At 34.1% G+C, this 72,089-nt stretch overlaps 1 protein-coding gene across 1 annotated transcript; it reads left to right on the forward strand.

The window, feature by feature from the left end:
* Positions 1-903: 903 nt before the first annotated feature.
* LOC117912526 (transcription initiation factor TFIID subunit 5) lies at positions 904-41,538 on the forward strand. The gene is made up of 19 exons (XM_034827135.1): positions 904-1,192; positions 15,020-15,101; positions 20,748-20,826; positions 20,973-21,070; positions 21,232-21,288; positions 22,514-22,601; positions 22,743-22,852; positions 27,158-27,265; positions 27,463-27,614; positions 30,165-30,275; positions 30,379-30,448; positions 30,536-30,575; positions 36,451-36,615; positions 36,775-36,851; positions 37,902-38,018; positions 40,473-40,738; positions 40,847-40,942; positions 41,049-41,124; positions 41,225-41,538. Exons 1-19 carry the CDS (start codon positions 1,008-1,010, stop codon positions 41,276-41,278), a joined length of 2,031 nt encoding a protein of 676 aa, XP_034683026.1. The 5' UTR covers positions 904-1,007; the 3' UTR covers positions 41,279-41,538.
* Positions 41,539-72,089: the final 30,551 nt, after the last annotated feature.

A 72,089-nucleotide genomic window follows, 5' to 3' on the forward strand; every position in this document is an offset into this window, starting at 1 on the left:
AAATTATTTTTATATACTATTAAACTTGATAATAAATAAAATGCATTAAGTTTTGTTCGATTTGGAGTTCATTTGTCTAGTGAAAAAAATGTATAAAAGCATGATATATGCAATGAATAAACTAAGAAAATAATTTTAAATAAATTTGAGTATATGACTTTCTAATATTATTGAATTCTCTAACTTTTTGGTATAATTAAATAAATTTTTGAGTTTCAAATTATTTTTAAAAATTAATAAATTTTATATATCAATATAATTTGATTTATAATTAATTTGCTTAATAAAATATTTAGGATAAATTAAAAGAAATCCAGAGCATTACTTATAATTTAAAGGAATATTACATGTAAAGATTTTTCATATTAGTATTCCATCATACATAGAGAAAAATAACGATATCATATTCAATTTTATTTATTTTTCTATGGTTTTTATAAATTTTCCCTTGTTTTTCTTTTGATTTTTAAAACCAATAAAAATAACTTCTACTCATTTTCTAAAAATTATTATTTATTTCACTTTATTTTTAAAAATTAGAAATGGAGAATAATTAACAAACAATGTTTTGATATTTTTTTAAAATAAAAAATTATTTTATAAACACACACAAAACTAATTTTAATAGTTTTTCTTTTTAACGTTTTAAATTAAAATTATCTTTTAGATGAAGAATGTTTTGAAGACAAATTTTAAGTAGAATTTTAAATTATGATAATTTTAAAATTATTTTTGATATAATTATTACGGGGTGGTTAGCACTCCGGACCATGAAAGGTTACCTATAATAATAATAATAATTTTTTGGCATAAAGTTTTTAAAAAAATCATTGTATTTGTATTAAAAAGCCCAGTATAAAAAAAGCCCGTAAGATCCAAAAGAATTAAATTAGGGGGCGCCAGGGAAAATTCCGAGAAAGAAGAAGAATCACGGACCCATGCCCTAAGGTCGATATACGATTAGGAAACCTTCCCCTGGCGCTAGTTTCTGACTTCCGAGAGGGACAATGGAGGAAGAAGAAATAGAGAAGGCAGTGATAGCGTACCTGAAGAAGAAGGGGTTCAAGCAAACAGAGCTAGCTTTTCAAGAGGAGCATCATCAGCATCAAAATCAACAAACCAAGAACTCATCTTCCTCTATCTCATCCTCCACCGACCCTGATATCGCCAAGCACATTCTCTCCTTCTCCGAGTACGCTTTCGTTTCTTTTACCCATGTGTGAAACATTCTTCGCTGTTTGGAATATTTTGAATTTGTTGAACTGTTTTTTTCTTTCTTTTAGAGCGTTTTGATTTGCTGTGTTTTAGTTTGAGCATGCGAAAGTTTTCAATTCTGGAGAATTCAGAACTAGGGTTTTGTTGGAAGATTTAGCCAATTTTGGCTTTCTGTTCTCCAAATTGCAGAAGAGTTGAAAGCACTCTTTTTTTCCTTTGCAAAGCTCGAGAATGGGGTTGGTGGGGGTGCTCTCTTTCTCGTTTCTTTTTTTCATGGGAGATATTGTTATCCAGACATTCCAACCAAAACCAATTGATGTCTCCTATAAAATCTGGAAAATTGTTGGGAAAATCAGAAAAAAATGATTGATTGAATATTCGCAGTCTTTTGACTGGCTAGTTCTAACACTATCATCACCTTCATCACTCTTCAACCATTCATAGCAAGGGAAAGTATTTTCAGCAAGTCTTGCTTCATTATACTCTCAAAGTCAAAGTCTTAACCTTCTTCTGCGAGGGCTCAAATTTGAGCAAATATTTTTGCTGATTGAATATTTGCATAGTCTTTTGACTGGCTAGTTCTTATACTATCATCATCTTCATCGCTCTTCAACCATTCATAGCAAGGGAAAGTATTTTCAGCAAGTCTTGCTTCATTATACTCTCAAAGTCTTAACCTTCTTCTGTGAGGGCTCAAATTTGAGCAAATATTTTTGCTGATTGAATATTCGCATAGTCTTTTGACTGGCTAGTTCTTATACTATCATCATCTTCATCGCTCTTCAACCATTCACGGTAAGGGAAAATATTCTCTGCAAGTCTTGCTTCATTATGCTCTCAATGTCTTATCCTTTTTCTCTGAGGGCTCAAATTTGATCAAATAAAGTCCCTACCTCTTGATTTGTTTCACTAATTTTCCCCTCCTTCAAGACCATTGAACAGAGGTGGCAGAATTGACGTGTATGGTCAAAGATTGTTTATGGGATGTGCAAATGCTTCAGTGACAGGAAGTTTGAATCAAATTTTGAAAGGCAACCAAAGCCCCTTGGACATATCAGACAGTAGTCTTGGAAGAAGCTTTTGAACATGGAGCAAAGTGGATTGAAAGAAAAATTAGTTTGTGCACTTGATTAGACTGTGGGAAAAATCAGAGTTGAAGTTGCTGATTTTTATTTTTATTTATTTATTTATGCATTCTGAAGATTATTTAGATAGAGAAGCAAGTTTGAGGAACTAAATTAGGGAATAATTCTGAAAAAATATATTGAACTCCTCTCTAACAATTACAATAAGCCTTTAAATAATGTTTGTAATGCAAAAATAAAGGAAATAATTGAAACAGGAAACCAAGGTAATTGGAAAGTAGGAAAACTAGGAAAGAAATAGGAAACTAATTATGAACCTAAAATGAAAACTAATAATGTAGGAAATAGAAACTAATAATGTAGGAAACTAAAAATAGAAACTAATGGAAATAGAAACTAATCTAAAATAGAAACTAATGATGTAGGAAATGAAAAATAAAAACTGATGATGATCGTGTGTTGTATCACCATTTTGACTGGGAACCATCTACTGAAGAAAGAAAGGTGCTGTTTGTGAAGCTTAAGTTGAAGGTCCTATTTGGAATGACTTCTTGGAAGATAAAAAACTCTTTTTAATCTTAACAATAGCTTTTGTATGTGCTTGGAAAATTTTATTTAAAGAGCTTATAACTTAAAAGGGAGCTTGTCAGGGAAATAGAAACAAGGTTACTTTTCATGTGACACCTTTTTTCTGACTTATGTATGAAGCTATTGTCCTTTTAATATTATGACTTTTAGCTTCAAATTTAGGTTTTAGCTAAAGTTAAAAATGAGAAGTTATCCCAAATGAGATTGGAGGATACTGCAATTCAATGGTGGAATGGGAATCAAAGGACAACATATTTGACTAGGCAATTTAAAAAATTAGCACATGGCAACATATTTCTAGAAGGAATTTCTATTGTGGATCATGCAATGGAGTTTTGTGAGAAGTTCCACTCATTGAAACAAAGACGGTTGTCATGGCTCATCCTCACTTTGAATGCAAAGCTTTTCTCTTTTTCTTTACTTTTTTCCCCTGAAATTTTGTAGCAGGTTTCTTTTCTGAAGTTTCTTAGGAGCTTTTTTCTTTTAAATTTTTGTTTGAAATTTATCAATGAATACAAAGTTAGAAATGTATAGGTTTTGAGCTCCTTTTTCTTTTTGGAATTTTTTAGTCTGAATTTCTTACTAAAAACAAAGTTTAAAATATCTGTTTTCTAAAATGCGAATTATGATTTTTATTATTATGATAGTTCACAATGCCCAACAATACAAATGAAAGTTGAGTTCTTTGATATCATTACAGTGTTGGGGTACTCTTTTTGTTGGGTTTCTGGCTTAGCAAATCAAATGGTGGATTTTTTTAACTAAAAGAGGAGCAAAACTCTCGGTGTCTTTTGTGGGTGATTTTTTGCCTCCTTGAATTGTAATTAGTAAATTTTTGGGTTGTTCTTGGACCTTTTTATTTCTTTGTCAAGTATGCAGCTGGTATTTTCCCTATGTGGAGTTTTTATTCATGTTCTTTATGAAGTTGTGTATACTATACAGATGATGTCTTCTTCTTTAAATGCTTACTTAGTCTTGATACTAGAAAAAAAAAAAAAAAAAGAGAGAAGGAAAGTTAAGTCTTCTTTTTTGGCAAGCATGCCTATCTCGACTTCCAAGAAAATGGAGTACCCACCTCATTGGGAACACATGCCATCCTTTGTATCCAATAATGGTATCTCCATGGTCTTTATACTCAAGGCATTCAAGAATTAATTGTCACTAAGCTCATTGCAACTTCTAAATTTAAGACACCTAGTGATTTGCCCTACACGGGCCCTTCCAATTGTGCTAGGGTTTTTTCTGTGATACTTGATCTAAAACTCATTGTCTTTAGGAAAGCTTTTGCAATTTTCCTCTTATGGTCTTTAGATAGGCTTTATTGACTTCCATTTAGCCCTAGGTTGCCCAATAAAGCTGTCCAAAGGTGGGGGACCCAGACAACCTTGATATGTGCCCCTTATCTTTGAGGGTAATAAATCAATTTCCAACCAAGCAAGATTATTCTAAATGGAACACCTATACGCACCTTGGTGATAAGCATCCATGGAGTTAAGATAACACAAAACCTTCTCTAGGTCATCCACAAATCTACACTGTCCCAGATTCTAGCATTCTTTGTAAGCTTAGTTACCCATAAGATAGGTAGGATGGCTTCTTTCAACAAAGATTTCCATTCCTTCTAAGGTTTGAAAAATAAGGTAGGATATAACCAACATATCTGCAATATCTGCTAGGGTAACTTGCCACACTATGCAAAGCAACGTCTGTCAAAGCTTCATAGCAAAGAGGCTATTAAGAGAGAGGTGATTGGCTAATTGCTCACACCTCAAACATAATCGAGACTCATGGCTCTATAATGCCTCCTTATCTAAAAGTGTCTTTTAGTATTTATCTTGTTAGCTAATGACCAAAGGAAGGTTTTGACTTTTTTAGAGGGACTCAATGAACTTAGCTTGAGGAAACATAAGGGTGGACTTTGATTTTGACAGGCCACAAAAGAAAGATTTCAAGGCTTCAAAGCCTAATGGCTCCTTTAGGAATAAAAATAAGAGAACAACATGCTGCAAAAGCATTAGGAAGAGAGGTTTTCTTGAAGCCTCCAAAATACATAGAACTCAAGGTTCCAGAGGGAGACTTATGAGAGAGCAAGCATAGGGTACAAATAGGGTAACCTCTCAATTTGGAAAGAAGGTTTCTGATGTCTTGTTTTGCAAAGTCTACATGGATTAATCATTGTGTGTCATGTGCTCAACTTATGATATCTAATTACCATTGTGGTATACCAATTACAAAGTGTCACCATGCCTTGGACTTAAGTGGTACATGTTCAAGAGAACTTTTGACTAACAAATACCTAGTGCACCTTGTCCTTGATGTTTGATTCATGGATAGACTCATGTTCTTCTAGCTTATATCCCGGCATTATACCACATCATTTGGACATAGATGCCTATCTCCAAATACATCCTTGGTTCACTTGTATGCTTATGGAATATGGATGCTTGCTTGTGGTGGATGCCAATGTGGTCCATCCAATTATACCTCTTGATGAAGTTGAGATTATTTGCATGAGAGAGAGATAATTGTTCCACTCCTATTATAGGAAATAGTGTATGTTTTCTCCATACTGGTTATGGTTAGATGGCCTCCTATACCCTCTAGAACAGATCACCTTGGACATTGATGCAAATACGCCTACCAATTCAAGAGTAGTGCTCAAGAGGTCTAAAATGGACTTGATGTGTCTCAATGGTGGAGTTAGCCTTCCCACCATTGAGTACTTTGAAACTGGTTTGAGGGTCTTGATTTGGTGGTTAGAATTGGAAGCATGCTAAGGCAGGATTGAAATGCATTGAACCTATTTTGGCTAGAATAAGAGGGAGGGGGGACCATCGTGTCTTTATGTTGTGTCATTTCTAGAGGCTTCCATATTATTACTGAACAATTAATGTTTGGCCTTCCATTTTGGGGCACTATAAAAAATTCCATTTCTTGGCAAATGAAAGAACAAAGAAATTCCCGCTCTCCTAAAATTCTGTCCTTGATCATATTGCCACTCTTTCCAACCTTCATCCGTCTTTTGCTCTGCTTGACTCTCCTTTCCAACTTTTGACACCTCATCATTCCATGTGGCTAGCCTCCTACAGATAGGAATCTTACACAGGTGAAGATGAGGAAATTGATGGCATAGATGTTAATCACCCCATTACATACGATGGAGGAGAGAGAAAGACCTAGAGAGAGAGGGGGTGAGAGAGACGGGAAAGCGAGAGGGGGCCATGGCGAGACTGGGGACGCAGGGGGTCTCAATCCTTCTGGGGTTCAGAGAAGAAGTTTTGGGGTAGAATCGAAGACCTTCGAGGTCGAGGCAGAGAGAAAGAAGGGAAAGACGCAAATATACATAGTGGAAAGAAAGAGAGGTGTCTCCTCATGGATAAAGATGGGGCCGGCGAGCTTAGGGCCCCTTATGGAGGGACTGGTCTTTTGCATCAAGGATACGAGGATAAGACATTGGGAGAAGATTTGGCAAGAGAACGGTAGAAACTTCTCTTTAACTCGCGGCGAAAACAAGGGGGGAAGTTTCATTCGCCTGGGGGTTACAGATCGGGAAAAAAAAAGATTCTATATTTTCGTTCCCAAGGGCAAAGGAACAAAAGGGGGCTGGGCCCTTTTAATGGAGGCGTTGAGAGGGATGGAGCCTGAATCAGATAGACAGAAGAGACAGCATGATACGGAGGAGGTTTGGAACCCCATGGTGGGAAGATCCTTCGCGGAGGTGGTGAAACAGAACCGCAGCAACGGAGAAGAGGTGGTGCGGGTGAAAGTCGACAAAAGGCCACCAGGCGTGAGTACGGAAAAGTTAGCTCAATGTCTTGTGGGAATTTGGGATCCAAGGCTTGAAAGGGGGGAAGATCTGAGAAGCTGGGGGACACAAATGTCAAAGCGGTGGGGCCTGAAAGGCAATTTAGGCCTAGCCAAGCTGGGAGACGGCAAGGCCTTACTGGAATTTGAGTTGAAAATGGAAGCAGAGAAAGCCCTAAAAGAGGGTGCAGTATCGATCGGTGGATTAGGCATTCGTCTGGAGAACTGGAGCCAAAGGACAGGCTGTTTGATGGAAGAAGGGAAGGAAAGTGAGGCATGGGTTAGGATTTTTGGTCTGCCCATCTCCTTATGGGATCGCGACGTCTTATTCAAGATAGGAGAGGGGTGCGGGGATTTCTGGACATCGATGCCAAAACAGAGAGGATGGAGGAGCTGCAATGGGCTAGGATTCGGGTGAGGATCAAAGAAGAGAGAACCCCTAAGACAGTGGACATCTGGTTCGAGAACATATGCTACTCTTTAACATTGTGGTGGGAAACAAGGCCAAAGTTAAGAGTGATGCCGGCCGAGGAAGAACGAAAAACAGTTGCAGCAGCCGGAGAGGAAGAAGGCAAGTTTCAATCACGCGAGGGCAAGCGCGTGATGCAGGAAGAAGGGGGCACAAGGCTCGAGGACCAGACGCAGCGGGTGGATGGGACATGGAGGCTGACAGCCGGGTCGGGGCAGCCCATGGATTGTAATTATGGGTCGGGTGGATCGAAAGTAGGGTTTAAGGGAATGGCAGGAATAAATGATGGGCCGTTAGTGATGGGCCGTCTGGAGAAGTCTCGCGGGCCCGAGGACACTTCCCCTCCTCCTGTGGATTTCTCTAGGCCAAAGGAGATGGTGGACTTAGAACGGCCCAAAATTTGGAAACCAAGGGAGGATGCTGGATCGAGTGTTAAAGACAACCCAGCGACGGTGAATAGCCTCCAACCTGAAGTGGACCAGATTTGCGGCCCAAGACGACAGAGGATTCTTGTCTCTGATGACCCTATATTGTGGGAGAAGGAGGAAATGCAAAAGCTAGGAGAGGCTGAGCTAAGCCTAAAAGTGAGATCGACGGCTGATATCGCCTTGGCCGAGGAAGCGATGAGGTATGATAAGATTCCTTGCTTGATCGTTGGGACCCCCTCTCTTCCTTCTCATTTTTTTGGTCGGACTCCAATGGGGGAGTATTGCGACCATTCTGGGATTGAAATGGAGCGGGGTGAGGGAGTAAATCCGCTTCAGATGCTCATTGGTACGAAGTCTCCTATGAGAAAGAATGTTGAATGCTGGGATTTGGTGGAGGTAAACATAAGTAGAACTGAAGAGGGGGGATCAAAGATGGCTTCAGACCAAATAGTGCCACGAGCTAATGAGGCAGAGGGGGAGCTTAGCTGGGAGAAAAGTGATCTGGCCAAGTTCAGTAATTTTTTGGGATTCTCGACAGAGGGTCTGGAGAAGGATATCATGGAATTCTTGGTTAAGATTCGTAAGAGAAGGGAAAGAGTTCACAGCAAAACCTTGCTGGAGAAATCTAAATTCGAGAGAGAGCTGAAAAGATTAGAATGCTCCATTAACTATGAAGGGGGGAAGAAGCAAAGTGGTGAAGAGCAAGTAAAGGGGTGCCAGATTACGAAAGTTAAATGAAGCTACGAATACTCAGTTGGAATGTTCGTGGAGCTAATGATAGCTCCAAGAGAAGGGTTATCAGGGCAGTGATCAGAAGTCAGAGGTGGACCTTTTTTGTCTTCAGGAGACCAAAATTCAGTCTTGGTCGGAAGGCCTGGTGAGAAGTCTGGGGTCGGGTAGGTGGTCTAATTGGGTGGCTTTGGATGCGGTGGGCTCTGCAGGAGGGATTTTGGTGTGTTGGGATAAAAGATCCCTGGAAGTGTTGGAGACGAACGTGGGGAATTTCTCGGTATCCTGCAGGATCAGGAATGTGGAAAATGGGCTAGTATGGATTTTTACTGGGGTGTACGGACCTTTTTCCAGAGAAGATAGAACTTGCTTGTGGGAAGAGCTGGGGGCGATCAGAGGCCTATGGGAGGACCCGTGGTGTTTAGGGGGAGATTTCAATGTTTTACTGTCTCCAAGGGAAAGGAATAGACAGGGAAGGTTAACTGGCGCTATGAGAATGTTTGCCCAAACAGTTGACGATTTAGAACTTATGGATCTCTCTATGCAAGGGGGTGCTTTCACTTGGAGTGGGGGGAGGAATAACCAATCCTGGGCTAGACTAGATAGGTTTTTGGTGACGCAACAGTGGCTGGAGATGGTTAGTGGGATTGCCCAATGCAGGCTGCAGAGACCCACCTCTGACCATTTTCCTATCTTGCTGATGGGTGGGGGGTTGAGGAGGGGTCCCACCCCGTTTAGATTTGAGAATATGTGGCTGAGAGTGGATGGCTTTAAAGGTCTTATCCGGGGGTGGTGGTAGGAGATTGAGGTGAGGGGAAGGGCAAGCTTCAGGCTGGCCTCGAAGCTGAAGTTTTTAAAGCATAAAATTAAAGTTTGGAATAGGGAGGAGTTTGGAAGGCTGGAAATCAACAAAAACTCTGCCCTTCAGCAAGTGGAATTTTGGGATGGAGTGGAGAGCGAGAGGAGTCTGACTATGGCTGAAACTGAACAGAGAAAGGAAGCTAAGGATGCCTTCCACAAATGGGTGCTGTTGGAAGAAGTCCATTGGAGGCAGAAATCAAGGGAGTTGTGGCTTAAGGAAGGGGATAGGAACACCGGCTACTTTCATCGGATGGCTAACGCCCACCGTAGGAATAATTCCTTGGACAGGATAAAGATTAATGGGGATTGGCTGACTGAGGATCAAGAGGTAAGGGAGGGGATTGTGAACGCCTACCAGAATTTTCTATCAGAAGAGACAGGGTGGAGAGCGGATATTGAGGGGCTGCATCTTAATCAACTAAACCCTCGGGAAGCTGAAGACTTGGAGAGGCCTTTTGTTGAGGAGGAGATTTACTGTGCACTGATGGAAATGAGGGGAGATAAAGCACCAGGCCCGGATGGATTTACAATGGCTTTTTGGCAAGAGAGCTGGGATTTGGTGAAGGAGGAAGTGGGGGATCTGTTTAAGGAATTCTTTGAACATGGGTCCTTTTCAAAATGCCTTAACACTACCTTTCTGGTCCTTATCCCCAAGAAGGGAGGTGCTGAAGATCTGGGGGACTTTAGGCCTATTAGCTTGATTGGGGGGTTGTATAAACTATTGGCCAAAGTCCTTGCGAATAGGCTAAAAAAGGTGCTTGATAGAGTCGTCTCAGTAGATCAAAATGCGTTTGTGAGTGGGAGACAAATTTTAGATGCGTCCCTAGTGGCTAATGAGGTGATTGATTATTGGCTCAAAAGGAAAGAGAAAGGGTTGATATGCAAGCTGGACATTGAAAAAGCCTATGATAGCATCAATTGGAAGTTTTTGATGAAAGTGCTTCGGAAGATGGGTTTTGGGGCCCGTTGGATGGATTGGATGTGGTGGTGTATTTCCACTGCTAAATTCTCCATCTTAATCAATGGGGAGCCTACCGGTTTCTTCTCAAACTCAAGGGGGCTGCGGCAAGGAGACCCTATCTCTCCGTATCTCTTCGTCTTGGGTATGGAGGTTCTTAGTACCCTTATTAGACGGGCTGGTGAGGGGGGATTTATTACTGGCTGCAGGCTCCGGGGGAGAGGGGGCGAGGAGCTGGCTATTTCACACCTTCTTTATGCGGACGACACAATCATCTTCTGCAAAGCTGAAAGAGAGCAAGTAACCAACCTAAGTTGGATATTGGCGTGGTTTGAGGCGGCCTCGGGACTTAGAATTAATCTGGCTAAGAGTGCCTAATTCCCGTGGGGCAAGTGGATGAGTTGGAGGAGTTGGCGGCTGAATTAGGATGCAGAATGGGGGCCTTGCCCACGGTATATTTGGGGCTGCCCCTTGGAGCTCATCATAAAACCGTTTCTTCTTGGGACGGGGTGGAAGAAAGAATGAGAAGAAGACTAGCCCAGTGGAAAAGACAATACATTTCGAAGGGAGGTAGAATTACTCTTATCAAGAGTACTTTGACCAGCATACCCACCTATTTTCTTTCCCTTATCCGCATCCCTAGGTCCGTTTCAAAAAGGATTGAGAAAATCCAAAGAGACTTCCTTTGGGGGGGAGGTAGCTTGGAGAGGAAAGCGCACCTAATTAAGTGGAAGGTGGTGTGTAGCCCTAAGGAGGAGGGAGGTTTAGGCATCCGAAAGATTAATTTTCTGAATAGAGCCTTGTTGGGCAAATGGGTGTGGAGATATGCTTATGAGAAAGAGAATTTGTGGAAAATGGTGATAGGGGTAAAGTATGGCCAAGAGGGATGTGGGTGGAAGACAAAGGAAGCTGGTGGGCCTCACGGAGTGGGTTTGTGGAAGGAGATCATGAAGGAAGCTGATTGGTGTTGGGAGAGCATTGATTTTAAGGTAGGAAAGGGGACCAAAGTGCTTTTCTGGACGGATAAGTGGTGTGGTAATGAGGCGCTTTCTCAAACCTTCCCTCAGCTTTTACCTTGGCAGGGAATAGGAATGCCAAAGTAAGTGAAGTGTGGGACTCGAGCATGGGTCAAGGAAGTTGGAATCTGAGATTGATTAGAGACTCCAATGATTGGGAGCTGGACCAGATAGGAAATATGTTGACTCTGCTGAGGGATTTCAGAACTTCTACTGAGGATGATACAGTGAGATGGAAAGGGGAAGGCAATGGTGTTTTTGGGGCTAAGGGGGCCTACAAATTGTTGGTGGGGTCCTCAGCCTGTGCCTTCCCGAACAGACGCATCTAGTTGGATAAGGTTCCAACAAAAGTGTCTTTTTTTGCTTGGGAAGCTTCGTGGGGGAAGATCCTCACCTTGGATAAGCTTCAAAGAAGGGGGTGGCAGCTCCCTAATCGGTGTTTTTTGTGCGGCTGCGAAGAGGAAAATGCGGACCATATTCTAGTTCACTGTACAGTGGTTAAAGCTCTTTGGGAGATTGCACTCGCTATTTTTGGAGTCCAGTGGGTGTTCGCAAATTCAGTTATAGATGTGCTTCTTAGTTGGAGGGGTTCTTTTGTGGGAAAAAAAAAGAAAAAATACATGGAATTCCATTCCGTTGTGTATATTTTGGACGGTGTGGAAGGAAAGGAACCGGTTAGCTTTTAGGGGAGGGTCTTTAGATATTCAAAAATTCAAGAATTTTTTTGTATGTAACTTGTGGAGTTGGGCGAGGGTGTACATTGGTGAGGATTCATATTCTCTTTTAGGCTTTTTAGAGTGGCTTGCGGTCACTTGAGGGTGTGTGAGGTTGTGGCAGCCTTTCTTCTTGGGCTTTTGAGTATACTACCTGTATACATGTGGCTTTTCAGCCTTCATTAATATATTCTGATGTTTATCTATCAAAAAAAAAAATAGATGTTAATCACCCCATTACCAATCTTCCTGGGAAGGATCAAAGTCCCATTATTGAAAGTCTGATGAATGCTAATGAATGTGTCAAACTAATTGTGGGGCTATCACTTTATAAGGACACTACAATAAAATCTGGACCATAAAGTTAACGTCCCACCCTTTACGATGCAAACTCTAAATGCTCATAATCACCTTATGCCACAAGGAATCAAGCTTCCTAGAGCACCACCTCAACCATTCTGGTAAAGGCTCCATCTCCCCTTGGACCTAAACAAACCAATCAAATGGTCTAGACATTTGATGCCTAATTCTACCCCTAGGGTCCAACCTCCACCACACCTAACTTTATGCCTGTACATCTCATGGTACCCAATTAAATGGTCTCTCTCACCATTACCATTTCTAACCAACAAAAAGTCACTTTGCTTTTCCCATTATTGTAGTATTGTTGCCCTGCTTTTTCCAATTATTTTGTGCTATGGCATTCGCAATGAGTTAGCCTCTAGGTAACCAAATTCATGGAAGTACAAACTAATGGGGAGCCAGCTGGTTTCTTCTCTAGCTCTAAAGGGCTTCGGCAAGGTGACCCTCTATCCCCATACTTGTTTATCATGGGAATGGAGGTGCTGAGTGCCCTTATTCGGAGGGCTGTGGAAGGGGGCTGCATCTCCGGGTGCAGAATCCGGAGGGGTAGGGGGCAGGCTGTGAATATTTCCCACCTTCTATTTGCGGACGATGCCATAGTTTTCTGTGAGGCTAAGAAAGATGACATGACATTTTTGAGCTGGACCTTATGTTGGTTTGAAGCCGCTTCAGGGCTGAGGATAAATTTGGCTAAAAGTGAAATTATTCCGGTAGGGGAGGTGGAGGAGATCCTTGAGATGGCTGTGGAGTTGGGTTGCAAAGTAGGTCAGCTGCCATCAACTTACCTGGGGCTGCCTCTGGGTGTGCCCAATAAAGCTGTTTGCGTGTGGGATGGGGTGGAAGAAAGGATGAGGTGGAAATTGGCTCTCTGGAAGCGGCAATACATCTCCAAGGGTGGTAGAATCACACTTATAAAGAGTACTTTGGCTAGCATGCCATTATATCAGCTGTCCCTCTTCCGGATGCCTAGGGTAGTGGCAAGAAGACTTGAAAAGTTGCAAAGAGACTTCTTGTGGGGAGGGGGAAGTACGGAAAGAAAAGCTCACCTAGTCAATTGGGAGAGGGTGTGCGTGGGCAAGGAGAAGGAGGGACTGGGGTTGAGGAAGTTAGTCCCTTTGAACAAAGCCCTACTTGGAAAATGGGTGTGGAGATTTGCTCGTGCCAAGGAGGAGATGTGGAAATGTGTCCTTGTGGCAAAATATGGGCAAGAGGAATTTGGGTGGAGGACTAAAAAGGTAAATGAGGCGTTTGGCGTTGGGGTTTGGAAGGAGATTATGAAAGAAGCTGATTGGTGTTGGGACAATATGAATTTTAAGGTAGGAAAAGGCACCAAAATCAGGTTTTGGAAGGACCCTTGGTGTGGGGATGTGGAGTTGGCCCGGAGGTTCCCTCAACTCTTCAATGTGGCTGCCCAAAGGAGTGCCACTGTGGGGGATATATGGGACCAGAATTCTGGCTAAGGAAGTTGGAACCTAAGGTTTATTAGAGGTTTCAATGATTGGGAGTTGAACATGGTAGATGAATTGCTTCAAATCCTAAGGAGTCAAAGAATTACCTTGGAGGAGGACTTGGCATTATGGAAGGGTGGAAAAAATGGGAAGTTTGACGTTAAGGAAGCGTATGGGCTGCTGATCAGTCATAGTACCCCTTTGTTTCCCAAAAAGGGCATTTGGGTGGAGAACGTTCCCTTCCAAGCTAGCGTTTTTTGCGTGGGAAGCTACTTGGGGGAGGGTTCTTACCCTTGATAGGCTCCAAAAGAGAGGTTGGCAGCTTCCTAATCGTTGCTACTTATGTGGTAATGATGAGGAAAACGTTAATCATCTCCTTATTCATTGTACAGTGGCTAGTGTGTTGTGGGGGATTGTTCTTAGTCTGTTTGGAGCCCAGTGGGTCTTTCCAGAAACTGTAAAGGAGGCGGTTATCAGCTGGAAGGGTTCTTTTGTGGGTAAAAAGAGGGAGAAAATTTGGAGATTCATACCGTTATTTATTTTTTGGACGGTTTGGAAGGAGAGGAATAGATTAGCATTCGGGGGGGGGGGGGGGGGGAGTTAGCTATACAGAAAGTTAAGAATTCTTTTGTTTGTAATTTGTGGGGGTGGGCAAAATTGTATAGTGGTGCGGAGCCTCGGTCCTTTATAGGTTTCCTGGAGTGGATAGCCTCCAGTTAAGGGTTGGTGGGTTTTTTTGTTTCTTTTGGTTGTTGTTGTGAGGCCTTCGTCGCCTCGTATACTTCCTGTATGCTTTGCGGTGCTTTGCCTTTTGCTAATATATGTGTTTACTTATCAAAAAAAAAATTCATGGAAGTACAATATGTGGTAAATGCATGTTTCTTTTGTCATTTGCATTTTTATGTGATCTTACTTCATCACTTGGGTTGCTATTGCCTTGCGTAAAACTGCAAGTTTATAAATATAGTTTGTGCACTACTAGAAACTTTCTTTGTCAAAATTCCAAAATTTCCAATCAAGATCACAGATATCTCTGTCCTGATTACAAGAATCGGTGTTTATGGAACTAATATTAGTGGCATCTATCTAATAAGGACATGGGGTATTAGTGTATGATACAGAAACCTCAAAACAAAATAAATTGCAGCTCGAATGTGAAGGTCCAAAGTCTAACATCCATGAGTATCATACACTAATTAAAAAAAAAAAAACCATCCATGAGTATCATTATAGCTAATATGCTGAAAAATCTTATTGAGTGTGATGTGCTTTTTCCTGGCTTATATTGTTGGGCTTTTAAGAGTGTACTTTGATCATTCTAGTTCCTTTCTTTGTTTTTCAGGTCAGAGAATATTCCAGCAAGATACCACGAGGGATATAGCAAATTAAGATCGTGGACTTATAGTTCACTAGATTTGTACAAGGTAACTAGCTATTCATTTGTGTTTTCATGAGAAACTCATGATGGTTAATTAAAATTTTTTGTTTGCTTGTGCATTTATTGTGCAAAGAATTAATTCAAGGAATGTCATTCTACGTTGCTGAGATATTTTGCAGCACCTTACTTCTCTTACAGAATTTTTCTAAAGTGATCTCAAATGATATTTTTGGTTCTCAAAAAATTTGAGGAAAAATGCGAGGGAAAAAAAATAGAGAGGAAAAGTAGAAGCAAAGAACAAGTGAAAGAAAATAAAAAATATATTTAAAATCAATAAATTATTTTTATATGCTACTTCAAACTCATTTTACTTATTTTAGCTCTTCTATATAAAGATTAAAGAAAGATTAAATGAGTTGAAAATGCATAAATTTTTAATTAATTTTAATTATATTTGATTTTCTTTCATATTTTGCATAGCAAAACCAAACATCATAAAATTGTTTTTCTTAGCATTTTTTTTCTTTCTCGAAAGCAAACATAGTGGTGATATGATTTTCTACATAGTAGTAATATGATTTCTAGTTGGATTATCTTTTTTGTGAAATTGGTCAAAAGTTATATGTTGAATTTAGTTGGATCCAAGTGTGCAAACCAAAGGTGGAAGGAGGGTTAGGGCTTGAGAGCATTTCTTTAAGGAATAGGGTCATCTTAGGGAAATGGCCGTGGAGGTTTCCTAAGGAGAGTACTGCTCTATGGCACAAGGTTATCTTGAGCATTTATGAAACACATCCAAATGGTTGGGATGGAAACGTTTTAGTTAGATGGTCTCATAGTTGCCCTTGAAAGGCCATTGCTCAGGTGTTCTAGGATTTATCCATTCACACTCATTTTTTGGTGGGTAAAGTGACAAAGATTCGTTTTTGGGAAGACAAGTGGTGGGAAGAATACCCTTTTGGCTTCTCAATTCCCAAATCTCTATAGAGTCACATCTACTAAAAACACCCTTGTTTAATCTCTCCTTGGACTTTCTTTTCCTTCATCTTGGGACCTTTATTTGCAATGAAACTTCACTGATTTAGAGATATAAAGAATCTTGAAAGTCTCATCTCTATTCTCAATCATGTCAAATGTGAGAGCATGGTCTTTATCATCCTGTAGTTTTTTTTAGGTTAAATCTTTTTTTTTTTTTTTTGATACGTAAACCAAGTATGTATTAAAACAGAGGCCAATAGCCACACAACATACAGGAGATATACAAGGCAGCTATAGCCTCTCAACAAAAAACAAAAGAGACCAAGAAGACCTCACCCCCCCTAAGTGGATGCTATCCACTCTAGAAAGCCTAGAAGGGAGAGGGAGTCATCTCCAATATCCAATCTAGACCAACCCCACAAATTACAAACAAAAAAATTCTTTAACTTCTGAATATGTAGCACACCCCCCTTGAAGACTAATCTATTCCTCTCTTTCCAAACCGTCCAAAAGATACATAACGGGATGGACTTCCAAATCTTTTTCCTTTTTTTTTCCCACAAAAGAACCTCTCCAGCTAAATAAGACCTCCTTTACAGTTTCTGGAAAGACCCACTTAACACCTACAAGCCCAAGGACTAACTCCCAAAGGGCTCTAACCACTATACAGTGAATAAAAACATGATTTACAGATTCTTCTGCACAACCACACAAAAAACGGCAATTAGGGAATTGCCATCCTCTTCTTTGAAGTCTGTCAAGCGTTAACACCTTCTCCCACGTAGCCTCCCACGCAAAGAAAGCGACTTTGGTAGGAACACTATCCATCCAAATGCATTTTTCCGGAAAAACGGTGTCAATGGGATTGACTAAACAACTGTACGCTTTCTTGACTTTAAATTGACCGTTTTTTCCTCCCTTCCAAGAGACTAAATCTTCCTCCAAAGACGGCCTAAGCCCTCCCAGCTTAAGGAGCAGATCTCCTACCATGCCCACCTCCCAGTCATTAAAATTCCTCAAAAATCTTAGATTCCACCCTCCTTGAGCAGAATTCTGATCCCACATCTCCTCCACCGTAGCATTCCTGTTGGCAGCCAAGGCAAAGAGGTGCGGGAAAGGTTGGGACAATGCTGTACCCGCACACCACACATCAGTCCAAAATCTGATTTTAGTGCCCTTCCCCACCATAAACTCTAAATTATCCCAGCACCAATCAGTTTCCTTCATGATCTCCTTCCACACCCCTACTCCAAACGCCCCATTAGACTTTTTAGCCTCCATCCATAATCTTCTTGCCCAAACTTTGCCAAAATCACCTGCTTCCAGAGATTCTCTCTATCACAGGCAAACCTCCATATCCATTTACCAAGCAAAGCTTTGTTCAGGAGGCCCAGCTTCCTCAAACCAAGCCCACCCCTCCCTTTGTCCCCACACACTATCTCCCATTTCACTAAGTGAACTTTCCTCTCCATATTTCCCCCTCCCCATAGGATGTGGAGTTAAAGCATTTGCTTAGTTAGTGGCCAACAAAAAGGTTTATACCAACAGTTTGCTTCAGGTGAGAAGGCCTTTCAAAGTCCTTAGCCTGAATGTTTGCTCTCTATGCATGGGCAGTGGAGAATCAGTAGATCACCTTTTTTTATATTGCCCGACAACTTTGAAATTATGACACAAACCATTTAGACTAGCTAGTTTGGCTTGGGTTCCTCCTCGAAGTGTTAGTGACATGTTGACTATTTCTTTTAGGATTTGGGGAACACTTCTAGAGGCAAAGTGCTATGGAAAATCACTTGTTTTTTTATTGATTTGGATAGTTTGGAGGGAAAGAAATGTAAGGATCTTTGAGGACAAGTGGAGGTCTATCGAAATGATGTGGGATCTAGTCTACTTCCATTTGTCATTTTGGGCTTCTATCACTAAAACTTTCTAAGGCATTCCTCTCAACATAATTCAACTTTATTGGATATCAACATGTAGATCCAAAGGGTTAAAACCACATTGTTGAGTTATTTTTTACGTATTTTGGGGAGTATTTCTTTTCCTCTATTTGATCAGGTTTTGTATTGTAGGGAAGGGTTTCTCTTCCTTATCTTGTACCTTCATTTTTAATGAAAATGTGTTTGTTTCTGATTCAAAAAAAAAGAAAAAAAAATGGTTAGTTATCAACCTACTTCTTTGGCATTTAGACAATCAAAGTTCAAGCTAATTACTTAACTGATGGCATTTATGGAGTTTCTTTTATTGGTCCTCCAGCTCTGTTCTCCGTTTTCTTATTGAGAGGGCCCCTTATTCGAGATAGCAATGCTAGAATCTTGGGTGTTGATTTCTTTGAAGAAATTACAAGGACAAATGAAGTTGAAGCTAAATTTCTGCTAATAATTTGCTGTCTATCTTTAGAGTACCAGTTCTTTTGTATTATCTTAGCATTTTTCATCAATGCCTTTCTCATTTTGGGGCTACTGGACCTAGCATTGCAGAGGTTTTTTTTTTTTTTTGTTCTTTTTTTGTTGTGCCAAGTGGCTAGTTAGGTGAAGGCAATTGGTTCAAGTTCTTGTGGATGGGTATGACAGATGTGTGGCAAATAAGGCTATGATCCTAGAGAAAGGAAAACATTTGAACATTTAGGAAGGAGGAATGATTGACATGTATGTAAATTTATAAAATAGGCAACAAAAGGACATTTATTAAGCAACACCAAAAAGGGGCATCAATATAGTACGTAAGCAGTATATGAGCAGCATCCTAAAGGGGCAAAAAAGAAAACAAACTGTTGAGAAGGTCTTAGGCTTCCTTGACCTATTATGGTAATTTGTGAACGACAAACTGCCCTCCATTTTTGTTCTTTAACCAATCAAAAAGTGATTGGAGAATAAACATATTATGCATTTCTTTTGCCTATAAAGAAAATACATAATGTTTGGAAAAGGCAAATCCAATGTATATACTGTCTAGAAATTGTGGGAAAATAAAAATAATTTTTAAAAGATACTGGAACTGTTATTATGTATTTTTTATGACATGATATGATAAACAAATGTATCATATTGGAGTATCATACAATTTTCGAAGATTAAAACACTAAATACTACTGTAAAGGAATTTCATTACATGAGCTATGTTGGTTGTGACAATATTGTGTAAGATTTAATACCTAACTATTAAGTGGTAATGTGGTATCCTCACATTTTGTCTGATTCAAGCAACTTATGGTATATTTCCAAGTTGCAATAGAACTATCCTGAGATAATGACTTTCCCTATTGCAGAATATTGTTATCCTTTCTAATGGTCATCTATTTATTTGTTTCCTTGGGTGATAGAATCCTACTATTGTTGGATAAACATAAGTGGGGATGGCACTCGGGTGGGCTGCACACACCCCTAATAGGATGAGTTTGGAAGAGGTTTAAATGGGCGGGTTTGAAAATTTTTTCCTTCCTTTTTTTATTTTTTATTTTTTTTATTTTTTATAATTTGATTGGGTTTGGGAATTGTTCCACCCCCCATGCCAGTTTGTCATGTTTTTATATAAAACTAAAAAAACATTAATTAATTAATTATTTTTTTTCCATTTTCCCCCTATTGGACACATTTAACATAAAAATGTAAGTTTACTTCCCATATAAGTAAAATACACAAATTTATGAAAATTAATGAAGTAATTTGTTAATCATATTTGTTTTAATATAACTAAAATTTAAAAAATAATAAAAATGCTTTAAACAGAGGGGGGGAGGCGGGTGTGGAAAATTTTCCAACCTGTCCCTATCCAGTATAGGTTTGGGATGGGGACGGAAAAGTATTGAAACAATTGGGGCAGGATTGGGATGAGGGTGACCCCGCTTGAATCTGCCCTGTTGACATCCCTACAAATTAGGTAGGATATCACTAAATACTGTTCAATTATGCTAGTATAATCTATCTATCAATATGTGTCAGGCTGTGATATTTATTGTGATACATGAAGGTATACTTGAGAATTCCTCCACTTATGAGATCTGACCCCTTTCTTTAAACTGTCACAGCGTTTGATTCATTTCAAAATACCAGTTTTAAATGTGAAGATCTTCAGTAATGACTTATGACTCGGCTTTTCAGATTCATATTTCATAATAAAGCTGTTTTGAATATATTAACTTTGATGTATAACTTTAACTGGGAACTGCCCACATGCAGAATTTATTATAAACATGTTGGCCTCTTCGTAGGTGAATATCTTGTGTTCTCCCATCACCTTAATTTTATTTAGACACCAACATGGCAACTTCAAACAATAAGATGAATGCTTCATGGAAAGATTTTGAACTTGCTCTGGACATGGAATCAGTTGTGGAAGGTTAAATTAAGACTAAGTGTGAAAATATTGATAATTAAAATTGGTTGTAAGTTAAAATATGGCCAGTCCAGATGGGGAATTTATTTTGTTGAAATTCATGGAAGTCAAAACTATGTTTTCTATTTTGAAAACCATTATTCAATTAATCTTCTCACCACTGTAAAGGAAACTGTGTCTTAGATGTTGTTTTCTAATTCCTTTTTTTCTTAAAAAAAAAAATTTATTGTGAAGTATTATACTATTATATACAAACTCTGGTTTGATGAGTTGTGATCAAAGTTTGTGATCAACTGACCTAAACCAGCTGAAAAGTTTGTAATCTCTTGTAGTTTGTTATCTTCTGTACATATGTATTTACTTGGCTTAAATTTGTACTGTGCAGCATGAGTTGCTTCGAGTGCTTTATCCAGTATTTATACACTGTTTTATGGATCTTGTGGCAAAAGGGCATATTCAAGAAGGTAAATTCTACTTCTTTTCTTTCATAATATGTTGCATCTAGATTCCGGATTGACTTAATTTGTTCATTTGTGTAATAATTTTATTTATTTATTTATTTATGTCTTTATGTCTTTATTTTATACATCACTGCATTTGATATTCTCAGCTAGGAACTTTTTCAATAGCTTTCGTGAAGACCATGAAATGATGCATTTAAGGGACCTTCAAAAGTTGGAAGGAGTTCTTTCTCCTTCTCATCTGGAGGTTAATTACTTCCCTCAACCTTCAGATTGGATTTTTTTGAATGTGATTACTGTAGACAAAAAAAAATTGGTGGATTAAATTACCACTAAATTGATTATCCGAAATTTGTGCATACAAGTACAATCTTACAGAAGCATCTTATTATCATTACCTCTGTTCAGGAAATGGAATTTGCTCATTCTCTGAGGCAAAGCAAAGTCAGCATAAAGATATGCCAGGTAATGTCATGTGTGTGTGTATCTGATTCTTCATGTTTCATGTGTCTAGATTTTTTATTTATTCAGTCAACACAATCAAGAACTTCAGTTATGCTTTAGAAAAATTTCGACCTCGACATTCTCAAACTCCAGAATATTCATGTTACTAATGCAAGGTTCGTTGTCTGTTGAAACACTTTCATTGCAATATTTTATTCACCTAATAAGGGGTCACATTGCATTGCATGTTTTCTTTTTTGGATTGGTAAAAAAAAACATTGCAATTATTTACAAGCCTTGCATGTAAATAATTTTCAATGAGAAAAGGTAAAAGAGTTCAATATTTCCAGCAAAAAGTCTGATTCAGAAATCTTAAAGTGAATCTCCTCTGTAAATCTGAGAACCAATGCATAAGAAACAAATAGAATATACATGCAAAGATTTGATCTCTGATATTCTAAATTGCCTGCTTCTTCATACAATCAATTATGAAGTGAATGGTTGATTGACTGGGTGAGCAACAGGCGAGAGTAATTGGAAGACAAATAAACCTTGAACAACTTATACCATTGTTATTGATGTTGACTGATACTAGAAATTAGGTATTTTAACAATTCTGTTTCAAACATGAAATGGTTCTATTTTACAGGATGGGTGGTGGTAAAGGCCTTTCTTTTTAAGTTCTGGTGACCTCTGCTTGTTAAGCATTTTAAAACTACATTCATCATTTTATGGGGTGTCTTTTTTGTTGGTGGTGCATAGGGTACTTGTCAAAAAAGTGGTGCAGAGAGTATATGTTATTAGTTTTCTGTTCAAAGCTGCTTCTAAAACGCGTTTGCCTTAAGCATTGCATGTCGCAGGTTGAAGTATTTGAAATACTTGTAGCACCACTCTAAATTGAGATTATCCCACTTTATTTCTGCTTGTTTGTATTTATTTATTGATCATAATTAGTTGATGTTTTATAGTGCCCCTTAATTAAAAGTTAATAAATCATTATTATTATTATTATTTGTTATTGTTTCCAAAATTCATGTTTTCTTGCTTATAGGACATCTTTTTTAAGGGTTGATCTAATGTTGAACAAGTGAACAAACTGACTGTCTTTGCTTTTAGATTCCGCAATGATTGTGAGGAATCAACTATTATCTACAACTCTTATCGGTTTTTAAATGATATACTTAGCATCGTGCCTATACATACATGCATAAAAAATGATGTATATGTGTGTTAATTTTGTTCTCAGTACTCTTATGAGCTTTTGCTGCAATATCTACATAAGACACAATCCATCACCATGCTTGGGGTTATCAATGAGCATATTAACTTCCAAGGTATAGCTCTTAATATTTGAATTGCTTATATATTGGATGTTAGTAATCTTTGTACTGTATATTTGTTTTTTTCTTTTGCTAATTTTTTTTTTCATTCCTATTAAGAATTATATTTTGTCGATCATTTTTATCTGTTTACAGTTTCTCCCGGACAGCCCGCCTCAATTTCTGATGACGCTGAGGTTGTGACACTTATTGGCGGCAGCCAAGATGATGCTAATCAGATCAATCAGAAAGAAATACATTGGGGGGTGAGTCAATGAAGCCACCTAGTTACTATCTTCCAATGTTCTTGAGGATTTGGATATTGTTTCGATCTTAATTTTTGAATGTGCTTCCGTTTTAGAGGTTGTATGCTTAAAATATTAACTATTGCATCTCTTGTTTGCATTTTGAATCATTTTTGCTACCTCAAATTCTTCTTATGTACTTCCAATTTAGTTTGCTCTGAAATGCTTTGTTCTTCCAGGCCTTTAGGGTGAAGTTTTTTGTTTCGGGTTATGGTTTGTTGTTTCTTTTCCCTTTTGCTTGTATTCGGCTGCCACTTGCATACTCCGTGTGTACTTTGCGCACTTTTTCTAAGGGCTTTTAATATATGCTCTGTTTATTTAAGCTCTTACGTTGATTATCTCTTCTTCATCAATTGGGAAAGATATGAGAACCGGGATTCAAAGACATTTGAAGGTCAGGATCATCTTTGTGGGGAAAACATCAGAGGCCTATTGGAGTTGGAATTGAAGACAGGATGATTCCATTAGGTCACAGATTCTTTTTATCCTGAAGAGGGGCCTATTTGAGGATCGGGCTTCTTGTGTTTTTCTACCCCTTTTTTGTTTTTGTTCCCCCCCCCCCATTCTTTTTTAATACTCAGTGGGAAAACTGGGTTAAAGTTGGGGTTGGGGAGGAGGTTCAAATCGAGTTCATCTAGAGAGGTGAGGTTCTTCGTGCATGGTCTTCCAGGATGGGAGTGTGTTGGTTTCCTAGAAAATTTCTCTCCTGTGATGAACTTTGAGGCTAATAGAATCAGTGAGTCCTATTCTGGGGATTCCTCGTTGGGTGCTTTTTCTTTGGCTTTTGGTGAGGAGAGGGGATGGGCATTGAGCCTTCTCCCTGGCCCTGGGTAAACAAAAAATTGATGTCGTTTGGTAAGAATTTGGGGTTCTTTTTGTGGAGGGCTATGGGAAATCCATTATGAAGACTTTAATGAATGTGGGGACGAGATGTGGACTTTATTGTTCGACTAGTTCAAAGAAGAAGGGAGGGGATCCAGTTCAAGGGAAGATAGGGAACTCAAACAGCTATCAGTTTTGTTTTTTCTGATCAAAGTGCAGGGAAGACAGCTGAAAGGGCTGTTGACTGTTTGTCTTTGTGAAAGGTTTCTAAACAAAGCTAACAATTGTTTCTTGGCATTTAAGAGACTTGAATGGACTGGACAAAAGGAAAATAGTTAAATCTCTTTAACCTGATTTGGTTTGTTTTCAAGAGTCAAAGATGAGCTTAATGTCCTTTGCAAGAATAGGTAGTTTGGGTATGGGTTGGAATTTAGGGTGGAGTGCACTTGATGCTTAGGGGGCTGCTGGCTTTGTTTTGATGCTATGGGATTCGAGAGTTTTGGAGTGTTTGCAAATGGTGGTCGGGGCTTATTCTTTATCTTTCTAATTTAGAAATTACGACAATGGCATCATTTGGATTTCTTTGGGGATATAGTCTACTAATAGGGTTATGGAAGGAGCCACAATGCTTAAGGAGGATTTTAATGTTGTTTGTTATCTCTTTGAAGAAAGAAACAACAGTTGGATGTCTTCTACTACTTGAGAGCTTTCTTGAAGTTCATTGAGGAGTTTGAGCTATGTATCCTCCTTTAACTAAAGGACTCAAAGATTAAAATATAAAAAATCATGGAAATATTTTTTTTTGATAGGAAACGACAAAGGAATGTATTAATAGAAAAAAGAAGTACAAGAGAAGGATGAGGAATCCTCCCACCAAAGAAAACTAAACTACAAGAATATGAAAACAAGAAAATACAATGTAATAACAAACAAACTCTCTAGACTAGACCAACCTAAAGGATTTACACGTCGCTAGCCAATCAAGTTGTAACACAATAAGGGGAGTCCCCTTAAAGACCTTGGAACAAAAAACCCAAAGAGAAACAAAGAAATGAATAGAATCCCAAAGGTTCTCTGAATTTCTTGCTTTATCCTCAAAGATCCTCGCGTTTTTTTCCCGCCACTTAACCCAAATTATAGCTATGCACGCAGCTTGCCATAAAACTGTCCCTCTCTTAGATAAATCAAAACCATTGTAATTGATGGACAACATGTCGGAAATGCTCCTCGGGGGAACCCAATCCGTCTTGGCTAATTGAAATCATGGAAATATCAGTGGTTGGATATTAAAGAAATATCAGGAAATGTTAGACAGAAATTTTGAAAAAATATATCGATAAGAAATGATAAAATAAGTAATAATATACATATATTAATGTTGTTTTACTGAAAAAAATTATATATATATATATATATATATATATATATATATATATATATATATATATGAATTAAGATGTTCAATAATAAAATATGTAGAAATCACAAATATATTTAATATTAAAATGATAATTTATTAAATTTAAATGTATTGGATATAAAAAAATTGATAACGTATATAATTATTTTTTTGTTTAAAAATGTTTATGACTTATTTATAAGTTTATATTTATATATCATGTGTTTAATTATAAAAATATTCATTTAGGAGGTTTCATGATGTTTTTATATCATCAATAATTAGTTAAATAGAATTTAAAAGTGAGATAATCGAAATTATTTGAAAATGAGATAATTAAATTTAATTAATTAATTAATTAATTATAATTTTATTTTATATTTCATTTTTTTTATATGGGAAAAGATTTAGAAGACAAAATTAGTAGACTTTTTTTTTTTTTGGATAGGTCAAAATCAGTAGATATATAATATATCTGATATGTATTACATGAGGGCAACTTGGGGCTTGTTTTGTAGGCAGGAGATCTTGGATTCAACCCCCAACCATTTCATATGGTTTAAAATTTTGAAAGTGGCATGGAGAGTGTTGATTCAAGCCCAAAAAATTGGTGATAATGCTGAAAAATCTGGAAAAAATCCAGAATTCTTGGGAAAATGCTGAAAACTCAGTGAGACTCAATTGGACTGAGTTTCCATTGTTGATCTTGTATCGGCCATGATCAAAATCCGATTTTTTGGGCGAATTTTCTTTCTTTCTTTTTTTTTTTTCCTTTCCCTTTATTTTATTCTTCTAGGGGATTGGAGGGTCACTTTTCTTCTGTTTCCAAGATAATCCTGCCTTAACCCCTGTTGGGCCCTTCACCTATTTTTTTTAGGTTGTTTTGGAGGTGGGGAAAGGAAGGACTCTTTAAATTTGAAAACATGTGGTTGAAAGTTGGGGGTTTTGGTGACTTGGTAGTGTCTCTGTAGCAGAGCTATGATGTGCTTGCAAAAAAATTGAAAGCTCGAAAGAAGATGGTCATTGATTTGATTTGGACATGTTTCAGGACTGAAAATCAATGTCAAAACAGTGAGATGAGTGACATTCATCAAAAGCATGCTTTCAATTTTACTGATTTATTTTGTCTTTATTTATTATTCTCAGGAAAGTAAGGCCATGTATGGAATGCATTCATTCCATGTGGTTGTTTAGGAGTAGGAGGGCAGTCTTTTGTAGGGAAAGAGGTATTTTCTAGTGAAATCATTTTATAATTCTGTGTTGTAGGGGATTGCCTAAGTTTCCTGCTATCAAGGTTGGGGGTGCCCAACTGATCTTTTGCTTAGGTGGCTACGAGGAGATGGACTAAAGTGAATAGATGCAATCTTTGTAAATCCAGTGTAGAAACAACAGACCATATTTTAGTTTACTGTTGTAGAGCCTGATTGTTGTGGGATGCTGTATTTGCAATTTTTGGGCTTCATTGGGTTCTTCCCAGAAATGGTTAAGGATCTTCTATTGAGTTGACATGTGTGGGGAATTGATAATAGAAGGAAAATGGTGTGGTGAATGACTCCCTTTTTTTTTTTTTTTTCTTGTTTTAAAGTACTTGGAGGGAGCTCAATGGGCAGGTTTTTTTCTCAATGCGTTTTCTGACCCAGGATTGAAGGTGGTCCTTATCAAATCACTTTTGGAATTGATCAAAGTTCTGTGGGAAGTGGTGAATGATTCTTTGTTAGATTTTATTAATGGTCTATGGTTGAGGATAGTAGGATTTTTGTCTAGTTTGTTCCTTTTCTTCTTTTCCCTTGTGCAGCCTTTGTATACTTCCCATGAATAAGGGATGCAACCCCCTTTTTGATAGGTGCTTCTTAATGAATCTCTATTTGCCTATCAAACAAAAGAGGGGGAAAAAAGAACTTAGGACAGGCAGAAATTCTGATTGTTATTGGTACTGCTATTATTATTGTTCTTATCAGTCCGAAATCACTGTATTCTTCCAAGTTTTCTATATTGTTTTATCTGTCTTAGCCGAATTAATGAACTTTATCTCATGTTCGTCATAGTTGCTTGAAGGGTCTTTAGAAGAACGGTTAGAGAAAGCAGGGGGTTTGCTTTCAGATTCTGAAAAAGCAGAAGGAGAAGTGAAAGAGACAGACACAGAAGAGAATAAGGTAGCGTAAGCTTTGAATGTGTGATTTTTTTTTTTTTTTTTTTCAATTTCTGCATATTATTATCTGGATTGCAGATATATTATCAGTATTCAAAATTTATATATTGTCGTTTAATTAATAGTCATGTTTCCATTCTGATTGATTCTCTTAAATGCTTGATCCTTTTGCTTAGTATTTATATTTATGTTTTGGTACAGAAAAGATCAGCAGAAGGAGGAAAACAAGGTTCTTCAATAAAAAAGTTGAAAAAGGACAAGGTTGTTGGTGCAGCAGGAAAAACTGCGCGCCCCGAGGCTAATGCAGTATCCATGGCACCACGAGTCAAACCGGAGCTTGCTTTGCCCGTAATGTATTTTCCAAATCCTTGTTTCATTCTTTCCCCCTCAATATATATATTAATGGCCTATGGATGTACACTACTGATGTTGCTTGAGCTCATGAGGATAAGAAACCAAGTTGTAGAAGTATTGACTTGAATGGAGAAAAGTTTCAAATATGAAGGATTAAAAGCAATGTTTTAAAAACCAGATCGGATCAGTTGGTTCAACCAGTCGAACTATCGATTGGACTTTGGTCCAGTCCGGTTCACCTTTTGGGCCGGAAGGGGGATTGGACTGGCACTGAACCGAATGAACCGGCGGTCAACCGCCGAACTAGAGACAACTAGGATGGTTTGGTTCAACAAATATTCTCCATCAGGTTTTTAATTTTTGTGGCGAAAATGGGCCTTTGACTGCTGTTGGGCCACACATTCTTTCATGGCCCAACGGTCACTTATGATGCAATGAGTGAATGACGATCTTAAACCTCCTTTTATGTTCTTTCTTTTCTGATGTGGGACAAGTATGGTAGCTGATTTAAAGAAACATCAGCATTTAAACATGCATGAGTTGGGGCTTGAGCCTTGGACCAAGGATTCAAGATAAGCATGGTTGCACCAACCCACTGCTCATCAGTTTGTGCTAAGAATTGTTAAAAAAAGAATAAAATAGATATATTATTTAGAAAATTCCTCTAACCATAAATATGTAAATAATATAAGTCAAATACCTAATATCTTTTTGAACTTATAAAATAATAAGATATATTTATATATATATATATATATATAAAATTACATAATACTCTTCCATTTTCAATATATATTTTCACATTTAAATATTATATATGTTTTATTTAATAAAATTTAAAATATTAATATATTTATATAAAATATGAAAAAATAAATATTATTAATTTTTAATTTTATATATATTTATAAATTTATAAATTATTTTTAATTTTATTAAAAAATAAATTATATATTTATGACATCACCGGTTCGATTGCGGTTCAACCACCGGTCCGACCATTGAATCGTGAACCTGTAATTTTTCCGGTTTGATGATCGGTCCAATTTTTAAAACATTGATTAAAAGAGATTTTGAACATGTAAGTTTTACAATAATAAGGGACATGCATTGTGGCTACAAGGATTTGATTTATATGTGAATACTTATTGTGTGGTTCAAATGGTTAGGGCAGAGTTTTGTTTGGGACTAATATGAAGTGGTTTATCTCAAAATAGTGCATGTATGAAAACACCATCCCCACTATTGTCAATATGAATTTATATTGTGATTGAAGAATTTGGTTTATATTTGTGAAGACATTGTATTGTGTAGGAGTGATGAGAGAACTAGTTTTAGGATTTCCATGTCAATTCTCTATTGCGATCAATAAGGAAGCTTAGGTCCATTTACTGCTAAGGAGGCACTTTCTTTAGGAATGTCCTCCTTTTCCAGCTTTGATTGTTTGTGTTCTAAGCGTCCCATCTAAGGTGTATTTCTTCATCTGGGGGTTGGCTGGAGCAGGTTTCTTACATTTAATTCATTAATGAGAGCAGGTTGCGTCAGGTGAATTGGTGTTTTTTATGTTGTCAGAACAAGGAGCCTGCCAACCTTATGCTGTTTTGTTGCTTGATGACTCGAGCTCTGTGATCATCACTTTTTTTCCGTCTTTGGAATTTTTTGGGTTTTGCCTTATTCTGTGAGAGTCCATTTTTCTTCTTCTTCTTAGATTCAACAGAAAGAAAAAGAGTTGGTCATCTTTGGGGGAGAAACAGAAACAGTAAACAATTTTGAGATATCAGAGCAACCAGATTGACACAAAACAAAACACAGGAAATAAAAAATTAAATGTAAGATTCACTAATTTTCTGTGGAGAAAATGATGGAAAAGAAAAATGAGAACTTCCATTTAAATGGTAAGATCCAAAATGTTATTTTATTTTTCTATGCTACCCAACAAAGGTTAAAGAGAATGGGCTTGAGGATTGAAGGATGACAATTCTCTTTGATTGAGAAACAGCCAGAAAGGTACTTGTAGCTCACACTGTTTTACATGGAAAACTGTAGGTCATAATTCTTCAAAGAGCAAATCATGCATGTAGAAGCAGATTTTTTTTTTTCCAGCAGTTTTAGAATTATTTGAATAAAAATTTTTACTTTTCCTTGGGATTCCAAATTTAATCTTCTTAGCAGAAATTTTATTTTTTCCCCCTGTTAAGCTTAACCTTGGAATGAACCAACCATTTAGTGTGTCTTAGGTTTGATGTTTATAAGCAATTCTCCTCCCTACTTCCAGCTACCTACATACAAAAGATAAAACATAGATTGATAATTGGAAGAATGTACTTTACTTTTATATCACCTTTGTTATAGAACCAACTTTCAAAGTTATGGGGAATTTTTATTGGAAGATATAACCTAGAAACTAACCATCATTATGCTTCATGATTTTAGTAATTATTGTATTGTGTGAACTATGGTCACAAGGCAGGTGATAAAAACTCATGGATGTTCATTAGGTTAGAATATATGCTTTGCCATTTATTCACCTTTTATTGGTTGTGTCCCAGGCCAACAGAGGTAGAGCAGTCTATTCTTGAAGACCTGCGAAACCGTGTACAGTTGAGTAGCATGGCACTGCCATCAGTCAGCTTCTATACGTTTATCAATACACACAATAGGTAATGGTCATAACCTTGTTAGTTTTATGTTTATCTTTTATTTGATTACTTCTGATTTACGTTTGTGCTCAAATTCTGATATTTGTTGCAAATGTGTCCTTAGTTTAAACTGTTCATCAATATCCCATGATGGATCTTTGGTTGCTGGTGGATTCTCAGACTCATCATTGAAGGTTGTGTTTTACCTCATAACTTAATGCACATCTGATTGTTTTATTTTTATTTTTATTTTTTTAATGTTTTGAACCTTGCCTCCACAGGTTTGGGACATGTCAAAGCTTGGGCAGCAAGCTGCTACTTGTAAGTTTGCAAGTGATTATTTTTCTTTCTTTGTGATGATTCATCATTATTGGGTTTGGTACATGAATTATGCAATAATTTTTATTTTTCCTCATGAGTTTTCACTTATGGTTACGGCTTATTATAAAAAAAGTTACCACTTAGTTAATACCTATACTCTCTGTAAAGTAATTTGAACTGATGCTTTCTGAATGTTGGTTGCTTGATGTGGCTTCCAAGGCCCTATGTCATTCTTTGGGGAATCCTGTCATCTCTGCATTATACTTGACCAAACTAATAATTGGTTCCTGCAACATGTAGTCCCAATCATACTTGGATCACTTTGAAGAACATGGTTCACTTGTTATCATCATGGATTCATTCCTCCCTTGATGGAAAAATTGGGGAAATTGAGGAAGCCCTTGACTTTAGCCAGGGCTCTGTTTTAATGGCATATTTTTTGATAGGCAAACAAGGATATACATATAGAAGAAAGTGCCTGGAGAGAGCACAAGAAGGTACACATGATGCATATGATTAATGCCAAAAATAGGCTAGCAAAAAGAAAGAGAGAACACAAAAAACAACCTTCCTATCCTTTTTTCAAACTCAACCAATCTTCAAAGCCTATCATAGACATGGAATGATCTTCAACGTGCATTCTAACCTAATTCGCAAAAAAATACACATAAAGGATAATTTGATTGCATGATCCAACTGTTCAACTCCCTCAAAAGACCTCCTATTTTGTTCTCCCCATAATGTTCAAAAGAGATAGAAGGGAGTAGCTCTTCAATCTTTCTTTCACTTCTTTCCCACGAAAGAACCATGCCAACTTAGAAGATTGCCTCTTAACAAAAGAGTGCATCTCCCAAGCCACTTCAAACAGAGAGAAAACCAAATGCCATAGGTTATCGCTTTGGAGTAGTGGAGAAGTAAGTGCTCAACCAATTCTTCATCCCATTTACACATGTAGTATCTAAAGTGGGAAGGCTGCCAACTTCTTACTTGGGGATCCCTTTGGGGGCGAATCACAAGTCCGTGGCCATTTGGGATGGGGTGGAAGAGAGATTTTGGAAAAGGCTTGCCATGTGGAAAAGACAATTTATATCCAAAGGCGGGAGAATTACTCTAATTCGTAGCACTTTGTCAAGTATGCCCATATACTTGATGTCTTTACTACGAATACCAAGAGTGGTTAGTTTAAGATTGGAAAAAATTCAAAGGGATTTTTTGTGGGGAGGGGGAGCTTTGGAGAGGAAGCCTCATCTAGTAAAATGGGATACCGTGTGTTTGGACAAAAGGAAGGGTGGCTTGGGAGTAAGATGTTTGTCTACTCTCAATAGGGCCCTTTTATGTAAGTGGAACTGGCGCTTTGTGAATGAAAGGGAGACTCTTTGGAGGCGCGTCATTAGTAGGAAGTTCGAGGAGGAAGAAGGGGGATGGTATACTAGAGATGTTAGGGAGGGATTTGGAGTAGGCTTTTGGAAGGAAATAAGGAAGGAAGGCGCTCTTTTGCAAAACAACATGGTCTTTTCTGTGGGGAATGGTGGGAGGGTTAAATTTTGGAAAGATAATTGGTGTGGGAACTTCACTCTCTGTAACTCCTTTCCCTCTTTGTATGCCCTTTCATCATATAAAGAGGCTTGGTTAGTAGAGTTGTGGGATCATTCGGGAGAAGAAGGGGTTTGGAGTCCTAGCTTCTCTAGGCCCTTTAATGATTGGGAGGTGGAGGAGGTGGAGAGATTACTTTTGACAATCTGGGGTAGGAGGCTTAATCCTCTTTTGGAAGATAGAATGCTGTGGAAAGAGACTAAAGATGGGATTTTCTCAGTTAAATCTCTTTATAGTACTCTAGCTTCAAGAAGAGTTGTTCAGTTCCCTAATAGCATTATTTGGAGTCCTTGTGTGCCTACCCAAGTGTGTTTCTTTGCTTGGGAAGCATCTTGGGGTAAGGTGCTAACTTTGGATCAACTTAAAAAGAGGGGCCGGTTTTTAGCTAATAGATGCTTCCTTTGCTGTGAGGAAGAAGAGTCAATTGATCATATTCTTATTTAGTGCTCTAGGGCAAGAGTGTTATGAGAGTTATTGTTTGCTCTTTTTGGTGTTTCTTGGGTTCTTCCTTTTTCAATTAGAGATACCCTTAGTGGTTGGTGTGGCTTTAACTTGGGCAAGAAGCGTAGAAAGGTGTGGAAGGTAGCCCCTTTGTGTATTTTTTGAGCGGTTTGGAAAGAAAGAAACAGGATTGCTTTTGATAATGAGGAGTTGTCGATTCATAGGTTGAGAAATTCTTTTATATGTAACCTTTGGTTGTGGACTAAGTCGGTTGTAAATGATGGTCCTCTTCCTTTACTCAGTTTTTTTGATTGGCTAGGTGCTAGTTGAGGCTGGTTTTGTATTTCCTCTTCTTTTTTGTGCCTTTTGGCGCCTCTTGTATACTCCCTATATGCTTTTGGGTTAGTCTCAAGGTGCCCTTTTCTAATATATACTTTTTGTGTGTTTGCCTATAAAAAAAAAATGTAGTATCTATTTGGAATACTCTAATCCTTCTAAGTTGATCAGGAGTTAAAATTGTTCCCCAAATAGCTTTCCAAGGAAAGGAACTCACCTTCATTGGCACCTACAGATTCCATCCTATACTTGCAGGAACGACTCACTTCCTCTCTTAGCTAATGAATTATAGAAAGATTTGATTAAGAACTTGCTCGTCTTGGATTCCATCCTTTCTAATTGTAATTGTTTGTAGCCTATGGAAAAATACCTCCAGTCGTTTCAATTCCCAGTTGTGAAACTGTCTATGAAAACGGGAACTCCCCCAACCCCCTTCCATAACCTACTCACATATATGCTATCCAAGAGTCTTTATCAATGGCTAGAGAAAATAACACAGGGAAAGACTCTTCCAAAGAACTTTTCCCCGATCATCTATCTTTTCAGAATTTTATCCTTGTACTATTACCCACAACTAGTTGTGTTTTACTCCTAAAATCTTTCCTCCCGTTTCTAATAGCCCTTCACATCTCCACCCCAATGTATTCCTAACCTTCCTTGAGCACCTACCCATTTCTTTTGTCCCATTCTTTCATGAAATCACTTGTTTCCAAAGTGAATCTCTCATGTGCAAATGTCTAGCTCCATTTACCAAGAAGAGCCTTGTAAAAAGTGTGAAGATTTATGATACTAGGGCCTCCATTTTTTTTTTTCCAAACAAACGATAGATCATTTAACCAAGTGGGGTTTTCTCTCAAGTGCTCCTTTTCCCCGAAGAAAATCCCTTGGGATCTGCTCTAGTCTTAAGCTCATCCTCCTTAGAATGGCAAAAAGAGACATGAAATAGATTGACAGACTTGACAGTGTGCTTTTGATCAAGGTGGGTCTTCCTTCTTTTAATAGATATTGTTTCTTCCATAAGGTAAGCTTTCTCTAAAATATTCCCCCACTGAATCCCCTCTCACTGATTTGTAGGGAGCACTCAATGGCAGGCGCTGACATGCAGTGGGAAGACTACCTACCTTGTAACGCAACATTGAGGCTAGACCCTCCACATTTGCAACCACCCACCCCTACTGGAATATTCTCGCTCTTCTCCATGTTTACCTTTAAACTAGAAATAGCTTCAACCCACATGAAAACCCAACTTAGATATTCTAACTGCTCTTGGTTAGCGTCACAAAAAATGAGGGTTATTGTCAGTTAATAACAAATGGGACACTTCCATACCTTCCCCACCTCTTCCTCCCACTTTGAACCTCAAGATGAAACTCCCTTCATTGGCTTTCCTCAGAATCCAATTGAGAGTCTCCATAGCCAAAATGAAGAGATGAGGGAAGAGAGGGTCTCCTTGCCTCAAACCCCTTGAACTTTGAAAAAATGTTGGAAAGGATGCCGTTGACTAAAATAGAGAATTTTGTTATTGAAATGCACCATTTAATCCATCTCACTCATTTTTTACCAAAGCCCATTTTCTCCAAGACCAATATTAAGAAGTCTCAATTTACATGATCATATGCCTTTCTCAATGTCTAGTTCACAAATGATCTCACTATTTGTGCTCTTAAGCTTGGGATCCAATATCTCATTTGCAATGAGGCCTTCATCCAAGATATGCCTGCCATCATCTATGAAGGATTGCTGGTATATTGAAACCACCTTGCCCACCGTCTTTTTGAGCTGGTTAGCCAAAACATTAGCCAGGTGCTTATACAACCCTCAATTAAGCTGACTTAATGGCAAATGTTTTCCAAGAGATAACAACTTCACATATATATAGAAAGATCTTCCTCAATTTGAAGAGAAATTTTGTGCAGCAAAATATCTGTTAAAGCTAGGAAGGCAGTTTTAAAAGAAAGATTTTCTGGGATGTCTTTTCCTTGTAACAAAAATGATGACTAAGCAAAATGATTTTGTGGATACAATTTCTTGGTAATAAACTCTATTTTCTTTTGTTCCTTAGTGAGTGAATGAAAGTTAAAAATTGTTGCATTTCTGTAATGCTTGAACTAGGAGGGTGAATGTTATCAAAAAAAAAAAAGATTTGCCACTAACTGTGATTAAGAAGTAATATTTTAGTTAAATATCATCTTTTAGAGAATGTGAATCATATATCATGCTTAGTTTTGATAATACTATCAAAACATTTTAATGCATTTTTGACATGGTTTATAGATCTCATGACAATTTTGCAATTTTTCTGAAAAAGTAATAGTCATTGGAAAGCTAAAACATTTCTCAAAGAGAAGTGAGAGAGAACTAAATTTGCAGATGTCATTGAATTATATGTATATGCACAACTAACAGATATACCTAAATTTGCAGATCTCTTTGTATCATAGGTTTATACATATTTTGTAAAATTATATAGTTCTAGTAAACAGCTCAATACAACAAAGTGTTAGTTCCAACTACTTGGGGTTGGCTACATGAGATTTGTTTTGTTTTGATTTTTTTTTTTTTCTCATTCAGCTTAATCTAAAGCCATATTCTCTATTGGATTCCTAGGGATCATGTTTTTTAATGCTCGCTCTATCATGCCTCCTTTTGACCTGTTTCTCGTCCCTTTGGTTCTTTCATCTTAAATCAAGCCACTCCTCAGTATTGCAGATTGCTGAATTATCTTAGACGAATTTCCCTGACCTTGTCCTCACTTGCTGCTACTGTACCTTCTTATGTATGCACTTTCTTGTTTTGTCTTTACTTCTGTTGCAACTCATCTATTTTAATTTCATTTTTACAGCTGCATCCACTTTCTTGAATTATGTTTCTTAGTTGCTCAATGTTATCTTCTGTTAAGCATAGCTGGTCTTGTAGCTGTCTTAATCAAATGATATATTTTTTATATACTAAATAATCCTTGTAGCTAATATAGGAAAAAATGCAACTAATTTATGACTAATATAGATGTGAGGATCATCTTTTCCATAGGTTCCATTCCTCATTCTGGAAAGCTAAATACCTACAAAGCCTTCATGGTGCTTGTATCACAAGTGCTGTCTCTGTTGCTTCTGATTAGTGGCTGATGTTAGAAGAAAAATTAAACTCTAGTCGAATTGAAGATTTATATAGCACTCTTTGAAATCAATCTAGTTGACCTATTTTTTGGTTTTATCAATACACTTTAATTTGAAGCAGTACATGTTAAATTTGCTTGTCAATTCATATTTGTTTAGTTTTACAAAAGCTTTAAATCTCCTTCATAATTAATCCTGTTTTTTAATCAAATTTTGTAATTTAAGGCTCACAACATTATATCACCTTTGATATGTTTCTGCTTTGGGTCATAAAGTGCTTAATTAGTTTAAAAGATCTCTCTTGGATATAAATTGCTTCATATGTCTGTTTTTCGCTTTTACTAATCTGGGTAAAGAGAAACTTTGGTATTAAACATGGCTGGTGTCAGCTATTATGCAGGGCGACAATGATTTGGCTCCTACCGAACAAATTCTTGGAACAAGTGGTGGAAAAAGATCTTATACATTATTTCAGGGTCATTCGGGTCCTGTTTATTCAGCCACTTTTAGTCCTCTTGGGGATTTTATTCTTTCCTCCTCAGCAGACTCAACAAGTACTTGTTCCTTGATTCTTATCTTATTGCTTTTTCATCTATCATTTTTCTTTCGCTTTTTTGCTCCCTTGTTCCATTCTTGCCTACATTTGGTTATAAGAAATAGCCCCAAGTTTAAAAACTACTTTTGACTGAAAAAAGAACTTTACACCACTGCAGTTCGATTGTGGAGCACAAAACTAAATGCAAATCTTGTTTGCTACAAAGGTCACAACTACCCTGTTTGGGATGTTCAGGTAAAAAATTGATTTTTTCTAGTTCATCTTGTTTAATGTTAAACTGCTTTCTCTTTTTATGCTGGAAACTTTAAGTGTCAATGACCTTCTGATCACCTTCTTATGGAGTCCTATTGCATATGTCAACTTTCTCAAAGCTGTTCTAGCTGGGAGTGAATCTACAACATGCTTTCTGATTGCATGAGACACAAGCAGTTCTTTTTTTTTGATAGGTAAAGTAAGATATGTATAAATTAATAATATTAAAAAGTACACCAGAGTACAGAGGGTGTATACATGAGACACTTGCAGTTCTTGTTGTTTGATTCTTCATTTTCACCATCATGTCCATCATATGTTGGCTCTAATGACCTTCTGATCGCTTTCTTAAGGAGTCCTATTTGCTCTTTGCTTGGCATACAAAAGATCTGCTAATAAAAACAGTCAAATTCTGTGGAAAGCTTTTTCTTGTTTTTGCATAACTAATTGTCCATTTTCAAGGTCCTGTCCTTGATTTTTTGGAGATCATGAAATTTATGGTCAATTCACCTCCCACTTGGATATAGTTAAAACCTAGTGAAGTACTTGTTATGGCTTTAGCCTGATTCGGCTTCATATACATTGTTAATGTACATTATCCAATGGATTAAGCTTTTGGGTTAACTTCGTAATTAATATGGTACCAAAGCTTGGTTTACAAGAGGTTATGAGTTTTAATACTGCAAAATATTTTGTTGCCCTAATTTCTGGAGCCCATGTGCAAAGCCCAAGGAAGGCTGCCTTTGAGGTGGGGTTGGGGTTTTAGGGCTTTTACCCAAAGTAGCTTGATTTTCATTGTCAGTGTGTAATGTTTTATGCTTTTTACATTGGCAAGGATATTTTTTCAATTTTATTTTGTTTTATTATTATTTTTAAGGCAAATGAAAAAGAAATATTTTTGCAATTCTTCAATGTGGCGGTCTGAAATTAATGCCGAACGAGCCTAAAATTTTTTCTGGACTGTGCTACTTGATCCTATCTAATATCATAAATTCTAATACCACATCTACTTTTGATTTATTTATTTTTCAGTTTAGTCCTATGGGACACTATTTTGCCAGCTCTTCGCATGATCGAACAGCCAGGATTTGGTCTATGGACAGGATACAACCCTTAAGAATAATGGCAGGGCATTTGTCTGATGTTGATGTGAGTAGTTTTTGTACTCTTCCCCCCTTCTCTCTCTCTCTTTCTTCCTCCTTCCCCCTTAAACCCTTCTGTGTATATGTGTCATTTTGTTGCTTATATAATTGTTGAGTGGAAATTATTGCAACCTATTCTAATCCACAGACCATTTACCTGTTGGTTTACCCACTTCAGTCTACATGTTTACTGAATCCAAGAGTATTGGAACCATAGTTTACTGATATTGGACATGGAGTTATCCTATTGAGTTTAGATTAGGTAACTTCTAAGTAGAATGAATGAGTTAAATTCTCTCTTTAATTTGTAACCTATACAGTGGATAAAAATTATTTTAATACAAACTAGAACCTGTTGTCTACCTCCAAGGACTTTGCTTAAAGATAGGGGATGGTGCACTGGAGGTTTTTTCCAAAGTTCTCTGTGCTGCTATAGTATGGATGTTTTCTTAGCGAGTTCTCTATCTACACCATTTAATTGTTTTTCTACTTGCACTTGTAGTACAAACAAGTTGACTCAGGAAAAGATATTATTTATTTTCTGGAAATAAATAGTTTTTTTCAGTTTTGGTGTCTTTCTTGTTTCTAATATTGAAATCAGTCATCTTCCCTCCCAAACTCTTGTTAAGATGAAAAGATAACAAAAATTAGGACATGAAATGTGTTTGAGGTATTTTTTTTTGTTGGCATATACTTGCTACTAGACAATTATCACTAGCACTGGAATGCCTCTGAATTAAAGTGAGAAGTGATGTTGGAAATGGTACCTTGGAGACAGCAATTTATCTATAACTACTGCTAGAAGATATGAATCAAAAGTTGATCCCTGATTTTGTATACAACATGAGCTGTTTCAGCTCATTTCCACCTGCCACTCCTCTCTAATTATCATGAACTGTTTCAACACGTCCAAGCATTAATGATTAGATAATTTGGTAATTTGAGTTCTCTTTTCACTGTCTATTGCAAATTAGTTGGGTTTGGAACTGCGCCCCCCCCCCCCCCCCCCTAACTGAAACGGGGAAAAAAATGAAATTCTCTTCATTGCTATTTATAAGGAGGCCAGTTCCAACCCATTCTTACATGTATATGAAATGGCCCAAAAAAGTGTTTACATGTTGCATGAGTCCTACTGAAATTATATGCACGTTCTGGCTTTGGAAAATTTTGTGGTCCAGCTCTATTGTTTAGAACCTTGGTTCTTTTGGTCAAGTTTCATCTTCGTTTTCTTAAGTCAACTTAATTTCTAAATATAAGTTAATGGTTCAGTAACACCTGTTTTAGACTGATAAAGAGGTTTTTTTTATGATGCCATAAAAAAATTAAAAAGGAGTGTTGGTTAGGCACTCAGATCACATTCTTATTTTTGTTTGATTTTTTTTTTTTTTTCTGTATCAACCTTTCCAAGTTTGAGTTTAGCTTGATGCCATACTAATGCCGTAATTGTACTTATTGCTTAATGCAACATAAACTTGGCTTGTGATAGCCATTTTGAACTTTTAATATGTGATCCGTCTTACCTGGATTGGTAAACCTTGGGAACAATTCTTCTACCTGTAGTCCCCATTCATTTTTCAGATTCCTGCATTCTGATAATTTTTATCCTGATTTTCCTCGTTTTTGGTATGTGGCTAAGAAGATGGGAGATCAGATATAGAAATCCTTCAGTGTTCTCCCATGCTTGGTTGCCTATTAGATATAGGATAAGTGGGTGGGATTCTACAGCTCTACATGTGACTTAATAATCCCATCTGATAGATAGGTATATCTTATGAATCATAAATTCCATTCTCTTTTTTTATTTCTCCATGTGTTCAAAAACTTTCTTTTTCATGTCATTTTTGTGATAAAAAAGTTTGATCTAACAAAATTAAATTTCTAATTTCAAGAAAATAACTAAAGAAATACTTTAAGAAAATATTAATATATAATAAACTTTAATTTTTTTATTTTATATAAAATAGTTTTTTATATTTATTAGATGTTATAATTTTTATAATAAGAGTTTGATATACAAATTTAACTATCTAGCAAACATGGGCTATGAGTCATCCCATCCATCAGTTTCTCATTCAAATCTTCTTCAGTTTGTGAACTTATTAGCTGCTGTCTGATCCACATAAAGATTTCTTCCTTTTCATTTCCTTTCTCCTCTTAATGCATGAAATGACAAGCACCATTCTAAATAACATTTCTGGGACAACTATTATTCCCCGCAAGAGCAAGTATTAGTTTTTTCTTTAATAGGAGGGAAATTAGTTTCTGACTTTTTTGGGTGTTTTTTTATTTTATTGTTTTTTATTTTCTGTTGGCTCCTTTGGCTCTTTTATATTGTTGAGTTTTTCACCCAGCTCATGGTACATGCCAGGCTAGCAGAATGTTTCGTAGTTAACTAGATCACTTGAACTTGTGTTGTAATATTTTAGGACAGATTGTAATGAGTTTGGATTTGTTTGTTCAGTGTGTACAGTGGCACATAAACTGCAACTACATTGCGACAGGCTCAAGTGACAAAACAGTTCGATTATGGGATGTACAGAGTGGGGAGTGTGTTCGCATTTTCATCGGCCACAGGAGCATGGTTCTATCTTTGGCAATGTCACCTGATGGTCAGTACATGGCATCTGGTGATGAAGACGGCACAATCATGATGTGGGATCTCTCTAGTGGTCGCTGTGTCATGCCTTTGATGGGTCATATGTCATGCGTATGGTCACTTGCTTTCAGGTGGAAATCGATTTTCTTGCCCCTTATTATACACATCAACATATTGTACACGGAAGATATCTGGAACATTTAAGTTATATTCTCTCTCATCTTTGTTGAACATTTTAGTTGTGAAGGCTCGCTCCTCGCATCTGGGTCTGCTGATTCCACTGTAAAACTGTGGGATGTGACCACAAGCACAAAGGTGCCAAGAAGTGAAGAAAAGTAAGTATATGATCCGAAACAAAAATAGCTTAAAACATGGTAATTAATCTCTGCATCGAAACTTTATTTTATTTGGAAATTTATATTATGTATTGCATTTGATCAGCAAAAGCGGAAACACCAGCAGGCTGAGATCATTGAAGACTTTGCCAACCAAGTCTACACCAGTGTACTCGTTGCGGGTAAATTCCATGACTGCTCAATTTTTGATACCCTTTAACTGCTGCTAGTGATTCAGAAGGGTTTTCCAATCAAGTAATTTATGTTTCTTCTCACGTGCAGTTCTCCCGGAGGAATCTTCTATTTGCAGCCGGGGCGCTCTCAAAAAGTGGGTAAAATCTTGGTATGCCAGTTGTAGTTTTAGGTAAACTTTTTGAATCCTAAGTGTTTTAGGTTTAGACCATTTTTCCTTATCTATTAATGTAAAATTTTGTTCCATGAATGAAACAATCTGAGGAAAACTAGTTAATTTGTGCAGTGGTTGAGGGGTTTTTTTTTGTGGTAAATGACTCTAGTTGGACAGACTGCCAAAATTCTTGATATGAAAAATGTGTCTTAAGCAGGATTTTGATACTTGACATGAAAATTCTCCTGTACACCCATCTACAATTTTGTCTGCCAATCATGGTGAAGTAATGGACAGTATTCCTCCAGTAAAATAATTCGTCGTTTCCAGCGACCAGTTATTCCAGTTTGGGCAGAACCCAAATATCAAAGGCTCAAATCATACTGATTATTTTTGGGCTTAAAAATGGTTTGAAGAATTTAATCCAGACTACTTTCTCGTCTAAAAGTGATGCCAAATTGCAATGGCGATATGATTGAGATGAATCTTCGAGGGAAATCCCAGAACGATAAAATCAATTTCGTGATATATGGTTTTATTTATTTTTTACAAATTTTCTTTGGGAAATTAAATTGACCAAAAATATGAAAAAATAAAAATAAAAAAATTGCTAATTTTAAATTTATTATTTATTCATTTCTCTCTTTCTTTTCTTTCCATTCTTTCTCAAGAAATAAATATTTGGATACGGGATAGATTCCTTTTCTATTCAAACCTGTCAAAGTTCTACTCTAAAAAGCTACATCTGCAACCAAAAAACCCTGGATCGTCAGTTCAAGCTCACGCTGCAAGCTCAAAAATTTGGTATATAAAATAAGAATATCAAAGGATAAAAAGCGAAAGTAGCTGATGTAATTTTTTCAAACTGACACACAAGGGAATGCAAAAAAGTAAAGGGACAAAAAAAAACTGTTGAAAGTATTGAAAATCTGCAGTGAAGTGTCCATTTAAATTATTGATTCAATCAACTTGGAGCAGAATCCAAACTGGCCTACATTGAAACTTCACAAAATTTGAGGCAGTAGTCAAAGTACAGCATGACAATCAGTAGGGGGGTGTGGCCGGAAAGACCAAGGACAAAGAAAAAGTATTTATTAAAGTCTCTACTTTTTTGGTACAACACAAATGGTAAAAATAGTACTGACAATTACTTACTCCACAGTAAACATTTCCCGCTTCACCAACCAATGCAAATTGCAAAACGCTGCATTTACACTACCTTCTTTTTCACACAAACTCGCAGGAAAATTTTCTTGCTGGAGAAAATTCATGGGAAAATTTGCTGAGAAAAGGCACTGGGTACAACAAAACCACACCCAGATGTACAATCTCTGGTACACATTTATGTATAATGCATGCCCAAGTTGATAGAAGAAAACCATTCCTCACATGCAATGTTTTTCTCTTGTCTTCCCCCACTTGCCAGGATTTGGTGAAGCATGCCAGAAACTGTTGGCCCTTCAGTCCTTGTGAAGCTGCTCTAAATCAATGATCGCTTTGTACCCACAATTTTTGGCCTTTTATTCCTTGAAAATCTGATAAAATGATGGGGAATTGATCTGTAATTTTCTCTCATACCAAACACCTTAGTTTAAATATGATAAGCTGTATCATTCAGGATTACCATGATGAAAAAGATTAACCATAGTCTGAAGCCTAACATAGAAGGAAAGGCAGTTACTTGATTAAATTAATGCATGGTTTGAGCTCATCTTCTCTGGCCCAGTGAGTAGGCATCTGCTCCAAGACCATGGCCATGTGCCTGAAAAATAGAGGTAAGATCATATGTTGTAAACTAGTCTCTGGTTATTAAAAAAAAATTGAGCTCACTGAATCTTTTTCCTCCAACACATGACATCAATGAGATTACCGGTTTTTCTATGGCTACAACACATTCCATTATTTGGGGAAAAAGAAAGATCTGTATGTATGTCAATGCTTGGCAACATCCATGGGAATTCCATATTCAAGAGAAAAGGCACTCATATCTCTTCCTAGTTGTGCTGCATCAACTTCCAGCTTTACATTCTTTGTAAATTTTTGTAGAAATATGTTTCAGTTTACTCAATAATGAACATAGCCATTTTTCATTCAAATCTTTTTTGTGTAAACTTCTTCCAGGTATCAGAGCAGCCATTTGCTTTGAACATGACTATTTCTGATGAACCATGTCTATCTATTCAATAAGCCCTACCAATTTCCTTCCATGGTGAACCCAAGTACTGCAATTGATACTAAGAAGTTTAGGAACAGCTCATTATACAAGGACGAGTGCGAAATATTTCTGAGAATCCTCATTTTATGACCTTGATGAACAATGATGGACTGATCTTAATGTCCTGGCATCTCTGTAATATGACCGAGGAAGTTCTCAGCATGGTAATTGGTACAATACAGCCATAAAGATCCGGAGAATGTTGGAGGAGCAGCTGTTGCCTAACACAAAGGAAAGTGAAGAAAGATTGAGAGACTGTCTCGTTACACTAAGGAGGGGCTCTCAATTTCTTGATGAGCACATCAAGAAGTTTAAATCTTCATGTGACAATTTAGCAACCATCAACAAACCCTTGTCAGATGTTCACAAAGTTTTTCAATTGGCCTGTGATCTTGGTTCAAAATACCATGATTTTTGAACCAAAACCACCTTAATCCAACACCAAGTGAATTTGTTCTCTCTCTACAGTCATGAGCAACAGGTCATTTCCAAGAAAGAGGAAACAAACACCATGGATCACTCAACAATGAGGGAAAAGAGGAAAAAGACAACCAAATAATCACAACTCTCCACAAAAACAAAACAGTGGTCAACAATGAAGAAAACCAGATGGAAATGGGCAAGGCAGCAACAAACCAGCGGGTCTTTTGCCAATAGCTGTGATTATGCTTACCAAGAAGGAGACACACCCCAGGTCCCTGCAGTTATGAATGTAAATAATAGCAATGACCAACATGTAGGTAAGTCCCCGGTTGTTTGGTAAAACATAATGGTTATATATTAAAAACTTAAATTGACTTTAAGGTAATTATTTTTAAGTTGTTAACTTGAAACTTATTAATTATTTTATACTTTAGATATTAAGATAATTTGATAACTAACTAAAAATTTATTTAAAGTTATTAAATTAACATATTTATCACATTAATTGTAATTAATGTTTATTATTAAAAAAATTAATTAATATTTATTTACATTAATCTTAAGTAATAATTTTGTTTATTAAACATTTATACTTATCAAATATTATTAAAAATTAACTTTAAATTGTAATATTAAGTTATTTACCAAATATGTTTACACTATTTAAAAACTTAAATTAAATTATTAAATTACTTTAAATCGTTAAACTGATTTACCAAACACCTTCTTAATCTCATAAAGTCTACAAATTAATATTAAAATATTATTTATAACACCTTCTTAATCTCATAAAGTCTATACATTAAGATTAAAATATTATTTATGTTAGCAACGTAATAGATTGAAAAATGTCTTTATGGTTCCATACCTGAAAAGAAAAACTTGCTTTCAGGTAAGTCAACTTATTTATAAGTAATGCATTTTTGAATTCAATTTTAATGGTTTTGTGTCGAAGGATCAAATAAAAAATTATTGTCAAAAGGGTATAAATAGTGGTGAAACTACAAAATTTGGCTAGCTTGAACCTTAGAAAAATTCTGAATTATACCAAATCTTGATAAATTTTCATATTTTAGAAATGATACTCTCACTAGTGTCATTTAATAAAGTAAACAATTATTACTATTAATTCTAAAAGAAAAAATATATACAATGTATCAAATTAAATAAGTAAAAAAGTTTGAGATTTTATTAAAAAAATTCAAACAACTTTTTTCGAAATCATTTTAAAAAAAAAAATCACTATTTTTTAAAAACAATTTTAGCAAGCTTTTGCCACAATTTTTTTTTTTTTTTTAAAAATTCAATAATTTCACAAATAAAACTTTTGGAGTTTTTCAAATAAAAAAAAATATTAATCACTTGATAATGATTAATTTTTTTTATTGAAGAGTTACCTATAATATGATAATATAAGTTTTACACCACCATCAACACATATGTGTTTTGATGGTTAGAAATTTGGTGAATTCAGAAGTATCATCCACTAAGACATTTAATATTTATTATTTACAATTTAAAGTACCTTAATAAAATATATGATATCTTATAATAAAGATCAAACATGAAACCATGTTAATCATTAAATAAAATAAAATTTTATGAACAATTAAATAATAATAGTTATGCACTTAGCAGTAAGGTAATAATTATTTGATTAAATCTAAAAATTTAACATTTAAAAAAAATTCAAAATCAAACAACCCACTACTAAAAGAATAATTAATAAATATCAACTTACAAAAAAAAAAAAAGAAGGAATTTTTAAAATTAATTTATAATGTATACTGAAATTAAAAATAAAAACAAACAAATATTTTATAAAATCTATTTAGTACCATACTTAGCCTCTTGTTCTTTCCTTTTCTGATCCTTTTTTTTTTTTCTCATACAAAATTAATTTTTTAATGAGGGGGACAAGGACAACTCTATGCACTTGAAGAGTTTAATGAAGTTCTGCTACAATCAAGGCCGAGACAACACCAATTGGTGTTTGGCACCAATGATTTGGTCATCCGCACTCAAAGCATTTTCAAGTCCTAGATAGCAAGATTGTTTTCAAATTTTCAAATTGGTTAAATAAGAACTTTGTCTGAACAAGTTGTGATTCAAGGAAAGGATGCAAGATTTCTTTGTAGAGGATACATTGGAATTTATGGGGGCTTCTCCTCGTTACTTCTACTCAAGGATTTCATTATAATACAATATTTGTTGATGATTTTAGTAAATTTACTTGCCTATAGCCTTTTAAATTTAAATCATCTTCCCATGTCTTTTTTATGAAGTTTAAAAAATTAGTGGAAGATCAATTTGATGGAAAAATGAAGTTATTTCGTTGTGATAATGGATGATAATTATTTTGTCTAGGCATGTTTTTAGTAACCATTTAGCTCAATGTGGAATAAAATGACTATTATATGTTCTGAGTATAGTTTAACAAATTAATGGCTTGACAAAAAGAAAGCATAGACATGGATCTTACCCTACTATTAGATGCCAAAATGCCACTTAAGCTTTCGGTATAGATGTTGTTCTAACTACTACCTATCTCATAAATAGTTTTTCTTCTTTCTCACTCAAAGTGGAAACTTCGTTCTTCTAGCTATTTGGTAAGAACCCTAATTAAAGGTCTTTGGATGTTATCATTTTCCTTATTGGAGGCATTCAAACATAAATAAATTAGAAAGGAAAACCTTTCCTTGTATTTTCATTGGTTATGGCTCCTCTCATAAGCGGTATCAATGTTTGCAACTAGAATCAAACAAAGTCTATATATCGCGATGTGTTTGATGAAAGTGTTTTTTCTTACTTTTCTAAAGCTTCTCCTAGCTCTCATACCATCTAGAACCCATTCCACTCAAAACTTTTATAGATTCATATGAGTGGTTTGGTAAGTCATAAAAGTAGCAACCAACTTTTGAAACCAATGTCATTGGAAATTCCTAATAAGAACAAGCTTCAAAAACAATAATTAAAATTGACTAATGCGATATCACTGATCAAAATCCTTGCAAACTATAACAAGACTAACACAGTAAAACTTGTACAAGATTTAGAAGCACCCATGTAGGAGCCCATACATGAATTAGAAGGTGAGCTATTCATTGAATTATCCATCCAATTAAGAATATCCTTGTATTCTAAATCTCCTCAACAAGGCTTGGACTAGATCTTAGTCCAAATCACTTTTCTCTATTGGTGTCAAGATCTATTTTCATTAGGTTGACATCTTTGAATCTCCTAAATCTAGGAATTCCTAGTAATGCTTGTCTAGTTGTATTCCACTTCTAATGTGAAAAATAAAAATGGTGATAAAATCGATAAGAAGATATGCATTTTCCTTTTCCAAATTTCTACTCTTACCCTGAATTTTGTTTACTTAGTTGTAACTTAGAAAGTTTCTTTCTATGATTGTTCATCAAGGAGTTGTTCCATCAATTAATTTCCTCTAATATCCCTTTTACACAACAATATTGTAGTTAATTGCAACATATATAATGTTGTTGGATTATTAGCAATCTCAATTTGTATTGCTAAAGCCAATTGAACTAAACTTAGTTGATTCTAACAAACCAAATAGCATATGCACACCATCATGGTAGAGGTTGAACGATTAAGATTATATGATCCCATAAATAAAGAATGAATGATGGAAAGTATAGGGGTTTGGGATAGTTCTTCGAACTGTTAGACATTTTGGAAGGTAGTCTTGAAAATGAATAATGTAGAGGATTTAGTTTCATGAATTGGAATTTTCTATCAATTTACAATGACTTATACTTTAAGTGGTGATGCATGAAATAATTTCCATGGGATAATTTATGTTTTTAGATTTCTTATTTTGTTAAAACTTTCCATTATTCCCGTATCTTTATTTTGTTTCATATTTATCTCTAGGTACCCTAGTCATTTATAATTAACATTTGTTTCTTATTATTTTGTGGCTAGATTGTTTATAAAAACTTTATTTTAGTTTGGATTTGGAGACATTATTATTACTATTGCTCAATAAAATTAGTCTTTTATATTAGACATTTTCTCAAGAATTTTATTCAAAGAAAAATGATGTTTTTACTTGGTGTTCTTTAGATCAACAAGACTTTAGATTCCTTCATACTTAGCATTCTTCAAGAAAATCAACAAATTTCAGGGAAGGCGGCTCGTTACTCAAGCATTTCCTTTTATGCTTATTGTGTCAAGTGGTATCAAAGTAACAAGTTTAGGTCATGGTGAAAAGGACATTAACAATAAAAACTAGTCAAGGAAATGAAGATTAATCTAAAAGGCCAAGTTGATCAAGATAGTTCATGTAATGGTATTCTTCATCAATTTACAATGAATTCTCTAAGGATGATGAAAGGTCATGCGCGCACATCCACATTGATTACTTTCAACCTATAGTTTATTGGATTAAACAACTTATCTTTTACAAAGAACCATTCATCACCAAGGAACAATTTTATTTCATCAATTTTCTACAAAAGCTTATAAAGTAAGTATATTTTGATTATCATGTTACTCATTACTTCAATTTATTTCCTTTATAACTCATTAGAAATTGGATTTTGTATCACTTGTGAAGTCATCTCCAATTAATTAAATGAATATTATAGTGAAACTAGGAAAGTTTAAAGTTAATCATCAATCATCACACACAATGTTCTATTTGGTAGAAGAACAAAATCAAATATGAAGATACTTACCACCATGATCAAATTTGAGGATGTGCTTTTTCAACCTAGCAAACTTATGCACCCTTGAGTATTAAATGGTCTTGTGATTGTGTTGACTTTTGGTGAATTTAATCAGTATAGTGTTGACCACTAACCTATCCTAATCACCATTTCTAGCAACACAACTATAAAATAAAAAATTATCTATAATTAATTCTCATTTATAATAGGAATTAACACAACATTCTTAATGGAATCAGCATCCTCAACACATCCCCTCAAGTTGGTTCAAATTTGCAGTCATTCCCAGCTTGCAGATTATGGATTGAAATAATTGTCTTAGAAGGCTTTTAGTGAAACATTTGCTTAGTATTCTTTTGTTGAGACAATTATACAAATTAGGCCATTATCTAGTTTTTCCTTATTGAAATGATGATCTATCTCAACATGTTTTGTTCTTCATGCATGTTGAACCAAGTTATGAACTATGTTAATAGTTTTTTTTTTTTGTCACGATACAACCTATAGACCCACCGCAATCTATTTTGAGTTCCTTCATTAGAGATTTTAACCACATCAATTCACAAATTCCTTGTGTCATACACCTCGACTTTAGCACTTGATCTAGTCACAACTTGTTATTTTTTACTTCTCGAAGTCAACAAATTTCCTAGAACAAAGGTACAATACCCAAGAATAGATCTTCTATCATTTATAGAGTTTGCTTAATTTGCATTAAGGTAGGCTTCAACCTCTAGATGACTATTCTTAGTAAAGAGAAGAACTTTTCCAACAATCCCCTTTAAATATCTCAAAGCATTGATGTGTTCTTCATTTGGAGTATGCATGAACAGACTGACAAAACTCAAAAAAAAAAAAAAAAAAAAAAAAAAACTTCTTTTTTGATCCAACAACTTCAATTCCAAGAAAATATTTATGTCACCCAAATTTTTTATTTCAAACTCCTACGCAAATAACTTCCTTCATCATTCCATTTTGCTAGTATCATTACTCGTTAAAATTTGTCATCAACATATATGATGAGAATCATAATTTTGTCTCCCTCAACACGCTTGTAGAACATAGTATGATGACCTTGGCTTTGAATATATCCCATCTTGTGGACTGATTTAGTGATTTTTTCAAACCATGCCTTGGGTGAATGTTTCAAGCCATAAAGTGATTTCTGTAGTCTATAGATTACCTTTTCTTTTAAAGGTTTCTTTGAATTTTAGAGAGAGTTCCATGTACACTTCTCAAAATTGTCATGAAGTAGAGCATTCTTTACATCTAATTGGTATGATAGCCACTCCAAATTGGTTGTAAAACATAACATGCACTATGTTCATCTTGGCCACTTGTGAAAATATCTCTTGATAATCAATCTCATAGGTTTTGGGTAAACCATTTTACTACTAGTTTGTACACTTCTCAAAATTGTCATGAAGTAGAGCATTCTTTACATCTAATTGGTATGATAGCCACTCCAAATTGGTTGTAAAACATAACATGCACTATGTTCATCTTGGCCACTTGTGAAAATATCTCTTGATAATCAATCTCATAGGTTTTGGGTAAACCATTTTACTACTAGTTTGGCCTTATATCTATCAATGCTTCCACCTACTTTGAATTTTACTATAAACACCCATTTACAACCCACTACCTTTTCACAATGTTGTAGTTTTACAAGATCCCATATTTTTTTCTTATCTAAGCCCTCATTTCTTCCAACACTGCCCCTTTCCACTTCCGCATTTCTAAAGTATCATGTGTAGTTTTAAGAGAATTAACATTGGAAAGGTTTGTAGGAAAGTCCTTAAAAAGATGAATTTAATTTATGGTAGGAGACGAACTTGGCAATAGGGTGTTAAGTATAGTGCCTAACACCCTTTCTAAGGGTTATTAGCACCTTAAGATCATTACTCAAGATAGCGTCAAAGTTTGACTCACCATAGTTAAATTCCACCACGTCATGACTAGATGATTGGCCATGTTGAGGAAGATTTTCAACTTTTTTTTTCCTTTACAAGTATACTTGTAGTTGTGATTCATTGGGAATAGGTGTGCTCTCCTTTTATAAACATTAACATTCTCAAGCATACTCCCCCCATTTTGACCCTATGGTACCATTGATATAAGACTCACTAGTAAATGACTCTCAAGCATAATAGGTAGAATGAAATAAGTTTGATCTTCCACTCTCCTCTTTCTTTGCAGAAAAGTTTAAGTAAAGTATGGCTTGTCTTCGAAGAGGGCAACATCCATAGAGGGCAACACCCATAGAGACAAAGTATTTCTCAAAAGGAGGATAAAAAAATTTACATCTTTTTGGTGTTAGAGAGTATCCAAGAAACAATCACTTCATAGATTTGGGGTTTAACTCGCTCCAATTGTGGTTGTGAGCATGAATGAATGTCTAACACCCAAATACCTTAGGAGGAATAAACAAAAAATAAAGTTTGACATGCATGGGACAAGATTATATTTAAGGCTATCAAGAAGAGTTCTAAATTTTTGCACTTGAGTAGACATTCAATTGATTAAGCATGAAGCTATCAAGAGTGCTTTACCCTAGAATCATTTCAGAAGTATTCCTTTCAATTTTTTAGAAGTATTCCTTTCAATTTTAGTTTTTAGGATGCATACTTGGCTTGAAATTGTGTTTGTTTGAAAGGTCATTATTTTAATTTGAGAATATAGGCCCAATGAACTCTTCTACGACCATCGATAAAGGTAACAAACCACCTAGCACTCATGAAATGAGTAACACATGAAGGCCCCCACAAATTAGTATGGATGAGAGAAAATGGGTTGGTTCGCTTATACTTTTGTGCAACAAAATGAGCTCATTGGTGTTTAGCTGGGATGATCCAACCTAAAGTGCCACAAATTTATTTATTTTTCACAAGACAAAGACAAAAAATGTTCATACATTAGAATGTGTGAAATGATTGATAGCTTTGGATTTCTCTTATAGAGTAAACAAACTATCTACCTCTTTAGCATTGTCAATCCTTTTCTCTATACATAGCTCTTAAATTTCATCTTTTTAGCAATAGAACCTTGACTATCATCAAGCTTCACTAATTTGATGAGCCATGACATGACCATAAGTGTTGGAACTAGTATTGTGGATTAGATGCCTTCTAAGAGCTATACAACAGTCTCATCTTCCTTTTATTTTTTATAAAAACTTCATAAATGTAGACGATCATAGAGTTGTATTTGTTGAAATTATAGGAAATAATCTAAATTGTGGGGCTATCATTATGACTTGGGGATTGCACTTTTGAAGTATAAGCTTTCTAGAAGCTACTATAGACATCGAAAAAAAAACAATAGACAAATAATAGCAAAAAAAGTTAGAAACCCTAGATCGAACCTAATACCTTGAAGAAAGCTTTAGAGAAATTCTTTCTTGCTTTTTTTATGAAGTGCAATCCTTTATATAATATGGAATAGTTTGACTAAGTAGAGCTAAACAAGGAAAAACAATTAGCTTACTCTACTTACATTTTGATTTCTAGGAATACAATTATATGTTCCAAAAGTATTTACCATCTAACATTACAATAGGAATTAGTGTAATATTCTAAATAGAATCATCATATTATCCTCGACAAAAATATCTAAGCAAGTGAATGGAATGAGATAGATGTTTTTTTGTGCTCATTCTAAGTTTCATTGAATTGCTAGAATTGGATTTCTCCATCACTTCCCCCTTACTTGGAGTTGCACAAACAAATTTATATGTCTTTTGTTCTTAGTTTGTTGTTTTGCACAATATTTGATTACATGAAATTGTTTGGTTGTTTCAATTGGATCTTAGGGCCACTTGGACATGAACAGGTCTAATATAATAGGCACTTAATCTATGGATCTAATTTCAATGCAAATGACCCAATTGCTTTTGATAATGATATTCACCCTCTCTTAGTGAATCTATACTATCAAGTATATCCACACAACCTTTGAGAAAATGATGATGTAAATGTGTTCTTGCACATTTTTCCTATTGAAAAGCATCTAAAGTTCCTAATGTTGGTATGTATTCTTGTTTAATAAAAAATATTGTATAGAATATTTTCTATGTTGCTATTTGAATATAATATTAAATTTCATTATCAAATAAAGAAAGTTACTAAGAAGTATCTTCATAAATATTCTAATCCACGAGGGAGAAAAGCTTTGAGATTAAGATGAGTTTATGAAAACTATACATAACAGATAAAGACACTAGAAAGAAGGATAGACATCCGACAAAATACAGCCTTATGGTCAAAGTGGAGAAATATTGTAGGATATTTTAAGGCTCAATAGTTGTATCTGTTTTTTTTATACTCTGTAACACTCTTAATGATATAGTGAAATAATTCTCTGTCATCCATGAATGTAGGCATGATTAACCAAATGATCATGTTAAAACTTTTTAAATTTTTGTATGTGGATTGTTTCATCCTTATGTTCTTAAACTAACAAGTGGTATTAGTCCTTCGGCCTACACAACTTCCCACTAGGTTGACTAAAAAGGTTGCAAGATCTAACATGAGAAAGTTAAGGATATTTGTTTTGTTTGTTGCATATTCATGTGGAATATGGTAAGATGAATTGAGTAGAAAGGAGCATCCAAGTAATTAACTAAGCATGTAAAGTTAGGTTAAAACAAAAGTCCAGACTTTAATCAGGAATGACACTAGAGTGGTTGTTTAAAGAAAACAGTGGCAAGAAAAAATAATTAAAAAAACATGATATCTTATAAGTGATGAATATTTTTTTAGCAGTTGTGCACTTACAATATCAATTCAAGATATGAGAGTGATATTTGAAAACATAAAGGACTTGAAACATGTTCATGACTTCTTATAGGTATTGGGGGCAAAAATATATATCATGCTTATTTAGGCTTTAGCCCAAACTCGTGATTTTTCAAAAGCCAAGGGGTTTTGATACTACGTTAAACTATGACCTAAAAGTTTATTCGAAACTTAGCCTAACACTTGGGATTTGTTACTACCATGATTGAATAAAATTTGAATGTACTATAAAATTTTTTTTATCATGGGTTGAAAGGTGCTAGACAAAAATAAGTGCAGCTGTTAGCCATTACTCCTCACATAAGAGCTAGTAAATTAACGGAGATTAAACATATATTAATAGAATACGGGAAACAAATCATGCATGCAAACGGTAATAAATAACCTAATTATAATGTGCAAAGCTAACCAAATGATACAAATTTAACCATGCTATCAGTAAGTGCACCAAAGGATACATGATTCGATTAAATAAAAAACTTAGAACTATCCAAAATTAAGCTTCTATCCAAATTCATACTATACAGGATTCCTATAATGTACAAATCTAAAGCAGTATACCAAATATCACAAACAAGCAAGCAAAAAAAAAGCATGATCAGGCATGGGAAAACAAGCTAGCACTAAAGACAACATGCTTTCAGAAGATCAACACCAATAATGCTCTTGAGGAATTAGGCTGACCTAATAATTCTTCTCAAACTCGAAAATTTTTTGTTTTGCCCAGAGACAATGGTTTAAACAAACTAGCTAGAAATATCAAAATCAAGCAAGCTAGAATTATTACAAATAAAGCAAATTGCATAAAACATGCTAAACATTCAGACAGTCCGAATATCTCAAATCAACTAGGAACCATTTGTTACCTATAAAACTAATTAAAACACCTGATAAACGTGTCCAAATCATTCCTGAAAATCCAAGAGAAAATCTATATCCAATAAGAAATTTGAAATACCTGACGACATTTGAGAAATGTAAATAGGAACTTCTTGCTTGCTCCGATTATCTGGTCATCAGAAAGTAAACTGCAATTAGGATTTCCATTTAAGTCCTTGATTCAATTCATGTTTGAATTTTTCTTGTTCAAATAGAAAATGCCAGCAACTCTTCCCCTTCCCCCCCTCCTACGAAAACAAGGCAATTGATCATTTTACTGTCAAACACTAAATTTTAGTTATCTCAACGAGCAAGATTTCTCTTGAAAATTTGATAAATGTCTAGGATGAAGTGTGGTGGATGAAAATATGTATCCTATATCTGGCCTAAAAGTTTAATCACAATCCACCATCAGTTGTCAAGGGATGTCTCTTTTAAGTTGCAACCAATCAACTTCTCACAGTGCCTCTTATACTCATTTGAATTATTGTCGGTCCAAAAAAACCAATATTCCAACCTTAAAAATTCCGGTATTAAACAGCCCATAGGACTCAGTTCTATCTTTAAGAAAGGAATGTGAAACTCTTCCTTCATGGCACTGCAGCAATAAGGTTAATGCCCTTATGGGAGTGCCATAGGAAGGATAGTCAACCATGATACCAACGCAGATAAACCAAAGATGGGATCCTTTGACCAGATAACACCTTTGGTTCCAAATTATGGCCTCTTGAGTAGTGAAGTAATAGCAAAAATAGGTGGTGGGAAATATATATGATAATGTATTAGACAAGGAAAAATGCCTTGGCTATTAAACTAGATATATATATCAAAGTGTAGTGTGTTCCCTTTGCCCATAAATCATTTTTCCTTGTCTAATAAACTAGATATATATCAAAGTGTCATGTGTTCCCTTTGCCTATAAATCTTCGAGTATTCAATACGTGGCTGCCATTAAGCAAAGGTAATTGATATAACAGCAAGAAAACTAGACAAATGACTATTAAAGGAGGGCAATGGATTTAGGGTATAGTTTACATCAGTTATCCAAAAATCAATTTATTTAAATATCAACCACAACCATGATTTGCAGAGGCATGTGTCCCCATTAGAAGAGGGGACCATGAAGGCAGATTTGTGTGGACTGATTTTGCTGATTAGTAAGGCTAAGATGGAACTATGGCCAAGTAAATTAAGATATTTCCACTCCACTAGGAAGATGGGGACAATCTTCATTTTAACCCTCTCATATTGTCCACATGTTTTTTCTGCACAACACGAATCATTTCTGATAAATAATAATAATCATAATAATGGAACGTTTTAGGACTATTTCTCCATTTCATTATCCTTCTCAAATACAATATGTTGGTGTACTGCAGATCCTTAACCAATAGTAGCAAGTGCTATCTGCATATGATGCAGCTCAGCTTGGATTGTTTAATCCTCTACATGCTCAAATTTAAATGCTTGACGATGGAAGCAGCACTTGATTTTCCTAGTGATCAAAATTAACTATAAAGAGAAGTGTCTGTCCTTTGTGCTAAGTGATATGCTTTATAAGTACAATATACAGGTGCTCCAAACTAGTATGCTAAATGGTAGCAATCCTTATCCGCATCACTATATATGCAAAATGTTCATGGGCAATAAAGAATTTATTAGAGCTTTTAAAGGCCAACTTTTATTAATTACCTTAAGACAGGCAGTATATTGAATGCCAAAGTTCTCAGATGATTATGGAAAAGTCTGCTGTAAATACTACATATGCAATAACCAACAAAATGGAGCTTAAAACTAAATACAAATAGCAAATAGTAGTGGGATATTGATCATTAGGGTAATTCAAAATTTTTGTTAATTTGGATTGCCATATTGTATGTCTAAGAAAGTCAGCTGAATGAATATGTGATAATATCAAATATGGAAGCAACAAATGTGTATATTTTAGGACAAGAACTAGGTAGTCAAGTACTAATTTATTGGATATATATAAGGCTAACAAATGTAACAATGCCCACAATAAAGAGCTAAACACACCTTCCCAAGGTTGTGAAAAAGAATGTGTAGTGAAAATTTCATAAATTATACAAATGATTCCAACTCAAAGACTTATACATAGTTCTTTTTTTTCCTAATATAAACGTATGTACATACATACATCGATATATAGATATATTATATCATTTTTCTTGAATAACTTCCACAGTATCACTTCATTAGGGGAGAGTAATTGATAGCAAAATGGATATTGAAGACCAAAAGGAAGATACAAACCTAAAGGTATTCCGGTTAAAAACTCGAGGAGCATGAACATGAAGTAAGATATCATTTCAGTTACTGGCTTAAAAACCTTGAAATCAGGCTGCTCATGCCTATGAGTTTGAATTTTTAAATCCAACTGGACACGGTCCACGTTCTTCTATGCCTCACATAAAATTATCACCCAGTATCAATAAGAGATAATCTTGCATCATCATTTCTCAAAAACATCGGCAATATATATTATATTAAATAAACTTATGCATGTAAAGCTAATGCATCCACCAACCACTGTGCCATTTCTGGGACCATCAGCCAATTAATTAAAGCTCCATCTAGTTGTTTGGTTAACAGCATCAGACAATAAAATAGAAAAATAAAAAAATAAAAATTATAGAAAATTAAAGACATACAGAGAAGACACGTCCACATAATGTGAACAGAAGCATACACCACATAATAGGGCATATAATGCTGAAATACTTTAGAGAAAAAACCACCTACTGAACTCCAAAGTAGCTAGGGATTGATAATTCCTACTTATGGTGTCAGCTTCTCCAACCTCAATAAGACTTTTAGCCCATTAATATCCGACATTAATCAAATTATAAAACCAAAAAACAGGCACAGGTAGAGTTCTTTTTTGTATCAATTTGATGATCAACTTCATAGCTAACAACTCCAAATAATCAATAAAGTTTTCTGCCTGTTTGATTCACCAGTACAACTATACAACCAAACAAAATGAAAAAAATACATAAATTAATAAAATATTTATAAAGCAAGTTATGAATGAAGAATGTTTACCTTCTTGTCCAATAATGATGTATAATAGTGTCCCATGGGAATTTTTCTCTACACCATCTAATGGCATGATTGAACCTTTGAAACAAAGCGAAAATGTGTGATTTGCATAAAATCTTGAAGCTCTCATCATAAAATGATTACATAAGAAAAGGAATACCAATGACCCCCCACACAAAATAAGGGCCAAATATGTCTGGATGCAATGAAAAAGAATATGCAGATGAAATCAGTTCAAATTCCATGTATGTATATTGCAGTGGAATGATTTTCTTTCCACGGGAGGTGTCAGCCACTTGAACATATCCAGCTCTGGCTAGAAGCAAAAAACAAAGCCTAAAGCGGTTCAATGAGGACCACATTAAATTTGGGTCAGAGATGTATTAATAACATAGTAAGAAGAAGTAATTTCTTTGCAACATAGGAATTAATAAAATGAAAAAATCCCATGAATATATCATAGAAAAGAAAGGTGCTTACCCGAAATCATAGCAGATAAGCCAAAGATTTTCCACTTGACACTGCTAAAATCACCACCGACAGCTGCTGTAGGACCATATCAAACCAAGTGAACCAATAAAATAAACACAAAGTAACACATTCAAATTACAAAATGGAACCTTAGCTGCACCAATATCTGCTTAATGGAAACAATATGGTCATGGTCAAGAAGAGTAATGAAGTTTTTTAACTTTGGAAAAGGCTTCATACATGAAAAAATCAGTTGATGTTTCCATCAACAAGCCAAGTTGATCTGACAAAAGAGAAAAAGGGAGAGAAAAAAAATCCCCAAACAAGAGAGAATAGAAGTGTAGACATTTTTCTATATATCCAGTTACCATCATAACCATCACCTAATCAAGAGGGTCTACTTATTCTACACTCATTACATCACATCGCAACAAATATATATATATATATATCTATAAAAGAAGGAAATAAAACAAATCCCATTAACTTCAAGACCCATTTGCAGCAGTGAGTGTACAAGAAACCATACTTTGTCTTGATTCAGGTCAAAAATAAAACTGAAAAAGAGAACCCAGTCTGCACCGAGATCAAGTGGATTAAGTCAAAAACAAACTCATATAGAAGAAAGAAAGAATCCATTTGCAGTAAGAACACAAGCAACAAGATATTGACTAGATTCAGGTGAAAACCAGACTCCAAGCAGAACAAATCTCTGAATCTACATCGCATGCGCAAGAATAAAAAAGGAACATGAAAGATGATAATAGCAAGAAGCTGAAGGAAAGGGAAAAAAAAAAAAGAGGTATTTAGCTAGGGAGGACCATACTAGTTAACGTGACTGGTCCCATGCTAATACAGTTTTCCGTTAAATCCGCACAGTAATTTGTAATACATTCACAAAGAAACAACATCAAAAGTCACGCTTTCAACCTATTGAGCCTATAAAATATAACCTAAAACAGTTTATTTTCTTTTTACTTAATCAAAACGCAGCAGAGAGAGACCGGAGCTTAATTTTTTGTGCACCATTTCTCCCCAGTATCTTCTCAGGTGTTACTGCCTTGGACTTCAACACCCAACACCCACCACCCACTACCCACCCACAGGCCCAAAAGAATTGAGACAGACAAGAGATGAAACAAGATGATCGGGGAACGGGGAGACAGCACCGGAGGTAATTAATTCCGGCACTGGAAGCTGACAGAAAGAGAAATGAGCACGCAAAAGCAAAAGCATAAACTTATACAATTGCCTCTGTGTGCTCACTCTCTTCTGTCAGTTTTCAATGTGCCCCAGAAGAAGAAGAAAGAAAAACAAGAGTAAAACCCAAAAACGGAATAAAAAGCAGTGAAAAGAAGAGGCAAACGAGTCAGATCTGAAAATGCATTTACACCCATTTAAGGAAAGACATCAGGAGTCCCTAGAAACCCATGATTTATACTATTTCAGGTAAGAGAGCGACTTTAAAATGAAAAGAGAGAAAACACACAGATCGCGTTCGGACGAGGGATGGGGTGTTGAATAAAGAGTTTATGAGGATTTAGGGTTTGTTACAGGCCAAGTGAGATCAAGCTCAGAAGATAGCCGCCCCCATCTCTGCCTTTTTTTTTTCTCTCTCTCACTCTCTTTTTCTCTCTCTTATGCTGCAGAAGCAGCAGTACAGGTGTCGGTGACACGTACAAACCTGGACTATATCTGAACAAATCAAACAGTGCCGACGGCGACCATCAAGAAAGGGACGAAAATGGCAAAAAATAAATAAATAAACAACCGAAAAAGGAGAAAGAGAAATCAAAAAGGGGTTTTGTGTAAGAGGAAGAGAAGCAGAAAAAGGGATGATATGGGTGGTGGGGGTAATTGAAGAGTCACTTCCACTTTCTTATCACTACTCTGTTGGGTTCGATGGGTGGGGTTTTAATAGGAACACAAGTAATAACAAAAGCTTGCCTCGAGACGTGGAGAGGGGTGATTGGTGGGCTTCGATAGTTGGGTGAGGGTTTACGCGTGTAGAGATGAATGATTGATTTGTGGCCGTGGGATAAGAGCCAAACCCAAGCGCCACCGCTTGTAGGTGGTGGTGATGGGCGGTTGTGGTGGTGGTGGTAAGTTGAGATGTTTGTTGTTTTTATTGGAAATTTCGCCGATGGGACTGCGTCAATCAGGGGAACAGGTTTAATGAGGGTGGGGTTTTGTTATTTCTAGAAAACGTAATCACAATATCCATCTCTTTTTTTCTTTTCTTTTCTTTTTTCTCTCTCTTCTTTCCTTTTTTTTTTTTTAAAAAAAAAAATTATCTCAAGTTCCTTTCCCAACCATTATCTTAAATCAAGGAAAATGTTCTTTCCAAGAGTGAACATAGTCTCTAAATTTTTGTAAGCGCATTGGTTCGACCCATTGGAATAAGAACATGCTATCAAATGAAATAAAATATTATTGTAAAATGAATTTGTTAAATAAATGTCTAAAATGTAAGAATATGTTAACATGAAAATGAAATGAGAGGAATCATTTTTTTTTTTTTTTTTTGAGATTTCAAATATTTGGATCATATTTTTAAAACTAATTTAATGGGTGTCAAATAATGGAAAAAAAATATTTCTCCTAATGTTTTCACTTCCCAAGATATCGATTAAGTTCTTATGTTGTAAAAATTTGGTTAAAATACTTGTTTATATTGACCTTTAAGGGAAGTTTTCATCCTTTAGTAATTTGGTCTATAAAATCTTTTGAAAACAAAGTATAATTTTACATATGTCGTAATTTTTTCATTCACTTCTACATTAAATAAGAGAAATTTTTTTTAATATTATGTATTTATAAACTTTTTTTAATCATATAAACATGTTTTAAAGTTATGAGAGTCTTTTTTAGCATAGATCAGATAATCTCATATAATACAATAAGAATATTATATCTATATAGAAGATGATTGTAATATCTTATATCAAATAAGGAAAAAATGTTTTTTATGTTAAGTCCAAATTAATAAGATAATTTTATAGGATGAAAACATTATTCCTACTTAAAGATGATTAATTGTGATATTTCATATAAAAGAGGAAAAAAGGTTTTTATGTTAAACTTAAATTGGACAATTTTATAATATAAGGGTGTTGTGACTATATGAATAATTATAATATCTTATATCGAATAATAGAAAAAGTTTTAAATGATATATATTTTCCCCTTTAGGCCATGAAAGTGCCTTTAGACATAGACGAACCATAATCCAATTCAATCTTGTGTCAAATCCAGTATGATAGTATTGGATCTAGACTTCAGTTTTTTTGCTTAGATTTAAAACCATGCCTTGAATAGAGAAAAACAAAATTAAAATAATAATAATTTATTTCTTTTCGTTGTATTTCCTATGTTTTTTTAGCTATTGGGTAAAATATTTAGCTAAGGCCATAAAACATTGTCTTTAAAAAGCCTTTTTCTTTTTCTTTTTTCCAATGGTAGCAGTAGTATTATGATCCCTGCTTTCTTATTTAAATGTAATGACCATTCTCACCCACCTTAGCTCTATTAATATGGACATTTTTGTTGATACTTTTTGGATTGATACTTTGTTTTGCTCTGGTGTAGTTTTTTGGCTTAAAATATTCCATTGTTACATTATAGTTGAAGGTTTCGACAAATGACGTATTTTGATTTTTGTGGTTTATGATTTATAGTATTGGAACTATTTATATTTGTTATTTATATCATTAATGTGCTTCTGTGATATACATTTTGATTTATATTAATAAAAATATATTATAAATTTTTATTATTTATGAGTTACAAATTGTTGAATTTCTTGCAACGATTTTTGTTGAAAAATTAGAAAAAAACAAAAAAAAAATACACAGATTTAACGTGGTTCGTCATATTATCTAGGTCCACGAAAAAAATGCTTTTACTCTATCTCAAATTAAGATTACATAAAAGGGTATTTATATTAATCTTCATGTAATGTTACCCCTGAACCGTACCCCCCTCCCCAACCTATTGTTCGCCTTCAATAATAAAAATACAAGCTTGAATGGCAAATGTCATCACTCCACTCTGCTCCAATATTTGCCTTTTTTCTTCATGTCTTTCACTCAATATGAGATACATACTACAATACAAATCATTATAAAAAAAATTTTACAGGATCATCAAGTGATAAATAAAATAATTTATAATCTTGTAATTAATAATGATTTTATATTTTATATTATATAAATCCCTTCATTTTCTTTTTCTTTTTTTAATAAATTTTTTATTGGTTGACATATATTGACTTCATTTCTTCATAAAATATGTTAGTTAAAAATATTGATATGGAGAAAGAGAAATGATGGCATTCAATATTTTTTTTAAATTGTATTTTTAATTTTTTTTAATTTTTAATTTTATTGTTATTCAATATTCTGAAAGTTGAAAAAATCACTCAAAAATAAAAGGGAGACAGGTTATTTATAATTAAGCATCTATGTGTCTACTTATTAATTGGTATTATTAACATAACAAGTAAAATTTCCCTTCATAAAATAATTATTTGACTTATAAAAACATATATATATTTTTAAATATTTTTAAATTGATAAAAATAAAAATGATTTAGAGTTTTTTTTTCTATGTACATTTTTTAAATTAATGAGTGATAACCCACTTTTCTAGTAAAACTTTGTCTCCAATATTTTTCAAAAAAAAAAAAAACTGTTATAATATTAATAACAAAAATGTTTGGTTGATAAAGCAGCTAATTAAACTTATGATTGTCACATAATTTGAGAAAAAATTATAATTCCTCTAGGAGGATTTTGAGAGGCAAAAATATTTCGTGAACAAGATTTGGCAACAAAATAAGTTTTTCAATAACCTGGAAGGATAGGTTAGGTAACAACTTTTCCTGATTTTCCGTGACAGATTTTTTGTTGACAAAATATTTTGTTACGAAAAAATTTCATGATACTTATCATGATCAAGCTATAATCTAGCAAGCAACATTCAAAAAGTTCATAAATAATATTGGAATACGAGGATTCAAAGATTTTCCAAAATAACTCCGCAAATATATATATATATATATATATATATCGCACCTGTAAGAGACTTTGGAATATTGTAATAATCAATTAAGTTCAAGGCAGTCCCTAAACTTAAATGTAGTAATAAATTTATTAGCCACATCAATTGGACTCTTTACCATAATGATCTTTTTATTAGTGACTAACTTACTTAGTAAATAAATAAGTAAATCTATATAAGCATATCTCGGAAGTGGTTTAATTTGTCTCCTACTTCAATCTACCCTTGACCAAATTGTATTATTGATATTGTGGTGGGTTGTTTTTATATTGAGGTGTTGCACTTCTTTCTTATTTGACTTTACTAAGAGTTTCTTCTTTATGGATCCTAAAGTTTTAGGGTTAAACTGCACCTTTTGTCTTACACGAGGTTGTTTTCTAATCAAATTGTTCATTCCTAAGATCTAACATTATAAGCTGATCAAAGGTCACCCTCATGCTTAATAGAAATTTAGAAGATTTTGAATATAGAATGCATAACCTATACCCTTTCAATTACATCATCTCTTACTTTAAAAGTATGCACTTCCTAACCCTAGTTCCAACATACTTTCATTTACATGAGTGTAAGCAAGACGACAAAATTTTTTAAAATTTAATTAATTAGTGGGAGAACTAAATTATACCTCAGGATTCCCACAATTAATAAAAATTGGATAGATTTATTCCAAAAAATAACAAGCCAAATTAATTACTTCAATTAAAAATTCCTTTGACAACCGTGCATTCGAAAGCATACACTTTATTGTCTCTAGAAGAGTTTGGTCATCTATCAAGCAATATCATTTTGTTGTGGGGTATACCTAACCACTCAATGTCTCGTAATATTTTCATTCTTGCAAAATTTATTAAACTTTTTTCTACCAAGTTCCTTGCTATTGTTAATTCTCATTCAAGTACTTGATTTGTTTTCTTATCTTCTTCTCAATCATGACTTTCCATTATATGAAACCTAAACATCATTCTTATGTTTTAAGATATATAATCAGATCTTTATAAAGTAATCATCAATTAAAGTCAACATATATCTTTCATCATTATGTTATATAACTTTAAAAGGATCTCAAAAATCTGAATGAATATAATCTAAAGTACCTTTGTTCTTATAAAGAGCTACAATAAATTATTACTACATTGATTTTTGAACACCTAATGCTCACAAAAGTCCGACTTTCCTACTTTTTGCACACCAAACATGTCTGCTAAAAATTTGTAGGCTCCCTTTCACATATATACCTAAGTTGCATATGCCATAATTTGGTACCCTCTGAAATTGATTTTGTGGTTGAAATGGCAACTACACCTATAAGCATGCTACCCTACATTTATAAAGACCACTATTTTTTTTTGTCCTTTTGTACCACAATGAGCATTTTTTAAGATCCTTGTAACCATATCTCCAACTTTAAATGTGCATTCCACTAGAATCAAGTGTATTCAAAGAAATCAAGGTCGTTTCGTGGTGTTTTTTAAAAGTTATTTTTGAAATAGAGAACAAAAAATAATTTTTTTAAAATGAGTATTTGGTAAGATGTTTTAAAAAAAAAAAACAGTTTTTTAGAATAAAAAAACAAAAAGTTTGTTTGGATTAAAGAATTTGTACTGTTTTTAAAAATAATGTCTTACTTTTATTTTATAAAAATTTTAAAATTTTAATTAATAATAATATGAAATCAAATTCAACTTAAATCTTATTAAAAAAAACAAAAATTAAATCTACAATTATGTATGAGTTAAAGATAAGTAATTTTTTTAATCAAAAAACAATTTTTTTTTATTCTAGTGAAACAAAAATTACCATAAGATAAAAATAATTTTAATATTCATTTTTAATATAAATTAAATAAGTACTTTAATTATTATTTTTTAAATTTCTTGTTTAACCATGATGTTTTATGCTTGTTTTTAGAAAAAAAAAATTAAGTTAAAAACCAAAAATAAAAAGTTTTTTAATGTTTTATAAAAATAAGGATATTGGCAAGTTGTTTGGCTAATTTTTTTTTAAAAAAAAATTATTTTAAATGTTTTGATTTTATAAAAAAATTCAATTTATATAATATTAATTAATTAAATTTAATTAAAGTCTTATTAAAAATGAAAATAATTTGGTAATTACAAATAAATTAAAAAATAAATAGTTTTTAGTAAAACATAACTAGTAATATTGTAATAAAATCATAAATTATATTTTTAATAGAAAACATATTATTTTATTATATGTTAAAAACATAAAGATATTAACATCTTTTCAATTTTTTTTTTGTTAAAAATGAATAATACTAATTATCAATAGTATTTTAATTAAAATGAATAATGAATAAAGTTTTACTTTTTTAACATATAAATGAGCCAAGTCTTTTTTACATATACACACATTTAATACTCAATTTTGAACATAATATTTTAGAATGTTTTGATTTAATCTACAATTAATTAGATTGGTTTTCCTCTTCTTCTTTTTTTCAATTGTTAGATTTATTTTTGAGTTTCAAATTATTTAAAAAAAAATTAAATTCATTAATAAATTTAATAAAAAGTGTCACTTGATTTAAAATTCATTTTTCTAATGGAAAAATTTATAAAAGTATAATTATGTGTAGAAAAGAAATAATAGAGTCATTATAAATTAATTTTTATCCATAAATTTATGGTAATGATAAATTTATTATTTGAGTTTTAAATTATTTTTAAAAATTATTAGACTTGTTTATAAATTCAACATATTAAGTCTTGTTTAATTTGGAGTTCATTTGCCTAGTAAAAAAATGGAGAAATAATAATTTTATATAAAAGAGAAACAATAGAATCGTTTTAAACCAATTTTTATTCATAAATTTTTTGTATTAATGAGTTTATTATATAAGTTTTAAATTATTTTTAAAAATTAATAAACTTGTTAACAAATCCAACGTATTAAGTCTTGTTTAATTTAAAGTTAATTTGCCTAATGAAAAAATAAAAAATAATAATAATGATTTTATGTAAAAAAAAAAATAATAGTGTGTTTTTTTTCTATTATCTTTAAAAATAGGTGAAAATAACTTTTACTTGTTCTTTAAAAATTGTTCTCTATTTCACTTTGTTTTTAAAAACTGAAAGCAAAGAACAATAACAAAACAATGAATTTTTAAAAACTATTTTTTGCTTCATCATTCATCATAATTCAAATTATGTCAATCCCAATAATCTTACAGATTACATTATTTCAAATAAGAACCTTCCTACTATTTATAAGTTTATAGAAACTAAACCAATTCATATTGGTTAGTGACATATGATAGGAGCACCTAAATCAAAGATCCACTCATCATTACTCAAGTTCCTAGTAGTAAAAGAAAAAAAATGTAGTATCTCAATTTTCTTTTACAATCGTTGCATCACTAGAATTAGAAGTTTTCTCCTTTCCTTTTCCTATTTGTTTTGGACAACTTCTCAAATAGCATCTTTTCTTATTATAACTGAAACACTTACTGTTTTCCTTAAGACTACTTCAACAAAAATATAGAATGATCTTTTTTATCATTATTTCTCTTTCTTGCTCTCCTTCTAACTATTAAACCTTCACTTAAAGCTTTATTCTCTATTTTAAGACAGTTTTTTCTTCTACTTCTTAGAGTTCAAAGTAACCTAACATCCTCTATGGAGGGAGTATCTCTTCTATACATAAGGCTATCAACAAAGTGCTAATAAGGGTTTAATCAGAAACATATCAAAATTTTGACTTGTATTCATCATAAATTCTAATATAATATTCCTCAAAACTATAATACTTTTATTGAACTCATAGAGGTGGTCTTTAATGGACGTACCTTTTTATATTTAGAAAGTAAACAACCATTACGTCAAATGCAAGTGATTTGTTAAAGACTTTATTCTGTGCAAACTTTTCAACTTCAATCATAACTTTACTGTCATATCCCTTTTATAACCTTACAAAGTACTTCATTACCCACAAATTCAATAGGATAACATTGTATTTTCATCTATAAGTTCATTATTCTCTTTAGTAGACATCATAATTAATAAAGTCTCTTTTAACGTTTTGTGTTTTTTACAACTCCTATTGAAACAAAAAGACACATTTTTACACACCATAAACTGAAATTGTTTCTTCATTGAAATTCTCAATCTTAAACTTTGTCATCCTTCTAAGTCTAACAACCTAATATTTAATACCAATTTGTTATAGAAAACCACAATAAAGAACAACAATAAGGAGAAGAAAATATGCTAATGATGACAAAAAATATATAAAATAGACAATAATTTGTGTCATTTGACCTAAAGCCTACATTTGTGAGTGAAGACCAAGAAGAATTTTCACTAATATTTCAAAATATTACAATCCTAAAATTCTCAAATATCAATCCCAATTAGGAAAAAAAAAAAAAAAACCTCTCTTTCTATCCAAATCAATCTTTTCCTATATTCTTTTTTAATTACATATGAAAAACTAATTTCATAATCATAAAATATTAACAAAACCAATGATTTACAAATTCACTCAATATAAAATGTTTTTATTGAAATAAGAATAATTTGAATATTTTCAAATAAATTAAATAAATAAAAGCAGATTTATTTTATATTGGTAATTTGGGTTTGACCCAAAACATAAACATTCTTGAATTAAAAAAAATATGAGACTCACGTTAAAAAAATTTATCCAAATACATTCAATAATCATATATGTGAGCTTCAAATTCACCTCTTCAAGCATACGGCTTGAGCTCAAAATGATAGGGTTGGGAGAAGAAAAAAAAAAGGACCATGATGTTAAATCATTAATTCTTTTCCCATCAAATCTGTCTTAAATAGTGAAGTGGGAAGATGAAGCCAGAAGGAATTATTGTCCTTTTCATCTCCCACAAGAAAAATGCCAAAGTCATTGAGGACTTCGAGCAAGCATATATATAATAATATAATACTATGGTTTTAAAATATTGAAGATATATGGCCCCATTGTTGCATGCAAATTGCAACAAACTGACACCTGTCACATGGGGTTGCAAACCAAAAGCCCCTCTGGGCCTCTCCCCCCTTGTCAAGATTCCCAGACAAAGCCTCCTAATGCCATGGATCTTGGGATTTATACCACAGACATTAGCATTAAACCTTAGCCTTAGACCTTGTGTGCATGGGGTCCAATATATATCACTTATAAAAATGTAAATATATCCAAATATTAATGTTGATTATGCTTCCAACATCACATGAAATTCATATTTACATGTATTAATTTAAGCTACATGCACATTATTCCATTAGTGGTTTTCACAAGACCCTCACATCTATATGTACTAAACATAGAATGCAATTTCATTGTTTGTGCTAGATTACAAATTTTCTCTTGTACCATCACCTGTAAATTTTGGTGGTCCAACAACAAGAGAAAGGGGAATATTTATATATACAAGTGGTTGATATAAGGACCGGTTGAAATATGTCAACATAGATCAGGTTTTGATTATCTCATCTGAAAATCAATTGGTATTTAAGTGAAGCCTTTTTATGACACTCATCACCATCATTTAGTCGACTCATCTACCCGAATTAAGAGTGACGTTATTATATTCCAACATATCCCATTAGAATCAAGGTATAAGAAAAAAAAGTTTGTTTACCATATTTTCCTAGCTAATATAAATTAAGTTGTTCCTAATAGAGATCAAAGATTTCTATCAGTCTTGTACTGGATCCTATTTCATCTGCATTCAGATCTGAATTCAGCATTGAGTGATTATCTGAGCATGAGGGTTTTGAAGTTTGAAAGGGTACAATACAATGTCCCTTTAACAAATAAGTTAAGTGGAAATGAGAGCATCGTTAACCCTGAAAAGGTTGAGAAATTCTGTCAGGCTTTGGCTGTCTACATCTGCTGGCTAGTGGTCCATGGCCACCTTCATTTCCAAGTGAAGAACAATCTCATAATGGCATCTCTCTCCGTTTGAACATAAAAGATACACAATTTTTTTTCTTTTTTCTTTTTGGCAGTCCTGCTTGTGGCACAGTTACCAGAAAGCTTTTTTTTTTTTTTAAATAACATTGGAATCCTACTGTTGGAAATCATGCAAGCCAACATCTATATTTGAATGATGAGGGTGTAATGGGAAAGAATGAAGTGAGGGTCACAGTCTCCATTAATATCCGATTACTACAGTTTATCAATGATTTATTCAAGCACTGACGAGGAAGATATGGAAGAAATCTAGCTAGGAAAGAAAGGCTGTGTGTGTTTTCCAGTATCAAACTTAAACAACCTCCAATGGAGCTATATAATATAAGCCCATACAAATGCCTAATTATCAACTTTAGTCCATAATTTATTTTTTTATTTTTTTTATTGTTTGAATGAATTTATTTTGGATAGAAAACCCCATACAAATGCCTAATTATCAACTTCGGACCATTATTGTCATTTTTTTTTAATTGTTTGAATGAATTTATTTTGGATAGAAAATGTCTCTCTCTCATTAGTTGTTGGAAAAATTAACTAATAATGCTTTATTTGGAATAACTTCCATTTTTTTTCTTTATAGAAAGTCAAAAACCAAATTAAAGTCACAATTTTAAAAAAACAATATTAATATTTTAAAATTTTTATTAAATATGAAAGAATTTTAACAAACACTTATAGAACTTTTATTAAAATCATAAAATCTTTTAACAAAATTTAGCAAACAGTTATAAAAGCTTTTATTAAGCTTAAAAAAATTGACTTCTCATATATCAATTCAAACAGAACCTAAAAATATATCTTTTATTTTATAGTCTTATTAGCAGAGTTAAAAAGGTGATATGATATTATAAACAAAGTAATAATTTATATCTTCCACTCATTTTTTCATAATGCATTTACTTTACAATATTAAAATTATATTATCTAATCTCTAGAAGAATTTTATTTAAGGGGTATTTTTATGTTTTGTTGATAAAGATGTGTTTTAAATCAACTTTATCTTTTAATTGGAATCTTATCCTCTACATCTTCTCAAGTCACATCTTTTGCTATCTTTTTCAATTTCCATCTTTGATTTGGACCATATAAGAGTTTTCATAAAATGAAAATAGCAATAAATTAAGTTTACATAATTCTATAATTTTCTTGTGTAAAAGAATTATGAAATATGTTTTGAATTTGCTTTATTGTTTCCACTTTTACTCTATTTTGACTAAGAAAATGAAAATTATAAATACATGGAATTGATATTACATATAAATATATAGTTAGAAATAAGTCATATTCAAAGTATAATGTGGATTAATGAAGGAGTCTCACTTGTAGTTGCAGCCAATGCCCAACTCCCCATTAATTGTACCCAACATTATTCCACCACTACCAATCTCCCACCCAATCATTATAGTATCCTCAAGTAATTATAACTAATAAAGAATCTTAAGGCCCCTATTAATAATGTGAAAATAAAAGTGGATCAAAATATGGTGAAAAATAGAAATAAAAAAAATTAATTTGTAGATTAGAATAAGTTTTGATTTTATGGGAATGAACTTTTCATTCCATTCTTAATTCATATTCAATATTTTAAAATAGTGCTCTAACATTAATATAAATCATCATTTATAATATTATATGGGGTGCTTTTTTTTGTTTTAAATATAAACAGATCTTAATTTAAGTTTTAATATTACTTTGCTTTAAAACTTAAGTCATTTTTAAAATTATTTATTTTTTAACTTGTAAATTTTTCTAAAACAGATTATTTTAAAAAATATTTACTTATTGTAAATTTTAAAGCAAATTATTTTAAGGCTTAATTATGTTTAAAACAAATAAAAAATAAAAATAAAAATAAAAAAGTAAACAACACAGGCTCGTTTCGTCTTATTTTTTATTTTTAAAATAGAAAATATTGGTAATTTTTATATAAAATATAGCATTTTTTTAATAAAAGTATGAACTTAGGCTTTTAAAAATCATTTTTAAAATTTTTAAAATTTAAAGTAGTAAAAAATTTTGAATATTTTAAAAATTATTATTCTTTAAGGTAAATCTTATAGGGTTTTTGTTTTTTTATATAAAAGTTATAATCATTAAATGGCACCTAAATTTTTATTTTTTATTTTTAATATTTTCATTGTAAACTCTATTTTGTTTTAATGATGCAATATGTAACATAGCTTCTTAAGAAATTAAAAAGAAGAATAAAGCTAGCCCCTTGGATGCCTCAAAATATTAGAGATGGTGTGCTAGCCATTAAGAACAATAAGTTTTTAAATCCAGAGATTAAAAGTGATGATAAATAGTTATGACAAAAATAGTAATATTCCTAATTCTATTATATTATTAATGAAATAAATTAAAAAGATACTCAAAACTTTAATATTTGTATTTATCGTCATATTATAAAGAAGTAAATAGAACAACAAATTGTTTTACTAAAAACGGTACCTATAATTTAAAGTTCATCACTTGAAAGTTAAATTTTTCTAAAGATGATATAAAATTTGATTTTCGAAAATTATTACGATTCTTCTTTCAATCAAATATATAAATGTTCTGGTTTGTAATTTCTTTATATATATATATAAAATAAAAAAAAAGATCGACTAGCCCCTTGTGGGCCTCCCATGACTCATTATGAAGATCATTAGCTTCATAATTTATAGTATATTAATCGTGCCCCACATGACTTGGGGGATCATTAGCTTCATGAACAAAAGTTTAATGGTAAATTAGCAGGCGTGTAGTCGTGTAGATGATGAATACCATATACATATATTATAAATATATATATAGCCAGGAGGCGGCCCTACTCCCAATCTCCTATACATGTAATCTGACTTTGACAATTACAGATGGATTATTTATCTTTGTTGTGACTTGTGAGAGGAGCCAAACCACCTTCCCTTGATGCCACCATCATTGATAAAGTGAAGTAGATCAAAATCTTTTGACCTTTTGTGTATTGTCCCTGGATAAAAATGATCTCTACTTTTTGACTTTCTCTTATCTAAAACCTAAGCCTCATACTTCTCATACACATTTTTGTTAATAATAAAGGGTGGTGGAGGTTCACTATTCATTCATTGAATCAATCCCTATGCCCTACGCATGGGATTCTATCATGGACGGTTTTAGGAATAGGACAAGGAGAAAAATTTTGAGACTCTAGCTCATTCCTCTCTTAGTTTCAATATTTATCACTTTATTTATTTTTATTTAAATAAAAAATAAAAAT

The sequence above is a fragment of the Vitis riparia genome, chromosome 4, assembly GCF_004353265.1.
Source record: "Vitis riparia cultivar Riparia Gloire de Montpellier isolate 1030 chromosome 4, EGFV_Vit.rip_1.0, whole genome shotgun sequence".
Lineage (NCBI taxonomy): Eukaryota > Viridiplantae > Streptophyta > Magnoliopsida > Vitales > Vitaceae > Vitis > Vitis riparia.

What these genes read in the sequence shown, in the direction of transcription:
- LOC117912526 (XM_034827135.1), top strand. Translation starts at nt 1,008, where the DNA reads ATGGAGGAAGAAGAAATAGAGAAGGCAGTGATAGCGTACCTGAAGAAG. An exon ending in GGCATTTGTCTGATGTTGAT is followed by an intron (nt 38,019 to 40,472) that starts GTGAGTAGTTTT and finishes TTGTTTGTTCAG; the next exon opens with TGTGTACAGTGGCACATAAA. An exon ending in CACCAGTGTACTCGTTGCGG is followed by an intron (nt 41,125 to 41,224) that starts GTAAATTCCATG and finishes TCTCACGTGCAG; the next exon opens with TTCTCCCGGAGGAATCTTCT.